The following is a 72089-nucleotide window of genomic DNA, read 5'->3' as shown; positions in this document are numbered from 1 at the left end:
TGTGGAGGATCTAAAGGAATGATAGGGTCTTGTGTTGGAAATGAATTTGGAAGGATACTTTGATCTTGACAAGGAGGAAGATCATCGGATTCCTCTTTAAAGTTGCTTTGCTCTGGACTTTTAATGGGATCATTGGAAAGGATGGAAGGGATATCTTGATCTTTCTTAGGAAGCGGAATGTCAATGGGATTTGAAAGGACATTGTGTTCATGAAATGGAAGGAGATCGTTTGGGATTGGATGGACTGGGATGTCTTGATCTTGCTCAGGGAATGGAGTGTCAATGGGACTTTGGATAGGATGGACAAGAATAGGGGAATCACCGTGAGTGTCTAGGAAGATGGAGTCCTGGTCAACAATTGGATGGGATGATAAGGTTTCGGGATCTTGATCTTGATTTTCTTTAGGACTCATTTCTTCATGCTCTAAATTATCCTCTTGACATGGGGTTGGACTTTGGATATGCATGGGGGATTCTGACAAGGGATCAATGATTTGGCATGAAGGGGATGCACTTTGAACATTTGTGATAGATTTTGGCAAGGAATCAATGCTTGAACATGAGGAAGAGTGACTTCGAATGGGGTCCTCTAAAATAGGTAATGGCAATAAAGTGCATGGTGGCATTGGGTCTTTTATTTCTGAAACATGACAAGGATGGGCATCATGAATTGGATTATCATGGCAATCAATTATGGATAGCTCTTGGATAATTGCATCCTTGGGTGTATTGTTTGATGAGAACAATATGGAAGGTTCTTGTGAAACTTCTAAAGGTGTAGGGATAGATGCCACTGGAGAGTCAATTTGTTTGCAAGGAGATGAGGCATTGCTAGACAGAATTGTATTATTTTGATCTTCCTCAAAGAACTCACTTGGTCATTTCCTTAAGATCATTGCAATAAAGCCACCTTTCTTTTGAGGTTTTGACATAGTTGTATCTGGAATTTGAACTTATTTTTGGTTTGATGTCATGTTTTGATATTGGATTTGGTTCAATTGTTCCGACATGCTTGAGACATGGGTTGGTGTGTGCTGCAACCTTTGTTTTTGAATGTTTGGTTGGAGTTGTTGACATTGATATGTTGATTGAACTTGTTGATATTCCACCATTGGTTGAACTATTTGTTGACATTGTATAGTTGGTTGGACATATTGTTGAAATTGAACCATTGGTTGTGCTGGTTGTATATGTTGAACAATTGGTTGAACCATTGGTTGTATTGGTTGTATATGTTGAACAATTGGTTGAACCATTGGTTGTATTGGTTGAAAATCTGATTGATAGTAAACACCTTCTTGTTCTTGTTGTGGAGGCACATAATGTTGAAATTGATGTTGTCTCTTTTCTTGAAATTGTTTCATCATCTCTATTTGGGAGAGGAGAGCTGGTATGTCTGATCGTTCAAGAAGAGATTTGACATCAATTGGCTCAATATTTGGATTTCGACCTGGAAGTTTTCGAAACATTTTGGACATTTGTGATCTATTCTTTTGAATGTTTTTCAATCTTTGTTCCAATATCTCATTTTCTTGAGCTAGTTTCTCCTCTAGTTTTTGTATTTGGACATTTACATCATCATGATAAGTTTGACCAATGTTGCTTTGTTGTTGGGTTGAATATAATTGTGATTGCATTGTCGGTTGATATGTCAAACTTTGTTGCATCATTGGTGCTTGGAACCTTGTTTCAATAGACATGTCACTATGCAAATGCAATATTTTTGGAAGTTTTCAAGGATAATGTATGATATGGAACTAAATGCAAACTAAATGAATGAGAATGCAATCTATGGCAAGAATGCAACCTATGTTTTTGGTTGTTTTTCAAGATATTGACAAACTTTTTGGAATGCAAATCTAAAAGAGACCCTTAGGAAATTGAAATGATGTCTAGACCTCAAAGGACAAAAGGACTTAAGTGACAAAAGGACAAAATAACAATGTCTCCCCTATATGCTTGGATACTAGCTAGGTTTGACCAAATGATATTGATGACAAAAGGACAAAAGATTTAATAAGGTCTAGACTCCCTAACAATGACTTAGGGTTGTATCAAAGATTTGGATTACTCAAGTATGACAAGACCTAGTTTTGGCACTATATGCAAAAGGACAATTTCTATACAAGTGACCCTAATATGATATGATAATGACCTATGCTTGATGAAGAGACCTAGGGTAAGAAATGTATGACAATGGTATGACTTTAATGCAAGAGGACACATGCAAATGGATGACCCTTACTGATATGCAAAGGAGTATGACTTAGGTGAAACCTAACCTTGGTACTTGACAATGAACTTTGCAAAATGCAACCTAGGATGAACTTAAATGTAAGTGACATGAATGTTGAGACAAGATTTTGAACAATGTTTGACAACCATGTTTGAAGGTGCTTTGAATCTTGTTGAACTTTTTTTGGATGAATGTCTCTTGTGTTTAATCTTATGTTTTGAATCAATTTGTTTTTCTTTTTGAAATGGGATGCAATTCAACTTTTGACAAGCAAAGAATACAAGATATTGCAACTTAGACTCAAGACAATCATGCTCATTTCCACATTTCTTATGGTAGGCAAAGACATTAGGTACTTGAGAGGTAGACTCATTATGGGATTCAAGGAGAATACATAGATGCTTGACCCCACGGGCTCCCCTCCACGGCACTCACTTCTCAGGGCAGCCAAGCATCAGTCCCCATGGAAATCTCCCCATGGCGAACTTAGTATCTCTTCCAAGTATCCGAACTTGTCCTTCTCAAGCAACTAGAAGGGTTTTTGGCCTCTAAATACAAGGTGTTTAGTAAGGATTTCTGTTAAGTGTTACTCCTTGATGTCACGCAAGCGTGATTGAGACATTAAGCCCATCAAGATACCAAAAAAATGTAGTCGCGCAAGCACGATTTAGACCAAGAGGCCCTACTTAGATGTTGATATGAGAAAGAGTCCAAGGGTCATCACTTCCCAAGTAACTGCAATTCCCACGTAACACTTCCTTCAAAGCTTTCGCTCATCGGGTATTTTTTTATAGTGAGTTAGAATGCCAAGGTATTCTAGCCGTACTCACTTTGGGTCGTCCCCTTCTCACGATTATCACTTGCTTGCAAAAGCAAAGTGGTCGGGAAGGCAGGCCCTCTAAATGTGACACACAATCAACAATACAAGCATGGTATCGAAGATCTGGATTTCTGATCACCCTAAGAAGGATGAGAGCATACTCTCCTACTCCAATGTCATACTCAACAATCAAAGCAAACAAATATTCATTCCAACCTACTTAGAAATTACTAAGTGCCTAAAAATTAAATGCAAACACAAAGTTTGATTGTTTCTCCAAGGCAACCTGCAAAAACCCAAGTTAGGAGTTTGATACGCTTATTCTTTGACTTTCGAATCTGCACAAAGTGTGTTAGTAGTTTGATTTATTGTCTTTGCTATGCGTATGCCAAGATTCTGCACAGATAATTAGTACCAAAAACCAAAATACAAAAAAAATAGAATGAAAACCACAAATTTTTTTATTTTTTTTATTTTTATTTTTTATAAATTACACAAGCGCAGAATGCATTTACATAGGCGCAGAATGCATAACACAGGCGCAAGTTGTCTTACACAGGCGCAGAAGTCTCCAGAAAACCCTGCACGACCCTGTTTTTGGGTTTTTGGCCTGCAAATCAACTCAAAAGCACTCAAAAACACAATAAAGGGATCAGAAGGTTAGTGTTCACGTCGGGTTCACCAATTAATGTAGATAGGAATTCGGGAATCATCACAAACAATATAAACTTACTAATCATTAGCTCAATCACGAAAGCTTAAAAGTAATGATCTATCCTAAACACATTCAATAGAGACATAAAGATAAAACATTCAAAAGTAAATACTATGCAAACCATATGTGGATATGAATGCTTCCTTCATGCGGCTCCATTGTTCTTCTTTCCTCTTCAAATAGTTTGTTTGTGGATCTCACCTACAAGTGCACACACATAATTGAAAGCAAGTAGACAAGATTTTTGATCAAGAGTACTCGAAATATGATTGATTAGAAATTTGATAGTCTGATTACCAATTAAGAATTAAGGGGTTTGATTGAAGAAATTCATCCAATTTATAGATAGATTGGAGAAAAGACAAGATTAGCATGATGCAATTCAAATGGAAATTGCAAATCAATTATGTCAATTATGACAAATTTATGACAAATTATGCACCTTCTATGCAAAATTTGTTGATTGATGATTTATGACAATTTATGACAAATTTCTATGTCAAAATTGATTGATTGTCAATTATGACAAATTGACATGTCATTTCCATAGAATTAGGAGATGAAATAGGAGGGAAAAGAAATTAGAAATTAGAAAATTAGGAAATTAGGAAATGAGGAAATTAGGTAAATTAATTAATAATCTTTCATTTATTAATTAATTCACAAAGAGGAATAATTAGCCAATTAAATGAACATTTAATTGCAATGAGAAGACTTAGGATAAATAAACAATTTATTAATCCTAAAGGAGGAAATGACAAACCAGGTTAAATGATTAAATCATGAAACCCTAGAAGACAAATTAGCAATGCGAGAATGACAATTAGGTCTTGACAAAGGATAGTTGATATCGATTCGATCATGATTTTGAATTGATAAATGACCAGTGTTGATAAATGATTTGATTGAGATTGGTTGACAAAAATTAATGACAAATTGACCAAATTGACATGATTGGAATGGACAAGGATCGATGACGAATCGATCGCAATATGACACGATTGACAAGGACAAAGATCGACCAAAATCATGACTGAAGGTTGTTGTCGACAAGACCAAATTCGAAGGCGAGATGATAGAAGAATGACTCGATGCTCGCAAATGATAAAAACCAAGTGCGTGACATAGGAGAAATGTTAATGCGACGCAAAAACCTAAAATGAGGCAATGCGCCAATGTTAAAGTATGACTCCGCAAGCGTTGACCATTTTTAGGTGTCTACACTTGCTTAGTAATGTACAACATTAAACATACAAGTTTCCAAATCTAAAGGTTCCTTTCTTGTCTCCCTTTATCTTCTTCAGATTGTCTATCAATTTGTCTTTGAGCCATTCACACACATCTATTCTAGCATTATCATTTACCATATCATATGCACTTTTGATACATAAGCTAGATACTGAGTTCAACCTATTTGCATGCATAGCTTTGTAGCCTAAAATCATACTGTAGCATCCTAAAATTGCGACACTTGCAATTTCGACTGCATTTGGGTCTTCACGATGGCAATGCAACACGGAACCTGAATGGAGACCCCGAAACTTGTTCATGACATCAAAAACTGCATTTTTCAGCACCCTGGCCTGATCCTCCTTGCACCCCACTATCCCTGGAGGTGGGACCATGGTGCCCAGCGCCCTGGTCCTTCAGGACTAGGGCACCCAGCGCCCTGGTCCCCCAGGACCATGGTGCCCAGCGCCCTGGTCCCTGGCCCTATTTTGGGCCTGGTCTCTTTTGGGGCATCGGGTCTTTAAGTTTACAAATTGGAAGATATTGTTTCCTGGTCGGCCTACGGTTGGGAAAATCAGTCTATCAGCCCTAATTGACAAGTATATAAACTACATTTCCTCTCTCAAAAAAGGAGGAGGACATATGTGAGCAAGGCGCGAAAGCGATATTCAAACATTCAAGCATTCAAGCATTCCTTCAAGCAATTGAGTATTCTAAGTCTCCATTCAAGGCTAAGTGTTGCATTCAAGACAAGGATTCAACCATTGAAGAGGAGATCACATACAACATACTACATACATTACACCTTCGCATGTAAGAATACAAACATTCTTACAACAAGGTATCAGTACTTGTTTACATTACAAACATTTACATTTACAGCATTCTCGTTTCTTGGTTAATTCCAAAACCGAGGTTTGACCTAAAGGCAAACCCCTCATCCCTAACCCCCCAATCATCCTCTCTTTTCTGTGTGTAGGTTGTAGGTACGCGGCTGTAATTGAGGATCTGGAATCCTTGTGCAGAGACAAACAGATCCCCCTTCGTTTCGCAGATTTTTTGAAGGACCGTGTGCACACCGGGCGCCATCGTCCCGTCAACTTTCGCTCAAATTTGCAGAACAGCACCATCTCAACATTTTACTGCTAATTTCAGGTCTGTAGCTTCATCCTGTGTCCCTATCTCCATTTATAAATGAATCTTTCTTACTTTACATGCATTCCTAGTTCAATCATTCTATCTACATTCTTTACAAAAGAGGGTATCCTTGATGTCTTAACCCTTGAAACTCATTTAGAATCTAGTCTTGCATTGTGTGAGATTGGATCTTATGGATTTCAACCCCTCTTTTGAATGTAAAGTCTCTCCTAAGTGAAAACAGTCCACCCTAGTGACCCTCCTTTCTCTCTCCTTGGAGTGGAGTGGGGGGAACAACTAGGGTTCGATTTTTCCGCTTTACATTTTGGTGAACCCGATGTGAACGTCCTCATTCTGATTATTCATGGTTAGATCTAAAATATTTGCTTCCTTAATTACATTTCCATGTTTGATCTTTTGCAAATTTTAGAGGTTAATTGCATAAAAACCCTAAAATTTTCTTTTTGGTAATTAAGCTTGTGGAATGTTTAATTGTTAATGCTTGTTTCAGATCTACCCTTCTATTGCAAATTGTCAATTCATATTTGTGCTTTAATTTTGAAAATTAAGTGGTTAAATGTCAAAACCCTAAATTTTAAAACCTTCTTGATTCAACCTTTGACTGATAATTTCACTGATCAAAACACCTCCAAATTGGCTGTAACTTTGGATTCCGCAACAAAATCACAATATCTTTCATCCCTGAAAATTTGGAAAAAAGTTGCGAGGACCGTGTACACCCCGAGCGCCATCGTCCCCGACATTTTTTTCGAAATTTCGGGAGCTAGATCTTACTGTATTTTTCTGCTAAAATCCAGAATTTTGGCTGATTTTATCAATTCTAACACTTTCAAAATTAAAGTCAAAGTTGGTCTAGCGATTGCTTGGATTAAGGCTTATAATCATTTGAAAATCATTGAAATTGAAATTCATATCAAAATTCTATTTCTTACAATCCTAAATCTGAAAAGTGTGTTGGCATTCATTCGAAATTTCAGTGTTTTATTCAAATCTTTACAAATTGTGACTTTTGAAATTAAGTGTTTAATTGCAACAACTCTGATTTCCGCTTTCAAATTTGAATTTTGCATGAAATTGAGTCAACTTTTAAATTTCAAAGCCTACATTGCTTTCAGTATTCCCTCTAAAATCATAAAATTCAAAATTTCAATTTCCCCCTCTTTTTCAAAATTCAAATTTTGCATTTTTCAACAATCTTGGTAGGATTCAATTTTGGGATTGCAACTTTAATTTGGCCTATCTACAGATCGTAAAATCACTCAATTTTTTCAGATTAGCTTTAAAATCATCATAACTTTCATCCCTGAAAATTTTGAAAAAAGTTGCAAGGACCGTGTGCACTCTGTTCGCCACGGTCCCGGACATTTTTTCTGAAATTTCGGGAGATTGTCTTGATTGCATTTAACAGCTTAAATCTAGGAGATTGGCTGGTTTTATTCAAATTTGCTACCTCTAAAATTCAAAATCTCCTCTCTCTCTTTAGTGCATGAGTTTTACAACAATAAGCCCTACTTACACTATTCCCGTTAGACGAAGCCTTAGAATTAAGTCCTTCCAAGGTTTAATTACTGAAGAGATGGAACCTAATTTGAATGGCCTTTTTAACGAGGACATGGGTAATTCCTCTAATCCTATTAATGATGAAGAAGCTCTCCATGAGGTTTCTGTAGAAGAACCTTCGAAATTGGATAACCAACTTGATGATTTTCGACAATGGATGTCTCAAGAATACCCTGATAGTGAAGCTCTTTCATTAATTGAGGGTCTAAAGCATATGGTTCAAAGTGATAAGAATGGAATTGATATTTTGCGTGGTATTGCACACATTGTGGATTCGAATGTGATGCCGATGAAAAGTTGTGCCGAAACCTTAGGTTATACACAACCTCCTACTCAAGTTAATCATTCTATTCCTTTGACGACTCCTATTGCTAGTATACCTACTTTTACATCAAACATAATGACTACTTCAACACAAGATATTCCCCCTATGATCACCAGTCATGGGGGCAATCCCTCTTCTTTGATCAACCCTCTTCCTTCATTTAATCCAACTTCTTCATTCATTCCTTCAATGAGTGTTCCTATTATATCTCCACAAATGAACATGACGCAAGGGGGCAATTCATTTAACCATTCCATCCCTCCTTGTAGTGTTCCTCCTTTCCAATCATCTCCTATGACTAACTATCATAGTGTCCCACCACCTTACTTTCTACCTTCTTTCAATAACATAACACCTCCATCACAATCTAACACATCTAATATGAACTCTTCGACTGCAGCGACCATTAACAATCTTGCACAAACTGTCTCTTCTTTACAGCAACAAATTGCCTCTATGAATCAATCTAAGTTTAGTGTGCTCACATTTGATGTTGCGAGCCCACTTTCTCTTGACATTGTTTGAGCTATTCCCCCTAAACATGTTGAAATTCCGCATTTGGAGCTTTATAATGGTAAGGGCGATCCTTTAACACATGTTAAGACCTTTCAAACAATATGTACTGATTTTGCTTATGACCAAAGGTTGCTTGCAAAACTGTTTACTAGAACATTAAGAGATAAAGCCCTACAATGGTATTGCTCGTTGCCTTCCTATTCTATTACTTCTTTCGAACAACTTGCCAATGCTTTTATTCAACAATTTCAAAACAATATAAGTCCTAAAGTTACTTTGATTGATTTAAAGCATTGTAAACAAGGTGTTAAAGAAAAACTGACTGATTTCATTGGTAGATATAAGCATTGGTATGCTCAAATTTCCTTTCCAGTACCTGACAATGACATTCAAAGAATCTTTATTTCTAATTTACAAAAAGACATTAGAGAAAAACTTATGTTTTCTGAGTTTACTTCTTTCCAACAGTTGTGCGCAACTCTTCACAATTATCAACTAACTGTGAGTCAAATGGAACAAGCAAATCCTATGGCTCCGAGTGATAAGGGTGATAGTAGTCAACAACCATTTGGGAAGTTTAAACCGAACAGAGAGTCCATTAAATTCAATGAAAACATCATCAACAACAATGTGAATGCAGCATCAGGTGTGCCTCCTATTTCTAATTTTTTCTAGAAAGAAAGAAAGTTTACTCCTTTGAATGAATCATTGCATAGTATTATGAATAAGTTATTGAAACAAAATGTGCTTACTCTTCCTCCTATAAGGCAAATAGATCCTACAAAGATTAATACACCCTATTTTGATAACAAATCTTTTTGTCAATTTCATCATCAACCTGGGCATGATACTAAAAAATGTTTTGCTTTGAAAGGTAAAATTCAAGATTTGATTGATAATAATACTATCTCTGTTTCTGGTGTGAATGATAAAGGCAACACATCTGTAGCTCCTCCTAACCAAAATCTTAAGATTTTCACTGATCCATTACCTTCTCATACCTCTAATGTGATTGATACTAATGATTCCTCTGTCTCACCTGATGATCTCGTGTCTATGACTCCGAATGTGATTAACTTTGTGGAACAGTAGAAAATCCCTAAAGAACCTTCCATCACATTTGATTCCAGTGAAACTATCTGGGCACCTGATGGTCCTTTATATATAGTTGCAAAAGTCAAGAATACACCTTGTCGTGGAGTGCTTATTGATCCTTCTTGTATGGTTAATATCATTACTGAAGAATTTCTTTTTACTTTGCAATTGAATCAAGTGATCTATGACGAAACAAATGTGGTTGTGAAATTTTTTGATGCATTTTCTTCTCCTGCAGTTGGTTCTTTTACATTACCTATTGAGGTCCATAACAAACCCCTTGATGTGGACTTTGCTATTATTCCATCATCCGAACAATTTTGTGTGAAGCTAGGCTATCCTTGGCTATCTTCCATGAAAGCTATTGCTTCTCCTATTCACAAGTGCTTGAAATTTCCCCATAATGGTGAAGTTGTTACTGTCAATCATAGTCTCTTTAAACCTGCTGAAAGAACTTCTAGCATTCCTATTGATTACTTTTGGCCTAAACAATTCCAATCTCTTCCTCCGCGAAGTGATCATCTTTTTAAATCTTATCAAAATTGGAAAAAAGATATGATCCTATCTCTAAGTGAACCTAGAACACCCAAACTTGATATTCCTATCGTTCTTGAGAAGGAAGTTCTTCCTTTGAAAGATAAAACTAATGTCTTTCCTCAAGAAGATTCCCAACCCATCCCTATGGATGTGACTATGCCTATATCTAATAAACTTCCCAAAAGAAGACCTATACCTCCTCGTCATGATGGACTTGGTCTCCTTCCTAAACCAAATATTCCTCCCTTATATGGAGCAGTTCCTCCTCCTTCCTCTTATAGAGAGAAGAGACCTTCCTCTTCTCCTATTATTCAACCTAAGAGACCACAACCTAAACACCCAAGTGATAAGGATGAGAACATTCCTCCTCCTCAATCTCCTAATCTTCCTACTAAGACTAGACGAAATCGTTCTGCATGTGAACACTGACGAAAGCGTCATCTTAGAGCTCAGGCAGCTGTTTCTCAAACTTTGCAATCCCCAAAAACACCTTCAACAAATATTATTCCATTTTCTCCTCAGCCGACGATTGAGCCAAAATCTCCTAAACATAAGATGCATGATGGTCTTGATCCTGTGCGAGTTAAAGATCCTATTTTTATAAATCTTGATGATGATATAGATGAAAATTTTATTCATGATGAAAATGTTACTCCTGTTCATTCTGATAGTGAATATGAATATGAATATGTTGATAACCATTTATCTAACGAATTTTCTAAAGAACTTATCCTAGCTCCTAGACAAGAACAACGTGGCTCGGAACATGAACATAGCCCTTGTTTGGATCTTGTGATAGCTCCATCTGCTGTGTTGCATGTTCCTCCTCTAGCGTGTTTCCTACCTTCCCGAAATATTGATCAACAAGATCGGGGTATAGATGACGTGCTAGACTAGTTTCATTAGCATAGCAGACTCTCTCCTCCTCCCTTGATCTCTTTTGTTACTTCTTCTATGTGTTATTCTCATTCTTCTATCTGTTGTCCTTAGTGTTGTCTACTTGAGGACGATGCAAAGCATTGAGATCTCTTTTGGTCTTCTAGGTGACCTTCCTTGATTGGGGAATGAAGAACAATTATGCACACATACATATGATATACATGAATTATCATACAGCATACTGACCCCGAGGAAAGCGAAGTCACCTTGTGCTTTGTGTTTTGTGTCTATTATCCTTGGGCTTATCTCACACTTGGGGGCTAAATCCTTGTGATAACGTGCTCCTTTCCCTTCTTATTCTTATATGTATCACTACCTTAAAGCAATCACCCCCGATGAGGTGTGTGTGATCGCTTTAACGTAGGGAGCCATACACCTCGTCCATATCTCTTCAAGATACTTGAAAGTTTCTTGGCGAACTTAGCTTTGCCTTGAAAATTTTTGGTATTTTTCTTACATGACTCATAGTGAGGGAACCTTACTACTGACAGTCATGGTTCTCCCTTGTGATCTTCCCTTTTACTTTGTCAATCGAATTCGTAAGATCCTTAGTCCCCTAGGGGCTTGGTGTATCTTGCCTCCTTGACGTGGTGAAAGTTTTTCAATGTTGTTTCCTTGTACTTTACTGGGAGTATGAGCGTACGCTGATACTCCCGCTAAAGTGGGGGCTAAATGTAGCGTCCTAAAATTGTGACACTTGCAATTTCGACTACATTTGGGTCTTCACGATGGCGATGCAACACGGAACCTGAATGGAGACCCCGAAACTTGTTCATGACATCAAAAACTGCATTTTTTAGCACCCTGGCCTGATCCTCCTTGCACCCCGTTGTCCCTGGAGGTGGGACCATGGTGCCCAGTGCCCTGGTCCTTCAGGACTAGGGCACCCAGTGCCCTGGTCCCCCAGGACCATGGCGCCCAGCGCCCTGGTCGTTGGCCCTATTTTGGGCCTGGTCTCTTTTGGGGCATCGGGTCTTTAAGTTTGCGAAAGCGATATTCAAACATTCAAGCATTCAAGCATTCCTTCAAGAAATTGAGTATTCTAAGTCTCCATTCAAGGCTAAGTGTTGCATTCAAGACAAGGATTCAACCATTGAAGAGGAGATCACATACAACATACTACATACATTACACCTTCGCATGTAAGAATACAAACATTCTTACAACAAGGTATCAGTACTTGTTTACATTACAAACATTTACATTTACAGCATTCTCATTTCTTGGTTAATTCCAAAACCGAGGTTTGACCTAAAGGCAAACCCCTCATCCCTAACCCCCCAATCGTCCTCTCTTTTCTATGTGTAGGTTGCAGGTACGCGGCTGTAATTGAGGATCTGGAATCCTTGTGCAAAGACAAACAGATCCCCCTTCGTTTCGCCGATTTTTCGGAGGAGCGTGTGCATGCCAGGCACCATCGTCCCATCAACTTTCACTCAAATTTGCAGAACAGCACCATCTCGACATTTTACTACTAATTTCAGGTCCGTAGCTTCATCCTGTGTCCCTATCTCCGTTTATAAGTGAATCTTTCTTACTTTACATGCATTCCTAGTTCAATCATTCTATCTACATTCTTTACAAAAGAGGGTATCCTTGATGTCTTAACCCTTGAAACTCATTTAGAATCCAGTCTTGCATTGTCTGAGATTGGATCTTGTGGATTTCAACCCCTCTTTTGAATGTAAAGTCTCTCCTAAGTGAAAACCGTCAACCCTAGTGACCCTCCTTTCTCTCTCCTTGGAGTGGAGTGGGGAGAACAACTAGGGTTCGATTTTTTCGCTTTACACATACTCACAAATCTGACATTGATATCCTTCACATCATTTACCCTTAGAGACCTTTTGTCAAATGTTGCGCCGGTTAGGGCTATCACTGTGTCATTTGAGACCTTTTTTGTTCTGTCAGGCCTGCTACCGGTGGAAGGTAACACTGTTACTACCTTAATGACTTCTTTGGTGATCTTATGAATTGAATCCAACCAAAAGAATTCACCATGGACTCTACTCAGGACAATTCTTATCACATCTTTAGGGCAGTCAGGAATGCTAAGAATATCCATAAAACCTAGGGTTTCTATTACCTTGTGTTCCGATTTGATATTGCCATTTTCATCACAAATCATAGTTCTATACATGTTCTTGATTTCATCATCTCCTAGTTCCTCTATGTGGCAATGTATGTATATCCTAGGGTCTTCAGCATATACTACTCCCTTAGGAATTTGAGAAAATGCACCTAGGGTATCATCTTTCCTTGCTATTTCAGGAACAAGCTTGAATATGGGTCTAGGGCGTTTGATAACTTCGATCATAGTAGGGTTTGCAATAAATTTAGGAGTGGATGAGGAAGCCATAGTTATAAATACCTCAAAATGCCTTTAGGATGAGTGCTTGGATGAACTGCTTCACTTCTTCACTAAGGATGCCTTCGCTCAGGAATTTTCACGCTCTCGAAGATTTGAATGCTTGGTGAATGAAAAAGGAGCCAAAACACTTTCTTTATGATGTTATTTTCACCAACCACCACATTTAATGCTTACCGGTTAAGTCACAACTTAACTCATCTACCGGTAAAGAAGTAATTCAACTTCTTACCATCAACCAAGGGTATAATAGCATGTTTTTCAATTTGTTGCCAAACCCCCAAAGGATTTTTCTTCAGTTACATGAAGAGTCTCCTGTCGGTGGAGTGTTACTCTATTCTGCCGGTGGAGGAGTATTCCCATCAACATTCTGATCTGACTTTCTAATCCATTGTTTTGAGAATTCTTGCTTTACTTCATCAACCTTTTCTTTACCTTTCAAGCTAGGACCTTTGTTATTTGCTAGTGATGCCTTCTACAAAATTTAGCAATATGTCCAATCTTGTTACAAGCATAGCCAGTCACATTGTTTTTTTGAATAGTTTTCCCATATCCTATGCCAGTATGTGTTCTGCATTGATTAGATAGGTGTCCAAATCTTCCACAAACATAACATCTTACATTCATTCTGCAATTTTCTGAATTATGACCAACTTTGTTGCATTTATAACATTGATCGATGGGTGTATTAGTGTTCTAATAATTTCTATATCTACACTGATTTTCTCTATGACCATACTTGTTATAGTTAAAGCATTTCCCATTAAATTTATAAGCATTAGGTTGTCTTACCGGTTTGCTATGATCATGTTTGTTTGCAGTACTGGAGCTTTCACCAACTTCAAAGCCAAGGCCATTTGTATCACCATTAGGTTTCTGATTCTTTAGCATGTCATCAAGTTCCTCTGAACTTTTCTTGAATTTCTTTGTGTGTTGATTTGCAATAGCCAATTCATTTTCCAAGAAGTCTTTCTATCGCATGAGTTCAATTTTATCATGTTCTAAGTGAATTAGATCTATCTTTAGCATATCATTCTCATGACTGAGTCTTAGATTTTCATTTGCAGCATCATTTAGTCTTCTAGCCAAAGCATCTTCATTCTTCTTTCTATCTTCAATTTCCTTACAAAACCTCATAGTCATATCCTGCATCTCATTTTTCATTGTACAGTTATCTTGTCTCAATTGGTTCACCAGATCATTAAGAGTTTCTTTTTCATCTTCATCATTCTGCATCTTTTCACAAAGTTCTCTTCTATTGTTCCTTGCAATAGTGAAATTTTCTTGAAGTCCTTGAATAATATCCTGAGCAACCTTTAGATAATCTTCAAGTTTGATAGTCTTCACCTTTTCTGCATCATAGTCTGAAAGAGTTGTTTCTAATTGCTTTCTCAAGTTTTCCATCTCTACCGGTGACAAGATCTTCCTCAAGCAGTTAGGCTTTTGAAAATAGAGGACCAGGCTCTGATACTAATTGTTAGGATTCCCATAGATATTGAGAGGGGGGGTGTGAATTAGTATTTGACCGGTTAGATGATTTTCTTAACTTATAACTTGAAAAGCATATTAAAACTGTGTACCAGTAAACCAAAAATAATGCAGTAAATAAGAATAGCAACCACAACATAAGAGACACACCATAACACAATATTTTAACAAGGAAACCCGGTGTGGGAAAAACCTCTGTGGGATTTGTGACCCAGAATATTTGCTTACTAGCCAATAACGGAATATTACTACTTACAATAGAGGCCTACACATGCAAGAAGGCCAAGTGCCTAAAGCTCACTTCTCAATTAAAAAAGAAGTCACACTGACTTACAAAATTGGATTATACAAATCCAATGTCTTGTATTGCTTCAGATCAGCATCTTCTATGCCAGATTCAGTACCGATTTAAGTTCTGCAATATACATAAACCCTTATCCTAATAGTTCGCACATTAGGTTTGCTATATTATTTTCATACTTACACACTAAATGATCTACAATTATCTCATACATATATGATTCATATTACAATCCACCATGTCGGCTTACAAAATATTTTACAATTAATTACAAAATACATTTACACAAAATTCTTGTCGGCCATGGTGCTAGTAATCTTCTTTTTGGTGTCGGTGATCTGTATGCCGGTGTAGAGTCTGTCAGTGTCAGTGCCTATGCTTCCCTACTGGTATCACATGATTTTAAGGTTGCCATCAATGACAATACCTTCAATCACCTACAATTTCTCATCGGAGTGTGCATTTGCCAACAGTCCCTACATCATTACTGATAAAAAATAAAAAATAAAAAGAAAGAAAAAAATATTTGCCAAGCAAGTGAAAACATGGTAAACAGACACCTCTTGTACTCAAGCACTCCATCTATCAATGCAATGTTGGCATTTCCCATTTTCATTCCCGCTTTTCTGCATCTTTTCTTTCTCTTGTACATATCTTTTGGTCACTTTCGTGACATCCTAGTTTTTTTGGAACTCTTGTGGCTTGAAACCTATCAATGTCCTAGTCTTAGGGTAATCAACTGAGCCATTTACATGTCCTAAGCAGTATCAAACAAGTCATCTTTCGGTCAGTGGTACCTGGTCATCCACTCTAAGTCAGTCACCTATCTCCAAACTACTGAAGAGTTTTATCACCAAGTACACAAGCAAAACAAGACTACTAAAAAAAATCACTAAACTATTTGGGATATGCATAAAATTTTCTTTTTGCGTTGTCTTTTACATTGGTTTTCAATTATTATTCCCTCTGAGTAACTCCAGGAAGTCTATCTTGACTAAGAGGAGCAAGGATTGGGGGCATAATACTTTTCTTTGTTTTCTTCTTGTAGGAATGAATTCAATGATCTAGAAACATCTAATTAGCTAGGTGTCTATGATAAGTGCCTTCACATCAAGGTGAAATCGCCACACATATCTCAACTCTATTTATTTGTATGCTACAGGGAGGTTGGAGTCATTTATTTGTCTATTTGAGGGAATTTCTTTAATGTGCAATCTGGATGCATGCGTAATATGTCCAAGGATATGAACGAACAAAGGGTCATTGCGAACAAGATAATTAATATTGCATATGAAAAGAAAGCAACTCTATTTTTCTTGTTGTGTTTGTAAACACTCAGTGATGAAAATTAAGCATTCCAAATCCAATGACTAGGTTTAGGTTACATCCATTCTAAATTTTATACATTTTGAGTGATTTAGGCATAATAACAATGATCTCTTTACCTTTTGAATGAGAGTTTGAAGCATCATCATTTCTCAGCTAAGTGGTCTCTTTTTCATTACCATTTCTCTGATCGAGTACTTGTGTATTGAGATGTTAGCTGCATACATGAGGATCTTATATAGATCCATACATTTCATTATTACTTATTTTCAATCATATTATTGTATAAAAAAAAGCATTTGCATTACTAGTTACTCATTCTCGTCATTCATTTGCATATAAAAGAAAAAAACAAACATCCATATTCATATGCATTACATACATCCATACTAAAAAGATATGCATACATATAGAATAAAGCATATAGAAAGACAACTCATAATCAATCAACACAAGTATGATGAAATCAAATCAAGATCTCGTATATATCATCATAATCTTAGTGTCTCAGAGTATAAAAGATATCAACTATCAAATACAATGTCTCATTAGAGCAAGAATCGTATAGGATACAAAAGTGGGGTATACAACAAAATCTAGGAGCTATAAAAACCTATCTCTTTACCTCTCCCTCATCGCCAGGTGGAGGAGGTGGTGCTTGTTGACTGGCGTCCTCTCTAGGTTCCCTAGCTTCCTCAGATCGAGCCATATACTATGAATATGTGACAACCTATTGTGCTACTGGGACCGCTACAGTATAAGCTGCATCATAATACACTGCCCAACTTGTCTGATGTAACACCTCTCGCTGAAGTGCATCCCACTCTGCTCTGACCTCGGCAAGTTGTCGATCACCCTCTGCTCTGACCTCAGCAAGCTGGCGATCACACTCTTTTCTAACCTCTACAAGTTGTTGGTCTCGCTCTGCCAGCTGCATTTGCGCCACTAGCAATTGTGACTGCAAGCCTTTCACTCTAGATCTCAACGCTCATGTTGCATCTGGTACCCCCTGCTCTCTGCAAGCCTCTCCACCTCTCTCTCTACCTCCCTATTCATCTCTCCACTACCTCACCCACCTAGAAGCTACTCTCTCCTCCTCACCTCTGCCCTCTACTACCATGGCACTGCCAGCCTCAACACCAACAACCCCTAGAGATCCATCCTCCCCTCTTTCCTGTTGTCTCACCCTAGCTGGCACCCTACTACTACTAGCCCCAAGATCACCTTCTGCCCACCTAGGTGCATCCACTCTTAGTCCCTGCACCTATCCTCATCCTTGCACCTATCCTTGTCCCTGTACTAGACCTGGTACCTGTACTCGCACTAGTGCCTCATCCTCAGCCTCCTCTAGGAGAGATGCATGCTCTCCAAGATCTATGAATCTAGGAAATGGATGTCTCTAGAACCAATCCCTATACATGGGCAATACCCTTGCATCTGCAACATCCTACAAATAATCCCATCTCAATCACTATAAACCAACTAACTCTTGCATGCTCAGTGCATATGATAACCTCAAAGCCCATCCTCGTCTCTCCTCCTCTCCATATTGAGCATAGGTCGTAAACTCTTGAAATATACCCCGTGGTCTTCCATACTACCTCATCACCCTGGATACTACAAACTTCTTAATAATAGACATAGATTGACTGATGAGAGGTCTAGTCATTAACATATCCTTCCTATGTGCTCTTCAATCATCCCACAGCTCCAGTCCCTATATGGTCTCCATACTACGACAATCAAATCGTCCAGCTATCTCCTCCAGTAATCTTTCTTGCCCAAATGGGGCTGAGTAACATAACCTAATAACATAAACAATGGGTTCGTGTGGCTCTCTAGAATCATCTACTATCAGCCTACATACTGGGATATGCTCCCATGCCCATATCTGCAAATCTAAAACCCCTGGTGCCATACTGTTACCCTCTTGATACACAACCTCGTGCATCTCATGATACATATCGGCCAGTAAACAAGATCCCCATCCTAATCTCTCAAGATGAGTCAACAACCTCTCAAGCATCCTCGCCCAGCCACATAGAAAACCTTGTTGTCTCCTATTCGGCATAAGAAAACAACCAAGGATACCTGCTAACATGGATGCCAGTGAAAAATTCTCACTATACCTGCTCATCATAACATCCCAAGTGATAGCCCGCTCAAGGATAGTCTCATCATGGAATATTGGTCTCAATGCTAAGATACTTGGTCGCTGAGTAGAATCATAATCGACCTTGTCAACAGCAAATAGAATCCTGAGAATCTAGTATACATCCTCACGTGTGATCTTCATCTCTCCTATAGGTAGATGAAAGGTATTACGCTTTAAATGGAACTGCTCTACTAATGCAGTCAACGTCCCATGACTCACATGAATATCCAACATCTGAAGAAGGTATCCAGACCCGCACAAATCAATATGTGCCCTATATGCAGCTGATAAACCATGTACTAACCCCATCGTTGGTGGATAAACACATTGAAACAAGATATCCAGCAACTGAATTTGCAAAATCAAACATAAACACTATCAGCACGCGATCCAAATTGAGCTAAAAATATGCTAAACATGCTTGTAAATCCAAATATACAAAATGCGAAATCAAAATTTGATGTTTTGACCCTCAAACATGCTTGTTTTTTTTATATGAGTTTTCACAGACATATAGAAACTCATATGAATCAGGATTAAACATAGCATGATAAACTATCACCATATGATAAAACATGATATATCGCACGATAAAGTGGGCACTCAAGCATACTTTCGTATGAGACGTGGGCCCACATCAGATGACAAACCCTACATGCCCATATGAAAAACCACTAGAGAGATAGTTTATCATATGAAAAATGGTCTTACCCGCATGATAAACCAAGGTACATGACTTTAAACGACTCTAAAATGCAAAAAATTCAACCAAAATTCAAAATTTAAGAAATTAAACAGGCATAAGATCGATCACTTACCGTTAGGTCATAGTTTTGTGGTCGATTATGACATCTCTGGTGCTCAAATCGATGCTCCTGGATTGGAATGCCCATTTTTATTCACAGAGGGCTTTTAAAATTTCAAACTTGGAGAGATTAAAATGAATTGAAAATGACAATGGACCCCCTTATATAGCCAAAACCCTAATTTTTCAACTTGCTTTGATGGACGTGAAAACTATACCCTAAGCTAATTTGCCTGTCCTGATTCCATTTTCGGGATCGAAATTGAAATCTAAGTTCATCTTCCTATTCAATTTTGCACAACTGAGACCACTTAGTGCTTTCATCAAATTGTCATTCTTTTCTTCAATTTGCACTCAACTCTGAATCCTAATTTTAATTCTCAAACCAACTCTAATTTTAATCTTCAACATTAATCTTTGTGCTCAAATAACTTATCATCGCTCAAAAAAATTGCTTGAAATCACTGTGCAACCCTTGCTATCTTTCGATTTTGCTCCCGAGAGTGCATACTCATGACATCATCATCAATGATTATCATCCTCAAAGTCGAGAATTTCTTTCAAAATCTTCGTTACAAGTCGAGCAGCTAAGCTTCATCAAAACAAGACCTTATTGCTAGCAACATCTCAGCTTCATCGCTTCATATCAAGTTGAGATTTCTCAATCATCTGAATCAAATAAATCTCTAGGAGCATGTCAGTTCCATCGCATCAAATCAAGCTTATATTGTCTTCATCTAAATCAATCTCTTAACGTTAATCAGTTTCATCGCTTTTCAACAACCTGATTATTCGTTTAAACTCAATCAAGGTTTTAAAGAGTATCTTTGATCACACGCTCAATCTAAGCAGGTGTTCAATGTCATCGCATCAAATCAAGCTGGATAGTTTATCTTTGCTCATCGTGTCTTGATCCATCAAGTTCAAGATCGGTTTTATCTTCGTTCACTGTGTCTAGTTCAATCAAGTCCTAGATCAGTAAGATCCACTTCTTGATCCATCAACTTCAAGTTCGGTAGTATTACTCTTCATCGGTCCTAGTTCAATAAAGTTCGAGTGGTATCGCTTTAATCAACTCTCTTCAGTTTCATCACTTCAAAACAAATTGAATACCTCGCTCTTCATCTAGTTCAAGATCAATCAAGTCTAGAACTAGTATCTCCTAAACATCAACTATTCTTTGAACCAACGCGCTGCTCACACACTAATTCAAAGAGGGGCAAATGTAATACCCTAAAAAATGGTCATCTAAACCATAGGCCCCCTAATCTCAACAACATCACCAAGATCCTAACCAAAGACAATTAAATTTAATCTTGAGCACACAATTAATTTCTTTAATCATTAATGTCACATGGAAAATTAATCACTCTAAATTAATTAAATAATTATTTAATTAATTGATCATTTCAAGTAAATCATTTTAAAACAATTATCTTGTTTATTTTATTAAATATCCTAGCATATTTAATTAAATAAATCAATTTTCCATTAAATAATCAAAAAAGGAAATTAATTGAAAAAATAATTAAAATTTGACAAAGGAAATCAAATGGAGATAATCTCGAAAATCAAATTAAAAATTGAAGAAATCTCAAAGAAAGCAATTAAAACATTTAAAACTCAAAATTGAATGAAATAGAGAATAAAACAGTTTTTGTGATTTTATCTTAATTTTAGTTCAATTTCTTTTAAAACTTAGAAAGGCGGTCAATCACATCAATTCACCTAGATTGTGCTTCCTCTTGGAAAATCTTGACCGCTCATCATCATTTGATCTCATTCGTTGGTTTCTTTCTGAATTTTCTATAAATTCAGGCTCTCATCTCTCATTCAAGGATCCTGTGGAATATATTGCTATTATGTTATTTTTGCCTAGGTTCACTAAGATTTCATATTGAGATATTACATATTAGTTATTGCATCCTTATTAAATCATTTAGCTTAATATTGCTTAAATCATGTTAGATTAATCATGCATATCTAGCTTAAATATTAGATTCATCTAGCTTAATCTTGCATCCATTTTGCTCAATTTCATGTTCATATAGATTAAATCCTTCGTTTAGGTGTCGTCTAGTCACTAGTATTACATATAAAATCTGAGAGCAAGACTGAATTTGCGTCTACTAGAAGGAAATAAGTTGTTTTGTAATGGTTTATTATTGATTATTGATTATTGATTTACTAACCATGCATCTAATGAATTAATACAAGTGTTGTGTATTCAGATACAGATACATATACAGGTCCACTTCTCACACACACACACCAACTGAAAATCTTTCCTTTTTTAGATACACCATCACTTCATCACCAACTTCAAATTCCTTATGTCTCCTCTTCTCATCTTCTTTCTCCTTATACTTGTTGTTCATATCCTCTGAATGTTGTTTAACCTCTGTATGCACTGTCCTCATATGATTTGAAAATTCTTTTTCTTTTGCACTCTACTTGTCTTCATTACTGATATCTCTCAATTCTTATATATCTCAAGGGTGTACCCCAGTAACAATCTCAAAAGGTATTCTTCTGGTACTCTTGTTCACTAAATTATTGTACACAAACTTTGCTTGTGCAAGGATAAAATCCCAACTTCCGGTCTTCTCTCCAACTAAGCATCTCAACAAATTTCCCAAACTCTTGTTTACTACCTCTGTTTGTCCATCATTTTGTGAGTGAAAAGTAGAATTGAATTTCAAATATGTTTTCATCTTCTTCCAAAGTGTCCTATAAAAATAACCAACAAGCTTAGTGTCTCTGTTTGAAGATATGCTCTTAGATAATCCATGAAATCTCATTACCTCTTTGAAAAATGGGTCAGCTACATGCACTGCATCTGATGTCTTCTTAGAAGGTATGAAATGAGCCATCTTTGAGAATCTATCCACCACCAAAAATATAGTCATTTCCTCTTTGTGTCTTAGGTAATCCAAGTATGAAATCCACGCTTATGCCCTCCCAAGGTCTCTCTGGTACTGTCAAAGGTGTATACAATCACACATTCTGGCCACTACCTTTTGCAATCTAACAAACTCTACAGCTCTACACAAATTTCTTGACATTCTTATGAATCTGAGGCCAAAAGTAATGTTCACTCACCAAAGCCACTATTTTGTCAACACCAAAGTGTCCGACTAAACCTCCACTATGCTTCTCCTTTATCAAAATTTCCCTCATAGAACTCTTAGGTATAGACAACCAAACTCCTCTTTATAAAATCCCATCCTAAATGAAATAATCCAACCACTAAATTTCATTCCTGTAATTATTTATTCATCTTGGATATAATTACACTTTACTTAAGTTTACTTAGGTACAAGCATAATTATTTATTCATCTTGGATATAACTACACTTTACTTAAGTTTACTTAGGTACATGCATAACATTGTAGTTTGCATATGAGACACTTAGCGAGATGTGCATACATTGGGAGTGTGTATGTAGGAGAATTTCTACCTTTTACGGTGTGTTCTTGTTGTTACATTCCAACATCGGTGGGTGATCCACCTCATATGGAATATTATACTATTTATCCTACCTACCCTTGCATTTCATTGAGTCACATGTCATCATTATGTGCTCTCTTGTCTCTAAGTCTTGCCTTTATAAGCAGGCTCATCTACATTGTATGTAATCATGATGATCCAGTTGATGTCTTTTGCATCTTGGTAGGAATGCAGTTTATTCTTGTCATATTTTATCTCTCATGTCATTGTAATATCATGTGGTCTCTTAGATCTTGGTTGCTTCAAGTGTAATCTCACACGGTATCCGAGCAGTTGGAGCAACATTGCATAGCCTTTGGAGAGATTTTATTGCATCTTTGAAGGAGGTCAAGAGGCAAATCTAAGGAGCAGCATCTTATAGAGGCGTGCTAGACCAAATCCAACCTCACCATTGAGTCCAGGTGGTTGTTTCAATGAATTTTGACTATAATATCGCCTATATTGGGTGAAAATCAAATTTGGGGCTTTGGAGGAAAAATTTAGCAAATTTGGCTAGGCCGTACGATTTTTCAAAAAAATTTAAAAAAATTCTGCAAATTTTTAAAAATCTCTTATATTGTTTTTGGCAGTTTTTTTTTTGTGTAAAAGTTTTATTAAAAACTTTATTGCAAAAAGGTTTTTTTCAAAAAATTTAGGGCAGATCCCATGATCCTACCCCCATACTATACCTTGCCTGCATTTTTGTAGGCTCCGCAGTGCAGGGTCGTACTTGGTTTAAGTTAGGATCATGCTTCAGTTCCCAGCTTGGCACAAACTCCCCACCAGCTACACAAACTCCTTTTGTCAGCCTACCATTGACCGCTATCGTCTTGTACTCTTCCCGGCCCATGCTCTTCCCAGTCACCCGTGTTCTAGTGACCACTGGCGCTGCTAACTGCCTTTTCAGGCACCACCACTATTCATGCTCGGGCTCCCATACTTAGGACAACCTACCAACATGCCATGTGGCATCGATGGATTTTTTGATTCCAGCCAAACCAATGCTGACAAAATGCCATGCAGCAACACGCAAGGAACCACACTAGTACCGTACAACAAGTTCCACGTAGCCTACACAGTCATCACATACATGTCATCATCCACACAGGCTAACACGTCATCAGTATGGACTGGCACATCAACACCAGTTAGGTGAAATATCATTGCCACCTCACCAATGCCATGCAAGATTGTGTATAGTATGGTCTGCCATCTTAGCTTGACACGTCATCTGCTAACATCATCTTTCATAAAGCTGACATCACTTTTTCATACGATTAGGCAAGGGGAGCAACGGTTTGGCAATAACCATATGATCATCAAATTTAATCGGGTGATTTGCTGACATCATCCTTTTTTGAAAAATTTTGCCCCCCTCACCATTGAGCTTTTCAATTTTCTAGTTTAACTTTGGAAGGACATATCTTTCTCATTTTGGCTCCCTTTTTAGTACCCTTTTTTTAAAATGGGCTAATTTTTTGTGTACTTTCACGTGGTGGTGTTATTTTTTTATTTGGATGGACAGATTTTTTAGAAAAAATCAGTTTTGGGTGATTGTACCTGTCCAATCCCCATTTCCACAACATCCAAGACTTTGTTTGGGCTCATACGAACTCCTTTTCAAGTGCCCTATTTTTTAAAGTGCATGATTTTTTGTCTACTTTCATAATAAGCTATCAATTTGTAGTGATTTGGAGTGGGAATTGTACTTTCAACATAAGGTCCTTTTTTGCCAATTTGGCACTTGTATTGCATATATCTATCATTTTGGTCTTTTGAATTGTAGTTCTCAATCTATTGGGGCGGTTGTAAAACAAAATCAAAACTCCACTTTTCCATTGTTTGCACGTGGCCTATTGTACATGCGCTACATATAAAGTGCCAAAATCATCATTTTGGAGGGGGTACTTTGATTGAGTGAATCTGGGGGGGTGTCTCTTGTTCTCTTTCTCTCTTGTGTTCTTTCATTTTTCTGCTATGGGATGTCCTAAGTTTTCTCTCTTAACTCCACATAATTATGCTACTTGGAAAATTGATGCATGGAGTAAACTAATGGATAAAGGATTAACTCATTACATTCATGGAACTATTGTTACTTCCATTGATCCTAAGGTTGATCCCAATGGTCACTTGGATTGTCTCACTAAGAACATCATGACAATTGGTACCTTAAGAAAGTATGTATCAAAAGATCTTATCTTTCATATTGAAAAATGTACTTTAATTAAGGATGCTTGGCAAAAGTTTCAAGACTTGTATGGTCAAGTTGATGAGATTAGGGGATATCAAATTGATAGTGATCTCACCATGTTAAATCCCAAGAACTTTGATACAATACAAGATTATGTCACTAAAGAAAAAGAGTTGAGGGCACAACTCAAGAATTGTGGCATTGATAGGAAGGATACTCAAGTGATCTTCAATTTGATGGGCAAACTTCTACAAGAATATACAACATTTGTTTAAAGTTTCCAAACCCATAGGATGACAATGGGTTCAAGCTACACAATGCCTACATTTGATGCTTTCAACGACATGTTGATGATGGAGAAAAATAATTTGATAAACATGGGCATTCTTAAGACTTCTAACTCTCAATCATATGTGGCAACTGAAGGGAATAAAGGAAATCAAGGAAAGGACAACTCAAACAAGAAGAAAGGGTATTCAAAGCCTAAGGACAAAGCACCACCTTCTCCACAGCAAGGAGATTCATCCTCTTCCAAGAAGGACAAGTCACCAAAGAAGGAGAGACCTACTTGTGCCTATTGTAAAGAGTTTGGTCATGAGGAGCATTGTTGCCATTCTAAGAAGATTGATGAGCTCATCCATATCCTCAAAAAGAACAACATTGATTTGCCTAATGCCTACAAGAAGGAGGATTATTCACCTTCCACTTCCTCACAATCAAAGGGGAAAGGGAAAGCATTTATGGCAGCAACAAGTGGGAAGACTCACTCTTTTGGGAAAAGAAAAGGAAAATCTCTTTGTGCTAATACAAGTCATGATTCAGGGAGATGGCTTCTAGATTCAGGGGCTTCTCATCATATGGCAACTTCATAGTCTATTTTCCCTTCATTTGAGCCTTGCACCATGCCATAGATTTTGATGGGCAATCATGCATACATGGATTTTTGGCATTGTGTTATCATTGATGTCAACCGAAATGGGATGATAATTGGCAATTAAGCATTGGAAACTTGTATGAAATATCATAGTGTAGGTATGTTCCTAGTATGTAGATGCAATAAGGAGATCCACCGATGAGCATGTATGAACATGGAGAAGATAAACCAATAGAGTGAATGGTTGTTGGATCAGATGAAGTATGGACATAGAACTAGAAGCATTCCAATTTAATATGATCTACCGATAGGGTATATGAACTGGTAAGGTCCTTACACCGGTCGTGTGTCTTGGTTAGTGAATGAACTCATGATGCAGCCACTGGTAAGGAGGGACCTCAAAGAGATCAATCTGGAACAGTCAGCAAGAGTAAACACAACGAAAACAAAAAGACATTGTGGAGGCAATGCAAAATAGATTGATTAATTGCATGAAATTTGATTACATCCAATGGATAACAACTGGGTTACAACATATTGGCACACAGGCTTGGTAGAATAGGTCTCACCAAGACCTTGAATCAAAAGATCTATCTTCTATGTCCAGTCCATCTATCTAATTCTTTAATTGATTCTCATTTATTACATTCTAAAGCATAATTACAAATATATATATATATATATATATATATATTTGTTGGTATTTTGGATATGTTGATATGGTTTTGTCATTGATGTCATAGCCTATTAACACTTATCAACTCTGACACTTTGGAGAATTGACAATGTTCACCAGCAAGCAAGTGACTTATGCACAGTCACCGGTATCTGGTACACCGGCAGGATATATTATTCACCGACACTTGGAATGATATGGAAAATACTTGGTTATGTTGAAGACATTGTTTGGACACTTTGTCTTGGAGATTTGTTCATTGATATATTCGAGTTTGCATATTTGTTGTTCCTGGAAAATAGGTCCAGAATAAGCATCGGCAGGCTTATCTATTCCAGATCAGCACAACATGCTTTGGAGATGATTTATTATTGTTGTAAATGCATGAAGCCGACATGTTGTATCGGTTATTGCATCGATCATTGATTTATTTGTAAATGTTTTATTGTAATATATTTTAGAGACGACCTACTAAAATTGGTCTTAGGTTATGGTATAAATGTAAGATCTTATTGTAAGATCACATAGGCGAATGAGGAAAGGATTGTAAGAGGGTATATGCAAAAATAGGAGAGCTATACACGCAGACATCATTCAGATTGAAAGAGGGTTTTTGTGAAGGCATATCAGAACTACACTAGTACTGAATCCAACATATGAAGATGTTATTTTGAGTAGTACATCATTATTGGATTTAACCATCCAATTGTAGTCAGTGTGACTCCTATTTGTGATTGAGCAGTGAGCTCTAGGTGCTTGGCCTTTCTGCATATGCAGACCCCATTTGTATACACATACTATCTATAGAAGTATCATCTAATTGTGGGTAAGGTTTCCCACTGTGTTTTTTCCCCTTCAGGGTTTCCACATACAAATATTGGTGTTATGTGTTGTGGATGTTATTGTCTTTCTATTTCATGCATTAATCTTTACCGGTACTGCAATTAACTATCTACCGGCATAAAGCTTGGTTCACCAGTATTAAGCATTAAGTTTGGTTAAGTTGTTTTGGGTTTGAATTTATTAGACAACTGATTCACCCTCCCCCCCTCTCAATTGTCTCCGGGACCTAACAATTGGTATCAGAACCTAGTCCTCTTTTGCAGAAGTTTAACAACTTCAGGAGATCCAATGTCTACTAACTATTTCAGGAAGAACAATCCTAAACTTGATGGAACCAACTATGGCATATCGAAGATCGAGATGGAGACACATCGAAATTGCATTGGAAGGGACATCTGGAAAGTTACAAAGAATGGCTATACTGCTCCTACTCCCGGTCAGCCTAATCCACCTACCTTAGGAAAAGAGGAAGAAAATGAAGAACTTGAAGCACTATTTGCAAGGAAGATGCCTAAAGGTCTAGTTGAAAGTAAGTATGAAGGTAAAGAACCCTTTAAATGTTTTAACTATAATAAGATTGGTCATATGGATTCAAGATTCCCTGATAGACATGCAACATTGAAAGAACAAGCTAGAAGAACATACAAGCCTAACCCTAAATATCAGAGATATAAATTTAAGAATAATAAAGACAAATCTTGTTATCTTGTTGATGAAGGAGTCACTGATGATTCTAATGAGGATCCGACAGACAATGGATGGGTTTTTGTTGCTATAACAGAAGATCAACCGACACCTACTATTCAACCAGTAGAGCAGGCCCTAGCAGCTAAATTTGAAATTAAGGATGAATGGATCATTGATTCAAGATGTTCACATCATATGACTGGTGATAAAGGTAAATTCTTGACTTTTCAGGAATATAATGGAGGTCTAGTAAGATTTGGAGATGATAAAGCTTGTTTGATCAAAGGAAAAGGTACTATATCTCTTGATGGTAAGCATTGTGCCAACAATTTTTACTATGTAGAAGGTTTAAAGAATAATCTTTTGAGTGTTGGTCAATTAGTTGAAAAAGGATTTCAGTTACAATTCAAGAATGGAAAATGCAAAATTATGAGCATAACTGGTTTGGAAATTGCAACTGGTAATCAAACTAGAGGTAACATCTTTCATTTGAATAACAATGAAAAGACATGCTTGATTGCACATATTGATGAAATTTGGCTATGGCATAAGAGACTCTGTCATGTAAATTTTGATTGCATTGTGAAAATCAGTACTACTAAGGCAGTTAGAGACTTACCTAAAATTGTCAAACCTCACAATCCGGTATGTAAGGAATGTCAATTTGGAAAACAAGTAAGAGCATCTTTTAAAAATATTCCAGAAAAATCCAATAATGCTCTTGACTTAATTCATACTGATTTATGTGGTCTAGCTAGAACTAAAAGCCTATAAGGTGATAGATATTTCATGCTAATCATTGATGACTCTTCTAGAATGTGTTGGGTTACTTTTCTCAAAGAGAAATCAGAAGCACTTGGAAAATTCAAACTATTCAAAGCAATGGTAGAGAATGAAACCAGTAAGAAAATCAACTATCTGAGATCATATCAAGGAGGTGAATTCACATCTGAGGAATTTAATACATTCTATGAAGTAAATGGAATCAGAAGACAATTATTAGCACCTCAGACACCACAGCAAAATGGAGTTGTAGAAAGGAAAAATAGACCTATCTTGGATGCAGTTAGAAGTATGCTATTAGAAGCAAATCTACCACATGTATATTGGAGAGAAGAAGTGAGTACAACAGTCTACACATTCAACAAAGTTACATCAAAGGTGAAACCGGTAAGACCCCTCATGAGCTATGGTTTGGTATTACTCCTACTCTTAAATAAGTCTGAATATTTGGAAGTAAATGCTATATTAGAAGAGATGCGTATATTGGCAAATTTGATCCTAGAAGTGATGAAGGAATATTTCTTGGTTATTCATCTAAGAGCAAGACATATAGATGTTTTAACAAAAGATTGCAGAAAATTGTTGAAAGTACAAATGTGAAGATTGATGAACAGTTTAGAGGAACTTCAAGGTATATAGACTCTAAACCGGCAGCAGAGATATTGACAAATGAGCCTACAATGAACACACCAGTACAGAATGAAGATCCAGTTACACCAGTATCATCTTAAAATTCCACTGTAATTGAAGAATTTCAGCAAACTAAGACACCCCGATATATAAGATTGAACCACTTTGAAGATTAGATAATTGGGAACAAGTATCAAGGAGCTATGACAAGAGGAAGACTGGAAAATGAAGAGGTATGTCTTATTTCTCAAATTGAACCAACATCAATTCTTAAGGCATGTGAAGATAAGCACTGTATTAAAGCTATGCAAGAAGAATTAGAACAAATTGAAAAGAATAACACATGGACATTAGTTCCCCAACCTAAAGACAAAAATGTGATTGGAACAAAATGTGTATTCAGAAACAAACTCAATGAAGATGGTAAGGTAATCAGAAATAAAGCAAGACTAGTGTATAAGGGATATTCACAGAAAGAAGGAATTGATTACAATGAAACCTTTGCACCGGTAGCCAGAATTGAGGCAGTCAGATTATTCTTGGCTTTTGCAGCACACAAGAACTACAAAGTATATCAAATGGATATTAAATGTGCATTTCTGAATGGAGATCTTGAAGAAGAAGTTTACACTGAGCAACCTAATGGATTTTCTTTGACAAATAACAAAGATATGGTTTGCAAGCTAAGGAAAGCTTTGTATGGGTTGAAGCAAGCTACAACAACTTGGTATGCTAGATTGGATCAATATCTTTTGAAGATTGGTTTTTCCAAAGGTAATGTTGACAGCAATTTATACTATAAAGTGACTAATGATGACATCTTGGTTGTAGAAGTTTTTGTTGATGATATAATCTTTGGAGGAGAAGATGGATTATATAAACACTTTGCTATTGAAATGCAGCAAGAATTTGAAATGTCAATGATTGGAGAGATAAAATTCTTTTTAGGATTGCAGATTTCACAGACTGATAAAGGTATATTCTTGAGTCAATCCAAATACTTAAAGGAGTTACTAAAGAAATTTGGGATGGAAAACTCTAAACCGGTAAGCATGTCCATGACTACAAATGACAAATTATCACTAAGGGATGAATCTACACCTATTAATCTGACTAGGTACAAATCTATGATAGGAGGTTTACTGTATTTGACACAAACAAGACCTAATATTATGAATTTAGTATGTATTGTTTCAAGATTTTAGAGTAATCCTAGAGAGAATCATGAATCAGTAGTAAAAAGGATTTTTTGGTACTTACAAGGCACTACAAATCTTGGCTTATGGTATCCTAGAGATGAAAATTTTGAATTATGTGCATACACATATACAAATTGAGTAGGAGATGTGGATGACAAAAAAAGCACCACCGGTGGAGCATTTTTTCTTGGAAGCAAATTAATTTATTGGTTGAGTAAGAAACAAAGTTGCACATCTTTATCAACAGCAGAATCAGAATATGTTGCAGTAGCAACTAACTGTACACGGGTATTATGGCTTAAGCAAATGTTGAAGGACATAAAGGTAAAATGCAAGGAACCTATAACTATCTATTGTGACAACACTACATCAATTGATATATCTAATAATCTGGTACTACATTCTAAAACCAAACATGTTTCTATCAAACTGAATTTTCTGAAAGAGAATGTTGAAGAAAAAGAAGTAAAATTGGTTTATGTGAATACTAAAGAGCAAATTGCAGATATTTTCACTAAGCCTTTGCCTAAAGAGACTTTTGAATATCTCACAGATCAGCTTGGGGTTACACCCCCACTGGTAGAGACTTAGACAGTTGATGTTTGTCATCAACCAATAGAACTAACAAACAAATCTTTTACTCTGGCTTTGATGATGAGAGCTACTTCTCAGGGGGAGTAGTTGGTATACTGAATTGGTTGCTATTTTGTACCTAAACTTGGTTTATATTAGCTTTGGCATTTGATGTCAAAAGGGGAGAGATTGATATGGAAAACACACAAGAAAAACACATGTTACCACTAGGGGAAGTTTTGTTAATTTGGGGAGAGATTGATTACTCTCTGTATCTGAATTTTGATTTCTAGTTATGATCTCTTTTGGGAGATTGTTGGTTTTTGGTATTTGGCATTTCTGTTTTGGCACTTTGATGGTTTTTCCATCTTGTGTTTCCATCAATTCCAAAGGGGGAGATTGTTGGTATTTTGGATATGTTGATATGGTTTTGTCATTGATGTCAACACCTATTAACACTTATCAACTTTGGAACTTTGGAGAATTGGCAATGTTCACTGGCAAGTAAGTGACTTATGCACAGTCACCGGTATCTGGTACACCAGTAGGATATATTGTTCACCGGCACTTGGAATGATATGGAAAACACTTGGTTATGTCAAAGACATCATTTGGACACTTTGTCTTGGAGATTTGTTCATGGGTATATTTGAGTTTGCATATTTGTTATTACTGGCAAATAGGTCCAGAATAAGCACCAGCAGGCTTATCTATTCTAGATCAGCACAACACGCTTTGAAGATGATTTATTATTGTTGTAAATGCATTAAGCCGACATGTTGTATCAGTTATTGTATCGATCATTGATTTATTTGTAAATGTTTTATTGTAATATCTTTTAGAGCCGACGTACTAAAATTGGTCTTAGGTTAAAGTATAAATGTAAGACCTTATTTGTAAGATCACATAGGAAAATGAGGAAAGGATTGTAGGAAGGTATATGCAAAAATAAGAAGAGCTATACATGCAAACATCATTTAGATTGAAGGAAGGTTTTTGTGAAGGCATATCAGAACTACACCAGTATTGAATCCAGCATATGAAGATGTTATTTTGAGTAGTACATCATTATTGGATTTAACCATCCAATTGTAGTCAGTGTGACTCCTATTTGTGATTGAACAATGAGCTCTCGATGCTTGGCCTTTCTGCATGTGCAAACCCCATTTGTATACACATACTATCTGCAGTAGTATCTTCTGATTGTGGGTAAGGTTTCCCACCGTGGTTTTTCCCCTTACAGGGTTTCCACGTACAAATATTGGTGTTATGTGTTGTGGATGTTATTGTCTTTCTATTTCATGCATTAATATTTACTCGTACTACAATTAACTGATAAACTGTCTATCGACATAAAGCCTGGTTCACTAGTATTAAGCATTAAGTTTGGTTAAGTTGTTTTTGGTTTGAATTTATTAGACAATTGATTCACCCCCCCCCTCTCAGTTGTCTTTGGGACCTAACAATATATATCGATCCAAAGGATCCACTCAGCCCAAAAGGGATCACAACCCAAAGAACAAGACCTAACATGAAAATAACCAAGGTCGGCCTCCGCCAAGAGATTCCTTTGGAAAATCCAAAGGATGAAACATAGAAGGTCAGCTACACGCAAAAGAACAATGAGATCAACATCCAAGACTCCGCAAGCTACAGAATGGGTTCCGGTAGATCAACAAAATAGGTGCCAGGCAACCGGTAACAAGAAACTGTAATGGAAACCAGTAGTGATATCTTGCCAGAAAGTGATCCAAATGCGATGTGGTCTAAAAGAAAGAAAGATGATCAAGTCTTCAAGTAGAATCCAACTTCACAGGATCTGGCGAGCCAGTTGACGCAAGATTATTGTGAATTGAGGATGCTCCTACATCAGACATCTGGGGTTATTGAAAAAGTGAGCCTCTCACTTTGCTGGGGTTAGAGGAAAAATAAGGCAGTCTGCCTTTGCCTGAGAAATCCAAAATTAATCTTCAACTGGTCTAACCTTCCACTTCACAAGATATAACTTATACTCACTGCTCTGAGTACTACGTCTAACGCTACTATCCAAAATCTTTTCAATCTGATCTAGTTCCTTCTGGGGCAATTGTTTCTCCAAGTCTGCAACATTGTCCTTACTGAATTCTGGTTCATGGTACTCATGAGGATCTACAATGTTGAATATATGTGAAATACTTATACTATCTAATAGCTCCACTTCATATCCATTTCCATAACTAAATTTCCTCAAAATATTACAGGTTCCAAACTTCTTCATTTGCAACTTATTATAAGTTCCAACCAGGAATCTCTCTTTTCTCAAATATACAATCACTTCATCGCCAACTTTAAATTCCTTATGTCTCATTTTCTCATCTTCCTTGTCCTTATATTTTTTTTTAATGTCTTCCAAATATTGTTTAACCTGAATATGCAATGCTACCATATGATCTGCAAAATCTTCTGAAACTGAACTCTTCTGGTCTTCACCACTAATGTCTCTTAATTCTAATATACCTCTAGGGTGCACTCTGGTAATAATCTCAAAAGGTGTTTTTCTGGTACTTATATTCACCGAATTTTTGTAGGCAAATGCTTCTTGTGCAAGGATTAAATCCCAACTTCCAGTTTTATCTCTCACTAAACATGTCAACAAGTTTCCCAAACTCTGGTTAACAAATTATGTTTATCCATCAGTTTATGGATGAAAAGTAGAACTAAACTTCAAAATTGTCTTCATCTTCTTCCAAAGTGTTCTAAAAAAAAAACCAACAAACTTAGTGTCTCTATCTAAAACTATGCTCTTAGGTAATCCATGCAATCTCACCACTTCCTTAAAAACTAGGTCTACTACATGTAATGCATCTGATGTCTTCTTACAAGGCATGAAATAAGTCATCTTAAAAAATATATCCACTACCACAAATATAGAATCATTTCCTCTCGGTGTCTTAAGCAATCCAAGTACAAAATCCATGGTTATATCCTCCCAAGGTTTTACCGGTACTGTCAAAGGTTTATACAATCCCACATTCTGACTACTATCTTTTGCAACTTGACAAACTCTACAACTCTGCACATATCTCTTAACATCCTTATGAATCTAGGACCAAAAGTACTGCTCACTCATAAATGCAACTATTTTTTCAATGCCAAAATGTCCATCTAGTCCTCCACTATGTTTCTCCTTTATCAGGTTCTCTTTCATGGAACTCTTAGGTATGCACAACTAAAGTCCCTTAAATAACTTTCCATCCTGAATGAAGTAATCCAACCATTTGCTTCTATCTACCATATCCAGTTCTCTACATGCTTTCAAAGGTTCTACAAAATCCGGGTCTTCATCATACAAAGTCTTCAAATCTTCAAAACCTAATATTTTCACTCTCATCTCAGTCAGCAAATTCCTTCTCCTACTCAATGCATCAACAACTTTGTTATATTTTCCACTTCTATGCTTCAACACAAAGGTGTAACTCTCCAAGAATTCTACCCATCTCACATGTCTTTGATTCAACTTACTCTGACTATTCAAATAGTGCAAAGCTTGATGATCTGTATACAACACAAACTCCTTAGGCAACAAGTAGTGTTTCCATTTCTTCAAGGATTGAACTATGGCTTAAAATTCCTGATCATAGACTAAATATCTCCTCTAGGCATCATTCAAATTCTCATTGAAATAGGCTACTACTCTCCCTTCTTGACTCAAAATGGCTCCTATTGTTGTTCCACTTGCATCACAATCCACTTGAAATGCTTTATTGAAATTTGGTAAAGCTAACACAAGCTGCTTAGTCACTTTTTGCTTTAACAATTCAAAACTTTTGTTTTCTCTAGTGGTCCACTGGAATTCTTTCTGATCTTCTCTCATGGTCTTAGTCATAGGTTTACAAACTAAACTAAAATTCATAATAAACTTCTAGTAAAAACTAGCCAACCCATGAAATGATCTTACCTCCCCAATGCTTTCCAGTGTAGGCCACTCAAAAATGTCTTTCACTTTCTCAAGGTCCATCTTCAAACCATCCTTAGATATCACAAATCCTAAATATAATAACTCATCCCTCATGAAAGTATACTTCTTAATATTGATCGACAACTTTTCTTCTCTCAACCTTTGTAAAACTTGTCTTAACTACAACAAATGCTCCTCTTTTGTCTTACTAAAAATCAGAATGGCATCCAGATACACAATAACAAACTTACCCATGAATTTATTTAATACCTCATTCATTAGTCTCATGAAAGTACTCGGTGCATTAGTCAATCCAAAAGGCATCACCAACCATTCATATAGTCCTAAATTTGTCTTAAATGTTGTCTTTCACTCATAACATTCTTTGATCTTGATCTGATGATTTTCACTCTTCAAATCTATCTTTGTAAAGTATTTTGTTCCACTCAAACAGTCCATTATGTCATCCATCCTAGGCAAAGGAAACCACTTTTTCACTATGATATTGTTTATTGCTCTTGAATAGGTATATATCCTCCATTCTCCATTCTTCTTAGGTGCTAATAGTGCTGGTACTGCACAAGGGATTAGACTCTCTTTGATCAAACCTTTCTTCAATATATCCTACACTTGTCTATTTAGTTCTTCATTCTCTATCAATGTCAACTAGTGTGCAACTTTGTTAGGCAAACTAGCTCCGAGAACCAAGTCCATGAAATGACTAATACTTCTAATAGGTGTCAATCCATCAAGTACATTATCTAAAATGATGTCCTCATATTGTGTCAGCAAATCTCTTATCTCATCCAGGTGTTCTCCTTCCAAATCTGGTCTCTCAATCTTCTTAGGAATTAAGGAAAAACACACATTCTCATGTCTGAGTCCATCCATGAATTTCCTTCCATCTACTAAACAGATTCTAGCATTTGTACAAAATTCATTCTTTAAAAGTTCTTCCAAAGGTAACAAGGTTTGCTTAATCCCATTGGCCACAATAGTGTATGCATTCTTCCTTCCATCATGTATTTCTTATCTATCAAAATGCCAAAACCTACCCAACAAAAGATGACAAATATCCATAGGCATAATATCACACAAAACTTCATCATGATAATTCCTAATTTTTAATTTCACCAAACATTGTTCACTTACTAACAACTTATGTTCATCTTGAATCCATGCTATCTAGTAAGGCGTAGGGTGTTTTAACCTCTCCAATTTCAACTTATTCACCATATCCTCTAAAACAAGATAATCTGAACTACCACTATCAATAGCAACTTTACAACACTTACCAAATACCTTACATCTGTTCTTGAACATATTCTTCCTCTGCAAGGGCTCTTCATCTCCTTCGGTATGACACAAAGCTCTCCTCATCATCAACAGTTCTCCATCTTCTGGTTTATTGTCTGATCCGGTGGGGTTTTCTTTCACCACTGCTACTCTTCCACTAGCCTCTATCTTACATTCTAATGCATGGTGTCCTCCTCCACACTTAAAGCGGGTTCCTCTGAATGTCCCCTTGTCTTGTCTTCTAAAGTTCTCGTTCCCATAACCATCTGGTTCTCTCCTCCAGTAGAAATTTCTATCATCCTTCTGGTATGAATTACCTTCTTTACTCATTTCCTTCTCTTTGTTCTGATCTATACTGGTTCCTCTTCCTCCTTGAAATCTTCCTCTAGTAAACCTTCCACCTCTACCTCTCTATCACTGCTCATGTCTTTTGTTCAATTTCTCTTCATCCTTTAGGACATACTAGTAAGTCTCTTCAACACTCTCCAATTTGATCATACCGAATTCATCTTGTATAGACATCCGTAATCCATTCAAATATCTTGCAACTTTTTCAACTTCATCATCAACACCTTTGGATCTGATCTTCAACTTGTAAAATGCTTCAGTGTATTCCTTCACACTAGATTCCTTCTGTCTTAGATTCTGTAACTTTCACAACAAATCCACTTGATTATTTGTCGGAACAAACTTTGATTTCAACTTAGAAATCATCCTATCCCATGTCTTAATCTTTTCTTTACCTCTTCTCTTTCTATCAACCTGCAAATGCTCCCACCAAAGAGATGCATGACCTTTCAACTGGGTACAGGCATATTTCACCTTCCTCTCTTTTTCAGTGTTTTGAAAATTGAAATACTTCTCCATCTCTAAGATCCAATCCATCAATTCATCTAAATCTAACTTCCCATCATATTCTGGTGGGGTAAAATGAGGTTTAGTGTTCTCCCTACTCAAAACCCTTAAAAACCTTTCTTCATCTAGATCAACCGCCACTAGGTTTACATGTTTTGTTAGGGCTTCTTCTCCTTCATATTCACTTACATCTTCAATTTGTTGGTCTCTTCTCTGGGTTGTCTCCATGGCTTCTAACCGGGCTTCTATTCCTCACAAAATCTCCATCATAGCAGGGTTTGTATTCCCACATGCTCCACCATACCTAGTTCCTCTCCACGCCATCAATTCATGCTATTCCTCTACAATTGTAGGTCGGATCCACAATCCACCACCCTACAACAAAATTTCAGGACACACAACCTCTGAAATGAAGCTTCACACTTATACTATTTGAAGTAGTCACTGGTAAGGAGGGACCTCAAAGAGATCAATCTGGACCGGTTAGCAAGAGTAAACACAATGGAAACACAAAGACATGATGGAGGCAATGCAAAATAGAATGATTAATTGCATGAATTTGATTATATCCAACCGATAACAACTGGGTTACAACATATTGACACTCAGGTGTGGTAGAATAGGTCTCACCGAGACCTTGAATTGAAATATCTATCTTCTATATACAATATAGCTATCTGATTCTCTGATTGATTCTCATTTATTACATTCTAAAGCATAATTACAAATATATATATCGATCCAAAGGATCTAGTCAGCCCAAAAGGGATCAAAACCCAAAGAATAAGACCTAAAATGAAAATAACCAAGGTCGGCCTCTACCAGGAGATTCCTCTGGAAAATCCACAGGATAAAATGTAGAAGGTCGGCCACATGCCAAGGAACAAGAAGATCAACATCCAAGAATCCGCAAGCTATGGAATGGGTTCTGGTAGATCACCAAAATAGGTCTCAAGAAACCGGTAACAAGAAACTATCATGGAAACCGATAGCGATATCTTGCCGGAAAGTGATCCAAATGTGATGTGGTCTGAAAGAAAGAAAGAAATATGATCAAGTCTTCGAGTAGATTCCAACTCCACAAGATCCAATGAGCTAGTTGATGCAAGATTGTTGTGAACTGGGGATGCTCCTGCATCAAATTTTCATGGGCAATCATACATACATGGATTGTTGGCATTGTGTTGTCATTGATGTCAATCGGTATGGGATGATAACTGGCAAGTAAGTGTTGGAAACCGGTATGAAATATCATAGTGTAGGTATGTTCCCGGTATGCAGATGCAATAAGGGGATCAAAACCAGTGAGCATGTATGAACATGGAGAAGACAAACCAACAGAGTGAATGGTTGTTGGATCATATGAAGTATGGACATAGAACTAGAAGCATTCCAAATCAATATGATCTACCGGTAGGGTATATGAATTGGTAACATCCTTACACCAGCTGTGTGTCTTGGTCGGTGAATGAACTCAAACTAACATGATAGACTAGGTTGAGTTGGATGGTGTCTAAGGACGACATGTAGATCCCATGTGGCAGGCATGCAGTGGCAGGAAAACCATCCATTGACATGATAGGTGATGAGCAAGTCGAATTTAAATAAGGAACCCGTGAATCATGGGACAATGACAGAAGAAGTGTGGGTGGAGGTGGATCGAAATGCAGAAGCTTTTTGGTGAGATAAATCAAGTTGGACAATCTAATATTTGTGCTCATTGGTCGAAGGAAACAACTGAGGCATTAATGGTGAATGATAGAGAAAGGCCGAAAAACAAGTTGCAGGTCACTAAATATAAAAAGCGCGTACAGATGTCATTAGAAATGGTGGTGGTGTTTGATCTACTACAGATCATGAATCAAGGAGAGGAGATCTGATTAAAATTGATATGGATTTACTCGATGGAGAAAAACCCTACCGTTCCAAGTTTGACTATAGGTTTTGGTGGGAACAATCAAGTATAAATATGCACACTGAAGACTTAAGTTGATGATGCTTGATGTTGGTGAAAAGAGAGAAATAGAGAAAAGAGAGTGATTAGAAAGAAGATCAAAAGCATCTAAGTGTTACAGTTGTCTGAGAGAAAGGTTGAACCAGAAGAAGGTTTATCAGAGGTTTTATCGATAAGGTTAGAGAAACCGATAAGTTGCCAAATAGAACTACAATTGTGTAAACTAGCAAGGGAGATTCAAGAAGAAAGCTATAGAAGGTGAAGGAGATAAGAGAGTGTATCGGTGAAGGGTAAGAAAGAGAGAATTAGGGCAGATTAGGTATAAATAAATAACAGAAAACCAGTAGAGAACTGAGCAAGGGAGAACCAGTTGAGAAGGGTTAAACCGATGAAGTATTTTGATTGCAAGATTTACAAAACTCATTTATAACAAGACTACAACCATTCTATTAATATGATCTATTGTATATCATTAAGTTAGAGCTCGGTGTAGGGGTTGGTGCTCCTTGGGTTGGTACCCTAAAATCAAGGGTTGGTACTCCTTGGGTTGATACCCTAAACTTTGTAATCAGTGTTTACTGTGAGGATGGATTGGAGCAGTAGTCTCCAATAGGATTTCTCACCGAGGTGTTTCCCACATTGGGTTTTCCTTGTATATCTAGTGTTATGTGTTGAGTATCTTTGTGTGTTTGCATTTGATCACTTTCCTTTGCTCATAGGTATATCCTCCTTGTGTCTGATTTGCTAACTAGTACTAAGAGTTAGGTTTAAAAGGTTTAAAATATTGGGAACCACTGATTCAACCCCCTCTCAATGGTACATTGTGTTCAATAATTGGTATCAGAGCCTAAGTTCCCAATCAGATAAGATTTCTCTAGCTTGGGTAGATTTTGGTCTTAGAACACAATGGAAAGAAATGAGTCCTCCTCTTCTAAAGCTCCCATGTTTGATGGAACCAACTATGCATTTTAGTGCAGAAGAATGGAAACATATATGTCCTCTCTAGGATTTGATGTTTGGATGTCTGTAAAGAATGGGTATAATGTCCCTAGTGTGTTGGCATAATGGATGAATTGATTATGTATTGTATTGATGTTTTGTCATTCATGTCAACACAAGATATTATGGCTGGTTATCGACAGACAAGTTTTGGTTACCGGTAGAAGATCTAGTGTTACCGACATAAGAGACTATCTGTTGGACACTTCTGGCATGCTTGGATTAGTAAAGTATATTTGATTTCAGGTGTTATATGCTCCATGAGCATGTTTTGGTCAGTTGGTATTCGCTTGGTAATCGAATGTTATCATACACTCTGGTAAACCCTTATCGACACTAGTTTAAGGCTTTATCGACAGAGCTTTCTGTATACACATAAAATTGGCTATGAGTGATTAAATAAATATTTTATATTTATTTAATATTCATTCTTCTATTAAATAGTTAATTTGAAAAAGATTAATTTATTTAATTCATTTCATGTCTTTCTATTAATTAATTTAATTAATATTTTATTAATTAATTCATCTATCTTATTCCTCTAATTAATTAAATATCTAATATTTAATTATCTCCTTCTAATCAATTAAATATCTAATATTTAACGGTTATTCTCTTATCCTATAGTCTCAAATATTAAATGATTTCTTAAATTATTTAATCTTTCTTATCCAACTCACCTTCTATCTCCACTTCATCTTCCCTTTGCCAACTCATCCATCATGTGGCTAAGGAAATTAATATTTCTTAAATATTCATTCATCATTTATCTTCAACCTCCAAACTTAATGAATATTGTGTATGTACACATATTTCATAACCATCTTCTATATTCTCTCCAACATCCCTACATCTTAGGAAGGACTTGAGTCAACTTGTCCTATCATGCCTAAATCTTCTCCAACCATCCCTAGATTCTCTCAATCAGCAACCCGGTCAAGGTAAGATGAGTGACACTTGTCTTCTCCTTCCCCCTTTCCCTCAACCTTCACCTTTTCTCACAACCATCCAAATCTGCAGATCTGATCATGACCGTTGATCTAAGCCACATCATCTCATCCTCTCAAAGTCTATAAAATCAAGAGCTTCAGTTGAGAGAGAGTTAGACTTCAAGAGACTTCAAGTGCATTTTCAAGCAAACCATTTGTAAAACTTATGCATCCATGAGTTTTAATCTTGAAGCAAATAGAAATTATCATATAGCATAATCATTTTAGCATAATCATGTAGTATTTCATATCATAGCATTTGTTAACTACCAGTTATCAGTCCATTCTTCATATGCCATCTGAGAAGCTATCAGTGCATTGTCTGAGAGCACACCATCTGCAACTAGGAATAGTGGAGTTAGGACACAATGAAACATAAATCATGAAGGTAATAATAGTATTTTTATTTCATATGTATTTCATGTAGTTTCATTGGTTGAGTTTGGATTTCCTGTAGCATTTCCATTTGTATTTTGTGAAACTAACTTGTTGCAGGTAGCATTCTGAGGATCCCATGGACCTCACATATACCTTTAAAAATCTCGCAAAAAGTAAAACTAATGCATTTGTAATGCAGATTCATGCATATGTGAATTCTGACAGCGCTTTTGCTCATAGGTTAGCGCATTTGCATCATAGGTAAGCGCATATGCCATGCAGGTTAATGCTTTTGTCTGAAAAATCTATGCATTAGCATCGTCGATTAGCACTTTTGTCTTCTGGGCTAGCGGTTTTGTCCTCTAGATTAGTGCATTTATTAAAGAAATCATGCTTTTGTATCCACAAAGCAGCTCTTTTATAGTCTAGGTTAGTGCTTTTTCTCTACAGGTTAGCGCTTTTGAGGAGAAAGATAGTGCATATGTTAGAATAGCGCTTTTGTTTCCAATTAACAAAATTTTCTTGCAGGCCCGAATGTCCAAGAGATTAGATTTTTCAAACTACTAAAATGCATGTGCAAGATGGTGTTTAAGGCAAATTTTATGTATTTCCTCATCTAGTTAATTAAAGGCCTTATTTTGGGAAGTAATATATCATGTCTTGTTCATTTAGTCTAACTAAGAGGATAAATTGACAGCATGCAACTTGCATTTTTAGTAACTTCTCTAAAATAGTTGCCCATAGACTTATAAAAAGGCTAAAATAAACACCATGCTTGTTGGAGCAACATCTCCAAATAGGACTTAACCAACAATTGCTTTGAAAAGGTTAAAAAGAACACTTAAATTTCGTGTCTCGAAAGTGGTAGGTATATGCTCTTCCCTTAATTGGGTGATTAGAAAGTCAAACCCACTCTTTTATACTTTCTTTACTTTCAAGCAATTAAAACCTTTAGAGGGCCTGTCTTCCCGAGCTACCTTGAGGGGGCCAGTGAGAGGGGAATGAGCTAAAGTGGAAACAGGCTAATACTGAGTCCTTCCAATCCACTATAAATAAATCGTGTTTGTGATGAAAGTCCCAAACAACATGTGCTAATAAGTCCATACCGACACTATGTTTCCCCATAAACCCTATGGAGCATAACCTTTATAGACTAGGAACCTTCTGTATTTACAGAGCTGAAAGTGCCGCATGTATGGCCATATGACCGAAAGCCTTTACTAAAAACCACTTGTACTAGTTGCCAAAATCCTTCTAGTTGTTGGCGCAAGAGGTCGGACCTCTGAAGCGGATCACACACATACGGTTCCTAGTAGAGATATAAATTTTGCCATGGGGAGTTTTCATGGAAATGAGTGCTTGGCCGCCTCGAAGAAATGAGTGCCGAAGGTAGAGCCAGTGGGGTCAAGCATCTAAATATCCACTTTGAATAGCGTAGCCTCAGGGGAAACCCCATGTGAGATTCAACAACTATTGTCTCAGCATGCCATAAGATTTGTACTTGCTTGTGCATTTTGTTTATTAGATATTGTGTCTTCTATGTCTGTTACATGTTCCAAATGGTTAAAAAATTGAAGAAAATTATCATCTACATGTGAGCAAAAATCCAACAAATTCCTGAAAAAGTTTAATCAAAAGGGTAATACAAAAGCTTTCCAACACTTGAAACACCAGATCAAAACTAAAGTATCAAAACGTCAATATCGAAATACTTCTTGAAGTAGGTTTGTCTCTAAATCATCACATATTTTCAAACTAGCCCAGCAACTAGGTCACTAATCCAATAGGTTATTCCCAAAAAGTTCTATAAACATTAGCATTCAACAAGCTATTGATTCAAACATCTTAAGTGCAAAAAAAAAAAATCAACATCATTATCAAGTCTCTCATCAGGATAATCAAATCCTCTATCAAGAAGCTTGATCAATCTATACTAAGTTCATAATCTTGGATATATCTTTCCTATTTTGAACCTAGGTTATATCAAAATCAGAATTGCACCAACATTGGAATCAAACAAACTTGTAAATTGTCAAAATCTTATATGACTTTTAAGTATCACCTTAAGAAAAGAAAACCCAGTTATAAAGCTACTCAGAAAAGAATAAGATTATTGTATATCAATCGCAAGATCTTATTAAAACATAGGAAATTTGTACACCGTTTTTTGTCACTACTTACGTGGAAATTTTACAAGGACATGCTTTTCAACAAAGAGATGCTTTATCACAACGAACAAACAATAGCGGTAAAATCGACAAAGCATAACTTCCTAAACCAATAATCACCTATTGACTTTGTCCTTTGGAAATTTCAACAACTTTCAAATAATCACATGCCAGTTTGGACTAGAGCCCAATACGAACAACTTAGAAAATAACAACAAATGGACGAAGAAGATAATCCTGTATTCCAAACTTTTGGGTTTACCGTTGTTGACGAAGAAGCATTCAATAGCACCATTAGAGACCTCGAGCAAGATTTCAAATTTGATAGGCTAATGGAAAAATTGTCTGCAAAACAAAAAGAGAAATATCTCTTGATGCTGGCAAAATCTGGAGCTAAACTACCACAAGACTTTAACATAGAAATCTTGAAACAAGATGTGGAGGCAAGTAACACCCAAAATATAGAGGATCCAAATAACAAAGATGTGAACAAAAAAAGTCATGAAGAAACAAGGAAAGAAAGGGATGACACAAGAAAAGAGGGAAGTGATAAAAGAACTCACGAAGAAACATGGAGAAACTATGTGGATTATCCATTATCAAACCTTACTCAACAAATGCAAACTCTACAAAAATAGATACAAGACATGCAAAATGGAACAATCTCCAAGAAGTATTCATTAGAAGATATATGTCCATATCCTTTCGATAAAAATTTGAACATGATACCATTTCCGCAACATTGCGAGATTCCTAAATATGACAAATACGATGGAAAATCCGATCCTCGCGATCACATTAGGGAAGTTTGTACTATGAGCTTGGAATTTGCTCACGATGCAACTTATCTTATGCGTCTTTTCCCTAGAAGTTTAAATGGATAATCAATGGAGTGGTTTTCAAGATTACCATCTGGAATCAAATCTTTTGAAGAACTTGTGAATAGATTTATTTCACAATACTCCTACAATATAAGGAATGAGATAATGATGTTGGATCTCTACAATGTTAAACAAAAGAATGGTGAATCTTTTATGATCTTCTTACAACAATCGAAACACATGCTTAATAGGTATCCTCGAGATGTACCTGATCAAGAAAAGATGGACAAATTCATTGATAATCTTATCAGTGAAATGAGTTATCGACTAAGAATGCAATGTCCTCCTTCTTTTGCCAAAATGATCGAGAATGGTCTGAAAATAGAGAACGCAAAAGTAAAGAAAGGAGAGCTAAAACACTACAACAACAACAAAAACAACAAGAACAACAATGACAAACCCAAGTTTTGGTCAAAGAATAGGAATATCAGCAATGAAGGAAATGACGATAATAGTACTACAAAACAACAACAACCAATTTTTAATCTATCAAGTCAAATCCCAAGCAATAATAATCCAGAAAACAATAAAGCCAAGTCCTTTTTCTCCAATCCTCGAAGGAAATTCACAAACATTGGAGAACCTTTGGAATCAGCTCTAAAAACTTTGCTTCCCAACAAATTGATTGTTTTACCAGAAGCAAGAAGTTATGAACCACCAGTCAAGATAAATCGGTGGAATGACAATCATTTTTTCAATTACCATAGGAATAAAGGACACCTAACAAATGATTGTCAAAGATTGAAACACCTTATCCAAGATCTAATCGATAATAGAACCATCATAGTGGATAGCCATAAGACAAATGAATCACACCTGGCTTTCAAAACTCCACTTCCGAATTATGACAAAGGTGAACCATCACAATTAAAAGATGACAAAGGGAAAGCCAAAGTGAATTACATGTATACATATGATGATGTGGTAAATGTGAACATTGTTAAAGAAAATCCATCTTCAGAGCCAATCAATGTTATTACGAGAAGCAAAGCAAAGGTTACCTTTCCAGGTAGAGCAAAAGACTCAACATCCACATCACAACAATACGATTTAGTAGAACAATTACAAAGAATACCTACTCAAATATAAATTCTGGAACTTCTCAAGGTTTCACCTATGCATAAGGAAATTTTGGAGAAAGATTTAGTAGAAACAACAGTTTCAAAATATTTGGATATAGATCAATTCCAAAACATGGTAGGACACCTTATAGCTCCTCATTGCTTATCATTTTCTGAAAATAATGACGCATCCTTGCAACATCCTCACAATGCTCCCTTACATGTTGAAGTCTCCACTAATACAACTCATGTTAAATGTGTACTCATAGATGGAGGAGTTGGCTTAAACATTTGTGCATTAAGTTTGATAAAAGCTTTGGGATATTCAAAAAATGTAGTAGACTTGAAAAAGGAAATAACCATCAAGGCTTATGATGAAGCAGAATGTTCTTCTAAAGGAACTGTTGTGCTACCAATAAAAATAGGACCTATGGAAAGGGATACATTGTGTCAGGTTTTAGATTTGAACCTCTCTTACAACATTCTTCTAGGATGACCATGGATTCATAAGATACAAGAAGTTCCTTCTACATATCATCAATGTGTGAAATTTCCTCATGAAGGAGAAGAGATCACTATAATTGCAGATTCTAGTCAATATTGCAATAATTTGAAGCCAGCACAAGATACAAGAGTTCCACATAACAGAGAATCAGTATATCCTACCAAAGAAATTCAAGCAAAGTTATGGGAAACTTTTGAGGAAAAGCTCAAATTAAATGATGAAGGAATGGGAAAATATTCTTTACATAATTGTCCACTTTCCCCTAAGTCATATGGAAAGCCTACAGATATTCAATCAAAGACGTCAGAAAGATCAAAACATATGTTTAAAGGGACATTTGTTAGTGTTGGAACTCTTGAAGAAGAAAATCAAGACAAAGTCATTCTTGGTTGGTTGTACAAGGATGAAGATAAAACTATAGCAATAGCAGTAGAAGTCAATATTCCCATAAAATAATATGGAAAAGGTTCTGAAATCATGCAAAAAATGGGATATGAAGGAAAAAGACCAATTGGTAAATAACATCAAGGTATTTCCGAACCTATTTGTCCACACTCGTAATCCAAAGAAGATAAATCCAGACTTGGATATCTAAAAACCAATCAAAGGCAACATAACCATCAACAATAAAAGTGGAGAAAGAAATCAGTTTCTAAAGAAGAAAATTGGCAAGAAAAGCTACATCAAGCGACTGAAATAGTAACCAATAAACAAAAGAAGCAAGAAGAACATGAAAATAAAGAAGAGGAGATTACCATCAAAGGTAAAGAAAAATCTTGTCCACAAGTTCTGAAAATACAAACAAATACAAAATCTGAACAAGATATTCCAGAAGCAGTAAAAATAGAGATGGCAAAAATCAGAGAACTTTTTGCACCATGCAACATTACAGTATGGTATGGTGGAGTAATCTTAGATCAGGATTCAGAGACAGATTCAAATAAGTATGAATGGAGTCCAGATGTCTTATCTACTACATCAAGTAAAGAACACAATGAAGACCAAGAAGCTATCACAAAAGAAGACTTGTCTATTGCAAAACAAAAGATGGAGTTAGAAAGAAGGCAAGAAAAACTCAGAATTCAGAGAAAAGCGATGTATGCAAAAAGAAAAGGGAATGACAAAGACAAAGAAGTAATGACACAAGAAGTACAAACAAGTAAAGATCAAGCATCTGGAAATATAAGAATATCATCAAAAGAGCAACAAGATGTATCCCGATATGGCAGACCCATAGAAGAATTAAGAGATAGTCAAGTTGGATTGACTATTAGTCCAGAAGAAGTTGAGTTTGAAAGGAGACAAAATTTAGCAAAAGAATCCTCTTTATCATGTACACAAGTATGTCAAATCCAAAATGCAAATGAGGTCAATCAAGAAGGAATTTGCAGTATTAAAGACGCGTGTGTTGATATAATCCATTCATTTAAGGTACAAATGTCAATTGAAGAACCACTTGAGTATGAACTACAAAATGCTAATATTGATTTTGTTAGAACTAATTCAGATACGCTTGAGAAAGACAATTCTCAAAAATATTTAATCTATGACAGTACCTATTCTATGCCAAGTTATGATCATTATGTCATGAATGTTGAAACACCTAATGATGACATTAATTATTATTTACCTCTTCTTCATCCCGAATTAATTGATTGGGATAATTTAGACAACCCTGAACTGAATGTCTTTCCAATGATCATGACTTAGCTATGTACCTTAACGTTGTTGAACCCATCCCACCTAAGATATCTTCCATTGCAGAATCAAGTAATTTTTCTCGTAGTCAGGGGAATGCCAAACTTTCCAGTCGCAAAAGCGAAATAAAACAAGGAAAGACACCTATTTGTTGGCACTCATTAAATTTGAGTGAATTTTAGAGGCCCATTTCAAAAAAATTCTCTGCATTTCCAAATGATCATAAAATGAGTCAATTTGAATGGCTTAGTTAAAAAGAGGGTAAAATGGAGCCAGTTGATTTTCAAGAGGTAAGGCTTGGAGATGTGTCCTACACCTTTGATTTGGCCTATGAAGTGTTGTGTAACTTTCAGAATTCAGTTTGGATCAATTTATTAGGTACCCATTTCAAGGGGTGAGCTTAAAGTGCATCATAGGTGCATATGCAGATTTTATTAAGTAGCATACTTTGAGCTCCTATATCTTTTTCTCAGTTAGTCATCATGATGAAATTCAAAGTGCTTTGAATTATATGCATAAAAGTGTGCCTCCTTGCAAAATTTCAAGTCTTTATGAATTCATTTGCTCAGTTTAGCAAGCTCAATCCATTTGCAGTTTGTGTTGTCTGACAAGTCTCTGTTTTAGCAGCTAGTAAGAGCCTCACTTTGCACATTTGTAAAAGCCTCCTCGGTGAATGTCATGCCAGAATGTTTGTTCCAGGCTATTTTTTATATAAATGAAAAGCTATGTTTCAAATTTCAAGCTCCTGCCAATCCGTCTGATCAGTTTTCAAAAGGGTTTCTTGAGCCATCTTTTTCAGTGTTTCGTACTTTCATTGCTATATCAGTTAAAGTGGTTATTTTCATGAGCACAACATTTGCACCTAGTTAGCCTCCCGATCGAACTGAGCATTCTAAGTTTTGATATGTACTTCAAAGTACCTATGCCTCAGATTTGAGGGTCTATGGAGATCGTTTGATATTTTTAAGAAAGGCACCATGAGTTGCCTGCGCATTGACTTTATCAGGTCCATAGTGCCGACAAAGCCAGTTGGTCATCTTTGACCATTAATATTTCTTCACTCAGGATTTGTCTTCAAAAACTGCTTGGCAGATTTCATGTTTGTATATTAGAGTACATGCCTGTAAATTTGCAAAGTCCAAAAAGATGTTTTGACCAGTTTGAAAATTACGTCTTTGCAATTAAATGCAAAAATGTGGCACAGGCACCTAAAAGTTGCAAAACTCAGCTTGATGATCCAAAAATGGTGTCGATCCATTCCAGAGGTATGTTTAAGGTTCATGGAGCATTTTAAAGGTTAGTTGCATGAAAACAATTTTTTTTTTAGCCGGACCCACTTTGGGGCCTGACCTCGATAAGTGCCTGTGCATTAATTTTATGATGAAAATGGTCTTATATTCATGGCAATGTATATTAATGTGAGCTCAAGTTCCATTGGCAACTTGGTTTGAGTGAAGATTTAAAATTCTTGATGTGTGTCATCAAGTGCAAAAGGTTTCAGCAAACTGCAATTGGAAGGTGTAAGCCAAATTCCACAACCTATGCCCACGTCTCTCCTCTGTGTGTTGTTGAAATGGCAATAGAAATTTCAGCAAATGAAATCAGCAGCAAGTGCATTGGCAGGAGTAAAATGTGTTGTTGAAAGGTAATTAAAATTTCAGCAAATGTAATTGGCAGCCATAATGCCAATTTTTCCCTATTGTGTGTGTGGCATTGAAAGCAACAGATATGTTGAAACCCCCGAATGATGCAGTATGCAAGTGGCATTAAAATCTAAAACTTCCTCCCTGCACCATGTTGAAGAGGCAATAATAAACTTTCTACAAATGTAAGATGAAAGCAAAAATGTGGTGTTTGGGAGACATTAAAAGCTTTCAATACAAATGCACATGGTAGGTGTAAATCCAAGTGCTACAACCTTCCCAACAATGTCCTCCCTGTGTGGTATGAGAGTTTGGGAGGAGTTAAAATTCAAACAAATTGCAACTGGTAGGTCCACGTATGGCATGCTAGAGGTGACTGAAAAGAGCAAAGAAATTTTCTAATACAAATGCAATTATCAGTTGTAATGCTTGTTGCCTCCTCCTTGCTTGGTATGGAGTTTGGCATGGATCAGAAGCTTGTAAGAAAAAATGCAAATGTATTCAAGCTTACAGCCCAGCCCTCCCATGTGTGAGGTAAAAGCATTATGGTGTGGGAAATATTTTAAAACTTCAGCCAAATGCTTATGGCAGGTTAAACTAGCTTCACGATCCCTCCTTCACATGGGGTTTAGCAAGAAAGATATCGAAATCTTGAAGAAAATGTCATTGGCAGTTGTAAGGCATCATGAAAACACTCAGGAAATTTTTAGAAAGTGCAGTCCTAGGCAGATGCATATATCCCACATTGGTTGGGTGGGCATAAATTTAGATATTTAAATGCAAAGCTCTACGCTAGTATAATGTCAAATCTCAAAGGCTTTTCATGGATGGTGTTCGTTGGGTGCCCAGGTGGACCCCATGCACACGGGCGCGTTTCTTGAGCCAACCAAGGAGGTTAAGTGGAGACCAAGTGGACCCATGCAGGCATGAATCATGAGGTAGGCAAACTTTGTAGTGAAAGGGTGACTTAACTAGTGAGCAAGTTTGATGCAGATCGACGATAAGCGTTGTTTCGCAAAGTGAAGATGCTCGCTCGTTAACCATCGCAAAGCTGCGAAAGGGTTAAAGATCGCGCAAGTTGATCAAGATCCAACGGTAGGAGTAGTTTCACGTGGTGAAGATGCACGCCCATTAGCCATTGCGAAATGGCAAAAGGTGACATGGCGTACAAGTGACAGGTCTAGTGGAAAGTGAGCTGGCGAGTCCAAGTGAGGTGGTGGTGACATGGCCGACAGGTGGTGGTCCATGAGGCAACAAGCACGCAGTCTAGTGGTGATCCGAGTGGCCGACAAATGGTGAAATATGAGGTGTCATCCCAAGTGGTTCCCAATGGACCATCCTGATGAATCACAAGTTGCCACATGGCAGGACGCAGGGCCAAAAATGGACTGAAAAATTAAAGTTAAATGCATAGTTGAAACTATAGAGAAATTCGAAAAATTTAAATGATGGTTCCACATTCAAGATTAATTTGCTCAGAGGTTAATTTTTGGCCAAATATGCAAGAATTGTATATCATCGGAAAGCTCTTGGAACAAGGAATGCAGTTATGGAATTAGTTTCAATAGATCTTAGATATTTTGAGAGCAGTCGCCATGGGAAGAAAATGAGATATTCTTGCAGTTATGGAAAAGGGACACTTGGCATGTTCTGATGGATTCTGATCTTTTTCCCTCTCCTTATTCCCAATTCTTCTCAATTGTAAGGGTTCCAATATTTGAGAAATTCTCTATGGGAGATTTCCAAAAGGGGTTCCAGTCTAGTGCATTTTAATTTTCTGGGTTGTAATTGTTGATGTTCTCATTCTTTCTATCATAGAATAGATACATTTAGCTGTAAATTCTTAGTTGCAGGCCATATATATGTAAGGCATATATACATTTTCATTGGATTGTCTTAAGGCATTTTTTCAATTTCAATAAATTCAATCTTCAAGGGATTTTGAATTTATCTTCTCCAAGGGAGAGTGTAATTCCTGTTCTTAGGTATCCTTTACATAAAGGATTTAAATTCGATGAGCAAAAATTGTGAATTGTGAATTAATGTTTTGATTTGTATGATCTTTTGATTTGAAGTTCAGAATGTATTAATGCTAGGCATTAATACAGGGATATCTTTCAGTGAATTTGATCTGCAGCTTGGATTTCATTTGTGGCTAAAGAGGGGAAAAGACTAGTGAGGAGGATTTAGTTAACAAACAATGCAAATCAATCATAAGAACATATCAATTTGAAAGACATAATTTGAAACAAACAACAATGATGAAATGCATATACCTCACAAACCTTATACCTTCTCCTTTGGATGGAGCTTGATGAAGTGAAGACGCCCTTGGATGATGTTCCACTTGATGTGCTCCTCTTGTTTGCTTGATATGGATGGCTCTCCAATGTTGTGCACAAATGAGATGGTTCTTGAGGGATGTGGAGATGAGATGATCAAGTATGGATGGGAGATGATTTTGACATGATAAGGGTGCTAAGATGATTTTCCTAGGCTCAAAAGGGCAACATAAGATTACTAAACTTAGAGACGATGAATGAAGGGATGGAGTCCTTAATTTATAGGAAGAGAAGAGGAAAAATGGATGGCTAGGATGGATCCAAGATCAATGGCTAGGATTGTTTGTGAGCTCACACAAGGCCTAAGATAGGGTGTGGAGACCAAGAGATATGTCTTAAAGGCATTTCTTGTCTCCACACTCCTCAAGGTGCACTAGGAAGACTTCCCAAGGTGCCTTGAGAAGAGCAAGGTGCATTGGGAAGGCTTCCCAATGAGCCTTGAGAGGAGCAAGGGATGTGACGTTCCTTGAAAAATGGGGAGGAGGAATTTAAAATTCTCCAAAAAGGGATAATCATGGGGATTGGAGGAACAAGAAGGAATTAAAAATTCCTTGGGAGAGGAGATGCCTAGAGGAATGTGAGATTTTGAAAATCTCACATTCACCTAGGAAAAGAGCATTAAAAGCTAGTAGTTGGATGGAAGGGACAAGGAGTTGACTTTGTGGCTAATCATGATGATCAACCACTAGCAACTCATTAGGAGGGGATTAGAGGAAGAATTAGGTGGGATAAGATTTGTAGGAGGATTCGACTAGGAGAGAGAATGAGTGGGGGGATTTAAAAATTAGAAGAATAATGTTAAGTGGGTTTAGGTAGTTTGTAGAAGACTTTATTAGGTTAATGATAAATTAGGAAGATGATTTGGAGGAGTCATGTGGGTTAACTAATTAATTGAAATTAATTAGTTAAGAGGAAGATTTGTGAGGATTCAATTTTTAGAAGAAATAAAGAAAGGGGTTTGATTTATTAAATAAATCAATCACATACTATAGTGATAATATTAATTTTAATTAAATAATACTGAGGAGAATTTGAATTAACATAATTAAATTAATTAATTATGTTAGGAATTAAAAATAATAATACTTATTTTAAGTGTCTACATTTTGCCCCTCTTTTACGCAGTAGCAAATTTGTCGATGTGTAGAAGATAGAAGAAGAAAAGGATGCCCCAGCATAAAGCATGGGAGGTGTATGCCCCCTCAAGAATTTTTTCGAGAAAAAGATGAAAAATTCTCGAAAATAGAGGAAGAAGAATAAGAGTGGTCGGGATAAATGAGGAAGAAGTATGAAGTAGTCGAGAAGAATTTGGAAAGAAGAATAGGAGATGCGAGACCGCGAAGGAAAATGGGCCCTCACGGGGGCCCATATAAGCCACAACGAGCCCAATGAGGGGTCATTGTCACACACAAGCCTTGTAAGCTACTCAGAGAAAAGAAGAGAAGGAGAGATGGACCGCATTCCAGTTTGTGATCATCACACTGAGAGGATCTGACGATTCGACCGACCGACTAGCTATGGACCACCGATTATTAGGTCTATCCCTCTTTTGAAATTTTTGATTTTAGGTAAAATTTAGGGTTAGAAACAAGGGTTAAGATTAGGCAAGGTGCTCGTGCTGATCACTTTTTCAGCACGCACGTGCCTAAAATAGCGTGAGCGCTAGTGATCAACGCGAGCACTCACTAAGAGCTGGTTAGGATAGGGGGTTTTGGGAGGGGAATGGGGGATCAGCGTGGCTACTCGCGCTTCGGCACAAGTGCTTCAATGCGGGCGCCCAAGGGATTATGCGGGTGGTTACGCTAAAGTAGGGGCACTCGCGTTGATGGGGCTTGGAGGGAAAGCAAGAGGGAAGGAGGGGCTCTGTTGGTGCGAGCGCCTACAAAATGGCGTGTGCGTCATGGTTTTGGCGAGAGCACTGGGTAAATCAGCGCATGCACCTGGGAAGGGGGGAGGCACTTTTTTCTTAGAATTTTGGAATGGGGGAAAGGGTATGGTTGGTTCTGAAGGTCAGGAAGGGGTTTTGAGATGTGAAAGTAATGATTTGGTGTAATGGATGCAGGTGGAGATGGGACCACTAGTATTGATAGAGTATTGGCCAGCAACATGAGTCTGTACCACGAGCTAGGTCGCGATGAGCTGGAGGTTCTAGATGCGTCGGGATTGTATTATGTAGACATGTGGCCTAGGATACGAGCGCATACTGCTATGATGACTGCGCTAGTGGAGAGGTGGGATAGTCAGTATAAAACCTTTCATTTACCAACTCAAGAGGCGACAGTAACCTTGTTAGATGTTTGGAGGATCTTGAAGATCCCCGTTCATGGCGTGATCCTTGAGTATCAATTGGATGCAATTGATTTTTATCTAAGGGAGGTGTGCGAGTATGAGATACCATTGATGTTAGATAGGAGCAGGATGCACTTGGGCCGAGCGATGGCTATTCAGTAGATTCCTCAGCTAGTTTTGGTGATTTGCGGCTTCCTGAGTGGGCGGATCCTATCGGATTTGGGTGGACACGGATTCCCTCTGGGGTGGAGTAGATGTGTTTATTTCATGGTGCACGATGGTCAGCAGTATGCATGGGGGTCAGTGAGGCTAGCCCAGTTATATCATGACATGCACCTGGTGACTTACAAAGAGTGCTCCAGTTTATCTGCAGGGGTTACACTGTTACACATCTAGGCGTGGGAGCCTATTGCAGTGACTCGGCCACTGGGGGTTTAGGACAGGCAGTCATGATAGCCGTTTGTGGATATGTACAGGGGACTGCTACATTACACACATAGAGCATCTATGTGGTTTTGGAGGAGGATCTTAGATGAGCTAGCGCAATTCACATGGAGGCCATTTTTGGGATGTGAGCAGTGGAGGGATGACTGGCAGTTGCACTGGGCAAGAGTGGAGATGTGGATATTCGACAGGTCTATGTATATCATGGAGTACTATGCTCCATTCAGGGTGGCCTGACAGCTTGGGCAGGTACAGGACATAGTGGGGGATATTCCATTGTATCCTCAGATCACACGGGAGGTGAGGTATTGAGGCCCTACAGCGAGTCCCTTGGATGGGCGGATGAGCATCCAGATAGCTTTTCACATAGTCGAGGATGAGCAGATGGGGGCAGGGGAGGATCCAGGTATGACAGGTGGATATAGGAGCTGGTGGAAGGGGCACTTGCTAGTGCGGCTTACCATTCCTAGGGTTTTGGATGATGAGGAGTTGGAGTCGCGGGTTGATTAGGTGGTGGGTGGGGAGGATGATGGCCTAGGGGAGAGAGTTATAGTTTGCGTAGGGCGTGGTGCGGGCGGAGGGCAGAGGAGGGTCTGAGTTGTGTGGCGAAGGGCTCCAGAGGAGGAGGGGGGATGGAGAGGATGCCTCAGTGGGAGAGGCTGCAGAGGTCACAGTTGGCGAGAGAGAGGAGGCTACAGTTGGGGAGGGAGGGGAGGTTGTTCCCATGGATATCACTGAGACACAGGCGAGGGAGAGGGGAGGACCGACACAGGTTGATTTTGACCGATTATAGTAGGAGCAGGATAGCTATCGAGCGAGGCTTCATTCCATGGAGGATGAGTTATAGGTAGAGAGGGATCGGAGGGAGAGCATGGAGGCAAAGGTGGGGTGGCTGACATAGGAGATAACTGATCAAACAGAGAGTCTCCATACTGCCAGGATAGAGGTGAATGCCTTGAGGGCGGAGGGGGCGGAGGCAGAGAGGATGCTGGAGGAGGCGTAGATAGGTACAGCTATTGCAGGGCTCCAAGATTCTCTTCGCAGGCAGGATGTTGAGTTAGAGGGATTACAGGCCAGAGTGCAGAGGGCGGAGGTGGAGGCGACACGGCTGCGGGGTGAGAGGGATGCAGCCTGATAGGCATTGGTTCCAGTAGGATTAGCACAAATATTTTCTGATAGTCTGCAGCAGCGAGAGAGGGCGGAGAGGTCAGCCTGAGAGGCATAGTATTAAAGGGGATTATATCACGGAGTAGTTCCTACAAGATAGCGAGCAGCCTCGTACACTGAGAGTGTGCGATCTCACAAGACCCATAGTCAGCGGCCAACTCAGAGTCAGCAGATAGGGGGATCAATGGGTTTTCGGCCACCAGCAAGGGGCAGGAGGATTAGGGGGAAGGTACAGCAGAGGGGGGGGGAGAAATAGGAGGGGAGAGCTAGCTCCTTGTATTGCTTGTGTATTATATTTTGACCCTTTGGGGCGATCATTGTATCATGACAGACACATTTTCTTCTTTGGATGCAGGATGAGTGATTTTTATGTTTTATGTATAAATGCACATGTGTGATAGATTTGTAGATGTTAAATGATTTATGATGCAATCTAGATGTTATATGGATGAGTAAGTATCTCTTATTTATGTGATGCAACCTAAGTGCAACCTCAGATGCTAAATGTTTTGTGGAAAATGACTATCTAAGTAATGCAATCTATATGATGTGAATAAATAATACAAAGAGGGAATATGCTGGAATAATAATATAATGATCTTAGATAGAATAATATGGAATAGATGGAAAATGGGGGGAATTTGAGAACTCCATGGGATTATTGAGTTTAGGATTTTATGGAATGATGGTGAGATTTTGTGCACAACAAATGTGGAGAGCCAACCTAGTTTGATATTGCCCTGGGTGACTTGCACCACTGATTATAAAAATCAGGATGCTATGAGAAAACTAGGGCGTGAACTGACTCTTAGATAAATAGGAATTCCTTACACACAGCTATGCAAGTGTTAAGAAACACTGATACAGTGTTGTGGGTACGTGCAAGGAGACCCTCAAACACACTGATAACCCTTGTACATGAAAAGGTAGGTGTTGACAAACACTAATACCCGATCGTTGGTTTATACAAGAGAGATCCAAAACATGCCCTGCCATGAAAATATGCCCCAGTATGCGCCTGTTGTAACATACCTGGATATGGAAAAACCCAGGCAGTCGTAAATAGTTGCAGTCGTAGGGAAAAAGATGCAAGTCTAAATGAAAAGATCCAACAAAATCTAACAAGTCAATTCTTCTATGACTAAATGATACCTCTTGCCAAAAGTAGGACTTAGGATGGTGGATTAGGTTGCCAGGCGAGGGAAGGAATCATCCCTAGCGAAAAGTGGATTTGTGGATTTAGGCAAGTGATTTTATGGTTTTTGGAAGGTGACCTGTGGACTTGGGATTGCTTCTCAAGACTTCTTGAATCTTACAGAGAGGCATGAAAGCTCAGTTTAATGGGATATTCCTTGTTCATGACTCAGGCGAAGACTCATCATCATACGCGTGTTTTATTGGGAGCCGGAAAAGAAGGAATGTTACAAATGGGTGGACTGAATGACAGGTGATTTGTAGTGTCGATCTAATAGACAGTGGATCCGGTTATTTACCTTGGCGCTTGCATGGAGGTTTTCACCAAGGTACTTGTCCATAGCGCCACAAAGTGGTTTTCACTAGTGGACGAATTGTTTTTCTCTCCCTTTTTTTTTTTTGTGTGTCACATGGCACCTGTTTGCTAGGTTTTCACCAAAGTGATGCTTTTTTCAGGATCTTTTTCTTTTTTTCTTTTTTTCTTTTTTTCTTTTTTCTTGATTTTTTCAATTTTTTTTTATTTTGATTTTGTGATTTTTTGAAAATTTAAGACTTTCTGAGGACTAGGCTTAAAATCTTTTGAGATGCATGATATTCATTGGATCATCCAAATGATCGCCTTCAGGAGTAGCCAACTGATAAGCTTCTGATCCATATTTTGTTGTGATTACATATGGTCCAAGCCAATTAGGCTCGAAGTTGCCCTTTTTTCTCTTTCTTGTAGATTTTTTTGATTCTCCATAAGGACAAGATCACCAATTTGGAATTCTCGAGTCCTGAGTTATTTATGATAACTCATACGCATACGGTTTTGATAAACCCAAAGGTGATTCAAGGCCTTGAGGCACCTTTCATCTAACAATTCTAGCTCTTGTAAGTGGGCAATTTTGTATTCCTCGTCTGGTAAGATATTTTGCAGTGATACCCTTAGAGAGGGGATCTTGATCTCAAGGGGAAGGATGGCTTCGAAACCAAAGACCAGGGAATAAGGAGTGGTGCCTGTGGGGGTGTGGATGGAGGTTCGGTAGGCCCACAAAGAAAGATGGAGTTGGAGGTGTCAATCACGACCAACTTCATTGACTGTCTTTTTGAGGATTTTTATTAGGGTTTTGTTAGAAGCCTCGGCTTGGCCATTGCCTTGGGGGTAATATGGAGTGGAAAAGCGATGTTGGATGTTGAATTTTTGGTAGAGTTCTTTGACATCCTAGTTTTTGAATTGTCTGTCGTTATCTGTGATGATAACTTTTGGGATGCCATATCGGCAGATTAGGTAGTTCAAGATGAATTTGGATATTTGCTTGTCAATAGCAAAAGTAAGAGGGATAGTCTCTACCCACTTGGTGAAATACTCGGTGGTGGTGATAATGAACCTATGTCCATTGGAAGATGAAGGGTGAATTTTCCTAATGATATTGAGCCCCCACTATGAGAAGGGCCATGGTGTAATAAATGGCTGCAATTCTTGGGACGGTGCATGAATCTTGTCGCCATGTTGCTGGCAAGGGATGCATTTCCTCACATAGTTATATGCATCTGCTTCCATCTTAGGCCAATAGTATCTTGTTCTCAAAAAAAATTTAGCCAATGTGAGCCCACTTGAGTGTGCCCCACAGATGCCCTCATGTACTTCACGTAATGCCCATTCTACCTCTTGTTTATCTAAACACCTTAGGAGGGAACCATCAAAATGCCTTCTGAATAGGGTGTCTCCAAGGATGGTGTAACGAGCACATTAGTGGATGAAGTTTTGTTGTTGGGTTTTAGTGCGATGTGGGGGAATGGTGTTGTCTTTGAGGAAAGAAAAGGTTTCTTGGTACCAAGGGGACTCGGGACCAACGAGAACACACACCATTTCAGACTCTGGTAGGTCATATGCTAGTATAAACAATTGCTCAACCAAGAACTCACACTTCTGACTGTGTGCTAGCATTTGAAGGAGGGAGCCAATGGTGGCCATTGCATCTGCAACCCTGTTGTTTATTCGTGGGATTTGATCAAACTTGATTGCTATGAAATGTTGCTTAACATCTTCAATCATAGTACGGTAGGGAAGGAGTTTATCATCTTTTGTCTAGTACTCATTGTTGACTTGTTTTATGACGAGCTGAGAATCACCATACACTTGTAACTCCTTTATTTTCCAGTGAATGGCCAAGCGCAAACCTATAATGAGTGCCTCATATTCTACTATGTTATTGGTACATGCGAAGGCTATTGATAGGGAGCTTGATAGGAAAGTGCTCAAAAGGCTAAATTGCTCAAAAAGGATCAATGAATTAGCCTAAAACTTTGAGGGTCTGATGTGTATGTCTACTCAAACTACCTTACTATTGTAATGACAAGGATTCCATGGTTTACTTGCCTAGCAAACTCCCTTTATGGTGATGCCTTACTCCCATGCTCCAAAACTACTCAAATTGCTTGTGCCTCCCAACTTCAATTGCTTGTGCTTGGTTCTTGGGGATTCCTTCCTTAGTTTTTTGGAGTGAGCTAGGGGTCTTACACAAATAAATGTAGGGGCAGAAAAGTTCTACTCTCCTTGGGGTGCTCAAAAACTTGTTTGAGGTCTAAGACCTTCAACTTGCTCAAATTCATTCACAAGGCTCAACTACCCCAAAAATGGCTTCTCACTATCCTAGGAGCCCCAAGGGACACTTGTTGGACTGCTTGAATTTCTCTCCACATGTTTCCTAAGTCTCCATGCTTCATTTCCCCATCGGTTTCATGCATTTGCCAAAAAACCAGTATTTTGTGTGTTATGCAATCCTAGAGGGCTACTAGGCGTGAAGGCCTAATTGGCCTTGTTTTGCTCCCACCGGTCAATGATGGTCTTCTCCACCACAAAGCCTATTTGGAATGATGTTTTAGGAGTGAATTCTCAAGGATTTTTGAGGTTTAGCCCACTATTGGTGTAGTTTTAAGACTGACCACCTTTCATGGCTTAATTTGGGGGTTTGTAGGGTTTGGAGCATGTTATGTTTGAAAGACACTCCAACTCCCCTCTTCAAGCCTCCACCAAGGTTTGGAACCTCTTACACATCATTAAACACCTTCCCCTGCCTTTTCCCTACAAGCAATGTGTCAAACAGTTGGCAAACAAGAAGGGAAACCATAAAATGTCACTGTCACTGTTTTCTTTTACTGTCTTTGGACAGTCAATTTGTTGCCCCCTTCTTTAGACCTACATAAAGAAGAGTATGTATAGGTAGGATACCTCAAGGAGGTCTTCAAAACAACTACCAATTTCCTATTACATTGCCTTTAGAACTACAAGTCTTGGCTCATTCTCTTCAAGCATTCCATTGAGCATTTACAAATCATTTTTCTCAAAACAACGAGCACATTGTTTGCTGACAAAATAGGAATGTTTGATACAATAAAGTTAATCCAACAAGCCAAGGTTATGCTCAACACTCTTAACCTTACTTCCAGACCTCTGCCCCATTGATTTGTCCATTCCAAATTACTTTTGGATGACAATCTTAAGCTTTACTCATGAACTAGCCTAGTTGCTCCAACTTGCCTAGTTCTTACTCAAATGCATCTTCAAACCATTCTTCTGGCCCAAAAAGAAGGTAATGTACATTATATACTCAAGGATCAACTTGGTAGAATCCATTGGAGGGATCCCAAACCTAGATCAACCAAGTTGACACATCTTACAACCCCAAACCCTTGGCAGGGCAGCAGGTAGCTAGTTTCAAAATATTTTTGTAAAAACACCTTACAAATGGAAAAACAATGAGAAATTCACATGGGAGGCCTTAATACTTCCACATTGAACTTACAAGAAGGTATAGTATGGATTGTATAGCTACAATATGGACTGCCCTTCAAAAGGAACAAAAAACAGTCATAAAAGCAAAAAAACACTTGTTTTCTATTGAGTTATTATTGCAAATATAATCACCAACGTTTCCCAAGGAAAGGAGAGACCTTATATAGTTTCTCAAGTTGGTTTCCACACCCATGCATGGACAAGCAACTTTTTAAATTACATTTTTCAAGAAAATGACCTTTTTGACAACTTTCTTGAGCAAAATGACAACTTTTCTTGCTCACAAAGGCATTTTTGACATCCTAGCCTTAGAAACTTTCCTAAACCATTTAGACATGCTTAAAAACACTAAACAAAATGTTTCAATGCTCTTGAAACCATTAGGAGACATTTTTGGCACTTTATCACATTTTTGCCAAAAATTGTCAACTTAAGGCCTGAAATGCAAGATTTGATCTCTCAAGCCCAAAATGAGATCAAAACTACCACAAATGACTCAAAACAACCTAAAACAACAAAAACAACCTAACACAAGACTTTACAAACATATAAGCATGAAAAACCAAAAATGGAGTTTTGACTCAACTAGGTGCTCCTGCACCATACTCCCCCAAAAATAAAGAAATCATGTCTCCTTGAGGCAGAAAAGAAGAAGAAATGCCAACTTTCTGAAAGTCACCTTCAGGTATCCAAGTGGCCTCGGAGATAGGCTTATCCTTCCACTTGATGAGATGCTCCATGTAGGTGTGATTCCTTGTCTTTTTGAGAACTCTGGAGTCTAGAACTTGTTCAACATGGGGAAAAGAAAGATAAGGGAGAGATAGATCATAAAGGGATTGAAAAACATCTGAAACTCTTCAAACCTCCTCAGGTGGCTGCCCCTTGAAAGAAATCAGATCTGCAACATTAAAAATGGGGGACAAAGAAACATTAGTAGGCAAATCAACTTTATATGCATTAGACCCATACTTAGCCAAGATCTTGTAAGGGCCTATCCTCCTCATCTGAAGCTTGCTTGGAACTCCCTTTTGTAGCTTTGCCTTATTCAAATGTACCTGTAGCTAAAAATATTGTAAAATATCAAATACATCATAAGCTATGCAACCACAAACATAACCTAGTATATGATAATTCTAGCAAAACATTCAAAAGAAGAAGGAAATAAAAACACTATTATACTATGCAAACCATATATTTGAGCTCATTCCTTGACCTCCATTGTTTCTCTTTCTCCTCCAAATTATTGTGGATCTCACCTCCAAAATGCAAGTGTATGCAAGCAAGATTATAATTCGAAAATGATAGCGTAAGGATACTAGAGACGTGGTCCTCAAATGATTGAAAGAGGCCTCCAATTTATAGAATTTGGAGAAAGATGAGACAAGAATTCAATGGATGAGATCGATTCAATCTGATGGTTGACATCGCATGCAAAGGGGAGTCTCTTGGGAAATTACCATTTTGATGGCAAGTAGAATTTGAGTTAAAAGGACAATTCCATTTTCGACACTTGGTTGAAAATGGAAACTTTGCCTTTGAGAGAGGAGACAAGTGATCCACTTTTTAGAAAGTGAATCACTTAAGTGAAGACATTTGAGTGAGGTGGAAATTAATAATTCACTAATAAAATCAAATTAGCCAATTAATATTAAAAAAAAATATTAATTGTGACATGGACAAAAATATGGTGAATAAATAAATAAATATTTATTTATTCAAAAAGGGACATGTTAGTAAGAAAGGGGATTAATTAATTATTTAATTAATTAACCTAGGGGAAATGATTTGAATAAATTAAGATACCAACCCTAATGATGAATTAAGTCCCAATAGTGATGATTGATTGGCTAATAATTGATGAAAATTAATGACAATTGACTGAATTTGACAACAAAATAGGACAAAGGATCAAAAAGACCCAAAATTGATAATGATTTTGATAAGAGACTGATAAGATAGATTGATAATGACTTGATAATATTAATTGATATTGAGGTTGATAATTAATGACTGATTAATTATCAACAAAGAGAGAATTAAGTCTAATTGTCAAGATGATACCAATTCGAATGATTTAAAAATGAAACAAAAAAAATGCCAATTATAATGATTTAGGACCAAATGTGATTGAATGAGATTGATGAGGGTTGGATTTGAAATGAATTGAAACCAGAGGAATGACACAATGCCAACATATGATGAAAATCAAATGTGACATAGAAGACATGCTAAGAATTAGGTTAGCAATGTAAGAGTGATGACCAATTTTGAGTGACTATCTTTTGCCCCTCTTTGAGACAATGTGATTATGAGCATTGTTTCAAAGAATAATTAAGAAGATCATGCCCCAGTAGATCGAGGGATAGAGGTGGGTGCCCCCTTGAGAGATTTTTTTATGTATGAAAGGAATGAATGATCTCTCGAAAAGAAGAGAAGAAATGTTAGAAAGTGAAAATATGATCAAAGAGAAGAATACTTAATTGATTAGAGATAAAGAGTTGAATGAATGATGCTGATACTAAACCAAGATGACTACAAGGACTGACAGAAGAAATGTTAGTAAGAGGAAACTAGATGGAGAAGTGTTAATGATGAAGAAAAATCTTGCTTTAACAAATGCACAAAGAGTAGGTGAGAACCTTTATTTGATATGGCAAAATGGATGCAGCGCACCATGGCAAATGAAGGCCAAGGACGATAATGCATTCCCTTTGCATAAGATAGACATGTCATAGACAAGGAATGTTCCAAGCATCCTAAGACATAATTGCCCCAGAATTTGATGAAACGCCCCGCAGACAGAAATCAAAACACTAACAATCATGAGCCATCCCGACCACTCTAAATCACTTGGTGACATCATCAAGCAACATAGGATCATGATCAAAGATAAATCAATAAATGATAAGACTCGCTAATTCCAACAAGTCAAACAAACATCTTGATCTTCATTGTCAAAAGTTGAAAGTGTTGATAGGACGATCATGTTGTCTGGTTTCAGGACATGCGGTACCCCATCTAAGACTGGACACAGTCTGGTTTCGAGTATACCACACCCTGTATAAGACCCATGATAATGTGACAAGGATAGATAATGTTGATGCTGATGTTCGATTGATAAGACAATGTTAATCAGTTTGAATGCTTGGTTGAACAGTTCATTTGTGAATGCGTGATTTCATTAAAGCACAATGTTTGAAGCGAGAGTCGTTGGAGGTATGCTCAGCAATCTGTCTATGCACAAAGGGGATATTTTTGTTTTGTTTTTTGAGTTTTTACAAATTTTTTTGTTCATTTTTTCAGGACTTTATTTGACTTTTTAAGGATTTTTTTTCAGGACATTTTTTTTTTTTTTTGGATTTTTTCAAGACATTATTTCAATTTTTTGGATTTTTTCAGGACATTATTTGATTTTTTTTTGGATTTTTTCAAGACATTATTTGATTTTTAGGGATTTTTTTAGGACATTTTAGCTGAAAATGAACACATGATTTTTTTGATGTTTTTGGATTATTTCAAGACATTTTTCAATTTTTAGGGATTTTGCCCCCAGTGTCTAGCAAGGCAAGGAATATGACAAGTGAATAAATAGGTTGTCTGAAATGTTGGTGGATAGAGGGAAGACAAAGGCCTTTTATCATGGAGACAATACAGATGCAATTTTCAAGGGCTATTGCGTGACGGGACAAGAGACTGGATATGACAATGTAAAGAAGTGACATGGCATGAGGGACATGTCAAGAGGTGTTTGAAACCATGTTTAAATTTTGTGTCCTTATGTCAGATCAAGATCAAGGAATGAAAAAGAGTGTATGGATAGTGATAAGATATGGATAGGATAAGCAAGACCAAGAATGGATAAGGGACATGGACTGAAGGTCGGGATTGGCTAAGGAATAGTGGCAGAAAGTTGCAATAAGACAGGGAATATGGATGAAAGGTTGTAATAATCAAATGGATAAAGACCAAAAGCTATGATGGACTAAAAGCTACAAACAAGATGCATGATGCTCGTGATGATCCTCAGCCTTGTCAAGATCAAAGGTGGAAAGAGGAAATGGACTGAGGGACAATAGGACAATGGAGGGTAATGACAGGGGTTCGATAGGATAATGGAACAATGAAGGACAAAAGGATATGATAGGATAAAACATGTCCCCAAGTACGGTATGCAAGAAGTTCATAGATTATGCATGATGCCTGTTTCCCAAGTTTTCATCACGGTACTTGCCCAAGGTGCCTGTTTGCCAGGTTTTCACCAGTGGACGAATTATTTTTGCTTTACTTTTTTCTTTTGTCTTTTGTTTTTTTTTTTCACTTTTTTTTTTATTTTGACTTTTTCAATAGAAGATGGACACATGATAGGGGATGGAAGAAGGACTCAAACATCTTTTTGTTTGGATAGTAGCCTTGAAAAAAATGAACCATGACCTTTAAAAGTATGCTCAAAGACATTGGTAGGATAAGGACATGGAAAAAGAGATGAAATTAAGGCAAGGATTTAGGCAAAGGATGGGATCAAAGGGATCGAAGGATGGAAAATATGCATTGGATAATGGATAGGGTATTGGAAGAATTGGGCTTCAGTGGATGGAAATGAAGGCAAGATCAACATTGGCACACACCTTGAGGGGTGATGGACTGATGGAGAAAAAATGTATTTTGGATATTGAGATTTTGATGAAGGAAAGGCTATGGATTTTGGGACATAAGGGCCCAAAACGAATGAAGAAGGTGGTGGAGGAATAGACTTGGAAGGTTTGGATGGAGGAATAGCAATTTTAGATGCCAATCTGGGTTGTTCTTTTTGTGCTTCAAGGAGCTTCTTGGGAATCCACATGGTTTTTGATGTTTCATGCTTTTGTGGTTCCTTGGAGTTAATTGCTTGCATAAGGGATTTAGGAACCCATATATATTTTGACTTTCCTTTTATTTTCTCAGTGGGCCTTTGTGGCCTTTTGGATATATATTTTTCTTTATAGATCATATTTTTCTTTTCTTTGACATGTTGATTAGATTTGACATGTTGATCCTTGAATACATGTGGATTTTTAGAATTATGACTTTTATGCTTGGCATCCCAATTTCTTGGAGGGGGAAAGGAATGCATGGATGGATAAGAATGAAGTGGAGGTCTTTTGCATTGATGAAATTTACTCAAGGATGCGTGCCTTTGCTGACCTTGCATAGAGGATGAAGGAATATAAGGACCTAAGATGGATGGAAAGTATGATGAGGAAGGTGTATGTTTTGATTTTGATGGAGGGATACCAATGTCTTGAGAGTGAGTTGTGTAGACATGACCCTTAATATTTTCTTTAACATGAAGGGATTCTTGCTTGTGGAGATCTACTCCTTTTCCTTTATGAATATCTTGACTTGTAGGATACTCTTTTCTCTGGGAAGAAGACGCGAGTCCATTATGAGGTGGATATGATAGGAGAGAAATAATGAGATCTTGAAGTGGATCGGATTGCACCAAAGTGGAAGAACCCATTATGCATGTCGAGGGTTCATGAACATCTTGCACTGACACATTATAATCATGAGGGGGATTAGGATTGTGTAGTGGACATGGTTCAATGATAGGCTCTTCAAGAGATGGAATGGGACAAATAATGGGATCATCAAAAGAAAGGCAATCTTGGAGTGTATATGGAGCATTAAGACAAGGAGATGGAGGAACAAAAGGATCTTGTGGAGGATTTAAAGGAATAATTTGATCTTGACAAGGAGGAAGATCATTGGAATCCTCTTTAAAGGTGCTTTGCTCTTGACTTTTAATGGGATCATCAGAAAAGATGGAAGGGATATCTTGATCTTGCTCAAGGAATGGAGTGTCAATAGGACTTTGGATAGGATGGACAAGAATAGGGGAATCATCATGAGTGTCTGGGAATATGGGGTCCTGGTCAATAATTGGATGGGATGATAAGGTTTCGAGATCTTGATCTTGATCTTTTTTAAGACACGTTTCTTCATGGTCTAAATTATCCTCTTGACATGGGGGATTTTGGCAAGGAATCAATGTTTTGGCATGAAGGAAATGCACTTTGAACATTTGTGATGGATTCTGGCAAGGAATCAATGCTTGAACATGAGGAAGAGGGACTTCGAATGGGGTCCTCTAAAATAGGTAATGGCAATAAAGTGCATGGTGGCATCGGGTCTTGTATTTTTGAAACATGACAAGGATGTGCACCATGAATTGGATTATCTTGGCAATCAATTATGGATAGCCCTTGGATAATTTCATCCTTGGGTGTATTGTTTGATGAGGACAATATGGAAGGTTCTTGGGAAACTTCTAAAGGTGTAGGGATAGATGCTACTGGAGAGTCAATTTGTTTGTGGGGGGATGAGGCATTGCTAGAAATAAGTGTATTATCTTGATCTTCCTCAAAGAACTCACTTGGTAGTTTCCTTAAGATCCTTGCAATAAAGCCACCTTTCTTTCGAGGTTTTGACATGGTTGTATCTAGAATTTGAACTTGTTTGGCAAGGAGTTGGTTCTGGTCTGATGTCATGTTTTGATTTCGAACTAGATGTTGATCAAATTGGTTTGACATGTTCAAAATTTGGCTTGGTGTGTGCTGCAACCTTTGTTTTTGAATGTTTGGTTGTGGTTGTTGACATTGATATGTTGATTGAACTTGTTGATATTCCACCATTGGTTGAACTATTTGTGGACATTGTATAGTTGGTTGGACATATTATTGAAATTGGACCATTGGTTGTGTTGGTTGTATATGTTGGACAATTGGTTGTGTCTGTTGGAAATGTTGAACAACTGGTTGAACCATTGGTTGTGATGGTTGAAAATGTGATTGATAGTAAACACCTTCTTGTTCTTGTTGTGGAGGCACATAATGTTATTGTCTCTTTTCTTGAAATTGTTTCATCATCTCTATTTGTGAGAGGAGAGGTGCTATGTCTGATCGTTCAATAAGAGATCTTACATCAATTGGCTCAATCTTTGGATTTCAACCTGGAACCTTTTTAAACTTTTTGGACATTTGTGATCTATTCTTCTCAATGTTTTTCACTCTTTGTTCCAATATCTCCTTTTCTTAAGCTAGTTTCTCCTCTAGTTTTTGTATTTGGACATTTACATCATTATGATAAGTTTGATCCAAGTTTTGAGACATGTAGAGATTGGATTGACATGATTGATTTCTCAATTGTGATGACATGGCTTTGTAAGAAGGTTGAGACCTCATTTCAACAAACATGTCACTATCCAATGCAACTAATGGGATTGACAAATGCAACCTAAAAGGATGACAATGCAACTTAATGTTTTTGTTGTTTTTCAAGATTTTGACAAACTTTTTGGAATGCAAACCTAAAGACTCAACCTTGGGAAGTTGAAATGAAGTGAAGACCTTAAAGGAAAAAGGACCAAATGACAATAGGACAAATTGACAATGTCTCACCTATATGCTTGGATACTAAGCTAGGTTTGACAAAAATGATATTAATGAAAGGACAAATTTTAGACAAGGTCAAGACTCCCTAACAACAACTTAGGGTATCATCCAAAGTTTTGATTTTTTAAGTTTGACAAACCAAATTTTTGAGACTAAATGCAAGAAGGCAATGATTATGACAATGACTTAGGATATAACATGAAAATGATCTAAGGATATGATATGACAAGATGAAGCGAAGACAAGATGACAATACAATGATAAGGATATGCGAAGACCAATGACTTGGAATATGCAAAATGCAACCTAGGCAAGACCTAATGGAAATCTATCTTGGATAAGACAATGAAATGCAAACTTAGGGAAATGATTTTAAAACCTAAGTGCAAAATGAAGACGCTTGTAATGAAAAGGATTAAAATGAAAGGAGATGACAATATGCCCTAGGACCTAAGTTGGACTATGCAAAACCTAGCCTAAAGTGACATGAATGTTGAGACAAAGTTTTTCAATGTGATTGAAAGCCATGTTTTGAAAATGTTTTGAACTGTGTTGGATGAATGTTCTCTTTTTAAAACCTTGTTTGGACAATGTTTGGACTTGTTTGACAAATGATGTTTTGTGACAATTGTATAATTCAACTTTTGACAATCACAAAAGACAAGATATTTTAACTTAGACTCAAGACAATCATGCCCATTCACAACAAATCCTATGGTTGGCAATCGCAATATCTATTGAATCCTCTAACCATAAAATACAACACTCAGATGGATAGCTAGATGCTTGGTAGCACTGGCTCCCCCTTACAGTCCACTCACTTCTCGGGCATACCAAGCTTCGAGTTCAAGGGACATCACTTCCCAAGAACTTGCTATCTCTAACTGAGGAGTACATGAGAGGTGTCTTCGACATGCGCGTATCACAATGCCTGAGCCAACAAATAGAAGGATTTTGGCATCTAAACAAGAGATTCTAGTAAGGGCATCCATTCGGGTGCGTATTGATCCGACGAATAAATCGTCGCAATACCATTCCAGCGCCCGTTGTCTACAACTTTCGTTGCATCCACAATTATTTAGAGTGGTTCGGAAGAGCTTGGCTTTAGCCCGTCACCACTTTGGGTTCTTCCCTCTCACCAATGCTTGTGTGAAGTGCCAGGTAAATCAGGAGGCAGGCCCAGTTCTAAGGGTTAAAACATGCAATCAAATTAAAAATAGACAAATCATGCATAGTGTTCATTAACCTTTAAGAAATGAAATGTGCAACTACTCTAGAAATCACAAACACATAGTTTTGAATATGAATCTTTGACTGCGTCCTGCAACAAATTCATTAGTAGTTTGTGAAATAATTCTTTGTCAACCGTTTCACCACAAAGCTACCAACAACGTTAGAGAATCAAGAGAAATGAATCACCATCAAAATTAACCCATAAAAGTTGTGATTTTTTGTCCTCTTAGATTAATCTATGTGAAATTTATCAAATTTACCACCCTAGATTAATCTAGATAAAATTTGCATGAATGCATGATTAATTTGCCAAGCTAAATTAATCTAGATGAAGGTTGCAGGATTTTGTTTTTGAAAATTTTGACCATTTACAGAAGCATAATTAAAAATGTCATAACTTCCTCAATGTTAATCCAAATCACAAACCGTAAAATGATCTAGAAAGGTAAAAACGTGATCTAATATACCCAGAAATCGTTTATTTTAATTCTACATGAAAGTTTTTACGTGATCAATTGATTATGACTTTTTTTTTTAGAAGAAAAATCTGCAATTTCTCCACAAATAAATCTACAACTTCACAAAACATTAAAAAAAAAATATTAGATCCAATTATTGTTTCATGTCGGGTTCACCATTTAATGTAGCTAAAAATATTGTAAAATATCAAATACATCATAAGCTATGCAACCACAAACATAACCTAGTATATGATAATTCTAGCAAAACATTCAAAAGAAGAAGGAAATAAAAACACTATTATAGTATGCAAACCATATATTTGAGCTCATTCCTTGACCTTCATTGTTTCTCTTTCTCCTCCAAATTATTGTGGATATCACCTCCAAAATGCAAGTGTATGCAAGCAAGATTATAATTTGAAAATGATAGCGTAAGGATACTAGAGACGTGGTCCTCAAATGATTGAAAGAGGCCTCCAATTTATAGAATTTGGAGAGAGATGAGACAAGAATTCGACGGATGAGATCGAATCAATCTGATGGTCGACATCACATGCAAAGGGGAGTCTCTTGGGAAATTGCCATTTTGATGGCAAGTGGAAGATGAGTTAGAAGGACAATTCCATTTTCGACACTTGGTCGAAAATGGAAACTTTGCCTTTGAGAGAGGAGACATGTGATTCACTTTTTAGAAAGTGAATCACTTAAGTGAAGACATTTGAGTGAGGTGGAAATTAATAATTCACTCATAAAATCAAATTAGCCAATTAATATTAAAAAAAAATATTAATTGTGACATGGACAAAAATATGGTGAATAAATAAATATATATTTATTTATTCAAAAAGGGACATGTTAGTAAGAAAGGGGATTAATTAATTATTTAATTAATTAACCTAGGGGAAATGATTTGAATAAACTAAGATACGAACCCTAATGATGAATTAAGTCCCAATAGTGATGATTGATTGGCTAATAATTGATGAAAATTAATGACAATTGACTGAATTTGACAACAAAATAGGACAAAGGATCGAAAAGACCCAAAATTGATAATGATTTTGATAAGAGACTGATAAGATTGATTGATAATGACTTGATAATATTAATTGATATTGAGGTTGATAATTAATGACTGATTAATTATCAACAAAGAGGGAATTAAGTCTAATTGTCAAGATGATACCAATTCGAATGATTTTAAAATGAAATAAAAAAATGCCAATTATAATGATTTAGGACCAAATGTGATTGAACGATATTGATGAGGGTTGGATTTGAAATGAATTGAAACCAGAGGAATGACACAATGCGAACATATGATGAAAATCAAATTTGACATAGAAGACATGCTAAGAATTAGGTTAGCAATGTAAGAGTGATGACCAATTTTGAGTGACTATAGTACCATCACATAATCACCTATGGAAAACTGAACATCTCACTTTGTAGCATCCACTCTTGCCTTGACCTTTTGAGAGGTGTCTTGGAGAGCTTGTCTCACTTGCTCATGAACCTCCTTCATGGAGTGAGCCATATTATCTGTTGTCCCACTTGTATGCTGCAAGTTAGTGATATCCCTCAACTCCATTATACCCCTTGGATGCATACCATAAACAATTTCAAATGGACTTTTACCTGTAGACCGGTTAACACTGTCATTGTAGGCATATTCTGCTTGATGAATGAGTTGATCCCAACTCTGCCCATACTCCTTTGTCAAACACCTAAGCATGTTTCCAAGAGACTTGCTCACAACTTCTGTTTGGCCATCAATTTGTGGATGATAAGCTGAACCAAAAGAGAGATTAGTACCCAATTGCTTCCGCAATGTTTTCCAAAAATGACCAAGAAACTTAACATCTCTATC

Source organism: Cryptomeria japonica, chromosome 9, assembly GCF_030272615.1.
Source record: "Cryptomeria japonica chromosome 9, Sugi_1.0, whole genome shotgun sequence".
Lineage (NCBI taxonomy): Eukaryota > Viridiplantae > Streptophyta > Pinopsida > Cupressales > Cupressaceae > Cryptomeria > Cryptomeria japonica.
Note: the sequence above shows the minus strand (reverse complement) of the source record.